This window comes from Triturus cristatus, chromosome 8 (assembly GCF_964204655.1).
Source record: "Triturus cristatus chromosome 8, aTriCri1.1, whole genome shotgun sequence".
NCBI classification, from domain to species: domain Eukaryota; kingdom Metazoa; phylum Chordata; class Amphibia; order Caudata; family Salamandridae; genus Triturus; species Triturus cristatus.
In genome coordinates, this window is record NC_140591.1 from 675589584 (window position 1) to 675661672 (window position 72089).

A 72089-nucleotide genomic window follows, 5' to 3' on the forward strand; every position below is an offset into this window, starting at 1 on the left:
AGCAAGAGAAAAGTAACACCAAAAGTGTAAATTTACCATTGTGAACCAGGCCTTGTGTTGCTCACTAAATCCATGCCACATGGAGTAACCTTCTTCTGAGTTCTTACTTGAGGATTCCGTAAGTTTAGTTTTAATTTTTGTAATACATTAAATACTAGCTACCCAGATTGCTTGGTAGCTGCTGCTTTTTTCATTTTTTTTGTCATGGTGGTCTCAGTCTAGAATAATCCACTACCTCTGTGTTTCCATTCAGTCTAATTGCATATGATGGATAATCCTTCTGAATAATACTTCAGTGGAGTCCACATCGCAAGCATCAATCACAATAGGTGTGGCCTTGTTTTGTGATGTCTTCCCTGTTAGAGCTAGCTTGCTAGCACCAGCATTAAGAAAGCCTTGGGAAACACTGCAATAAGGTTTGGGAATATTGGAAGAGGTAGCAGACATTGCTTAATCTATTCGGGTAAGAAGTTAAGTACTTAGTACGGAAGTTGTTGTTGTGGAAGGAGAGATTGCAATTTCTGTGCATGTTGTTGGAAGACGCCCTTAGTGGTCAATGGTTACAGAGGGAAGGACAAGGGAAGTAACTACCTAGCATACAGGAATCACTGACAGATGACTGGGTGCTGTGAAACCTCATCAAGCAATAATGTCAAACATATGGTCAGTTTTCCGTATTAACTCTGATAGTGGAGAATACTGGACTATAGGAAAAGTTAAGCACTCTCCTGAAGAAAAAATACATGGCAAGGGGCATCAGGTAGTGAAAGTCTAGTGGGGGAAGTGGATGTACAGTATAATGTGATTTACTTGAGAGGACAGCTTCTCGTTTCACTCTCATCAGTAAACCACAATGCTACACTAATTAGCAATGCAATGACAGATACTAAAGATGAATAAAGTTCAATTTGTTTTACAAGTAGGAAACCCACCCTCCGCACCCACCACAGACCCACCCCTCCCCAAACAAAACTCTAAAAATTCTCTTTTCCTCAACTCCCCTTTTCACTCTCTCCAGCTACAAGCCCACCCCTTCCTCAAATAAAACCCCCAAAATACCCTTTCCCCAACTCTACTTTCCACCCTCTCTACCGACAACAGGCCCACCACCCTCCACAAGCAAAGCCCCCAAAATATCCCTATCCCCAACTCCCAGCCTAAAGCTCCTGCAACAGTCCCTCCCACCCCCCCAAAAGACAGTTCAATATAACAAGTGACTACAGGGCATCAAGGTCCTTCTTCATTCATCTCTTGAGTCAGGTTCTTCTAGCCTGGCCTGATGAGCGGCAACTCCTGAAAAATGTGGCGGAGGAGGCAGTGATTTGATGAGGATGACTGGGGGTCTCTTAGTGCTCCAGGTGGCAGTTGTCTAGAACCCCGCCTGCAGTTGGTGGCAGTGGAGTTTTTGGTTGGAGGCTGTCCTGGGTGAGTGGACAGAGAACTAGATGCCCTGGATTCCTCCTCCTTTTCCTCCAAGGCCATCACTTTGTGGTACGTAGCAGCCACCCCCCCCAAAATCTGGTGCGGCAGCCGGGTGGCCAATTCCCACCAGGTTTGTTGATCTCCACCAACAGGAGTCGCTATATGAAGAAAGAGAAAAAATGTAATGCTCAGTACAAACACGTTGATATTATAGTGGCACGGGCGTAATATACAAATTGAACAAAGACTTAAAATGTTGTGCCCGCAGATTGGCAGTACATAGAACCAAATTGCCCATTTCTATAGACTTTAAAAAAATGAATCTACGACATCAACCCTAGCCTGCCATTTCAATGCATGTTTTTCGAGATCATAAGTTACATTTTCCAGTAATAAGCTATAAAGAGAAGAAATTGAGAGTTTGTATGTTTGGCTTAAGACTTTCATCAATGGTATAACTGAAAATCCCATCGCACCGCCAGCTTTTTTAAGAAGAAAATCTCTGTAGTAAAAACTTTAAAAAATCTCGGTGATCAATATTAAATTTAATCCTAAATTCCTCAAAAGATGCGATATGTTCTCATGTTAAAAGATCGCCTATCCTATGAACACCTGCTTTATCCCATCTCTGCAAATGCCAGTCTGACAAGGCCTCAGGTATCTGCTCATTTTCAATCAATGGTGTGTATCTGCTGTATCTGCCGATCCCTATTTTCTTCCTAATTCCAGTCCAATACCGAAATGCCTCTAACAAAGTCTTAAAACAGGCTTTTTTGTAATAGCTAGGTTCATACATTTTTTAAAAGACAACCATTGGAGCGTGAACCAATTAAGTACTCAAAGACTGATGGTATGAGGATAGACTCAGTTACTACCTCCTTTTTTACACCGAAAAGTGGCCAATAATATTGTAGAGAAGCTGCCAAATAATAGAATTTAAAATTAGGTAATCCAAGACCCCCCCTATCCCTAGGAAGTGATAAGAAAGCATTCGATCTCCATGTACGCTTATATGACCATATAAACCTGGAAACCTCCCTCTCCAATCATTAGAGATTTCAAGCGGAATTGTGCGGAAAATATATAATAATTTTGGCAAAATGGTAATTTTAACCAAATTACATCTGTCAATTATTGATAGTTTTAAGTTATCCCATCGGCACATATAATTTTTTATTTTTCCAATTATGGGGGTAAGGTTTATATCAATAATGTCGTCAACCTTTGCTTTTATACGTATCCCTAAATATGTGGCCTCATCAACCACCCTGCTGCTGGCAATAGTAGTATATCTATTGGCCAAAATCTGAGTTTTAGCTCTGTTCAGCCGGTAGCCTGAAAGTGAACCAAAGCGATCTGCCAATAGTTCAACTTCGGCCATTGTTCTATCAGGTTCGGATGTGATTATCGCTACATCTTCGGCATATGCCATTATTTTTACCTCCCAGCCATGCAGCGTAATTGGAGAGATATTGGGAGAAATCTCAAGACAGCGCAAAAAAGGGTCTATATATAGCGCGAAAAGCAAGGGGGAAGAAGGGCAACCTTTAAAGAATGATTCAGACTCCACTCCCATTATTTGTAAACGAGTTATAGGTTTCGCATATAATACCTGAAGGGCTGTAATAAACTCGAAACCCAACCCATTGGCTTCCAAGCACTTCCAGAGAAATTTCCATGACACTCGGTCGAAAGCCTTCTCAGCTTCTAAAAAGGCAGCAGCCATAGGTTTCCTTAAAACATCTGCCGCATCAAATAGAGCAATGAGGCGCCTAATATGTTCATTTTTCCCCCTCCCTTGAACAAAGCCATGTTGCCAAGCTGTCAATAATTGTGGCATGATCTTGTTAAGACGGGATGCAAATATCTTCGAGTATAACTTTGTGTCACTATTTAGCAGTGTGATAGGTCAATAAGAGCCCAGGTTCAAAGGGTCCTTCCCCTTCTTTACAAAGATATTAATATTGGCAGTGCCCCATGATGCTGGTGTGCTGCCCCATTTCTAACCTTCTTAAATAGCCCCAAAACCTCGAGCCCCACTTGTGAGATTTCAGTGCCCCAAAAAAAAGCTTTGTGTCAGCCTGGTGATGCCACAACTTTCCCACACAAAAATGTGTGAAAAAGGTGATTTTTTCATCTAACTTTGAGGTTTGCAAGGCATTTTCGGTAAGGAAACGTTGGGGGATCCATGCAAGCAATACATCCATGGAATCCCCCGGGTGTCTAGTTGTCAGAAATGTGTGGATTGGTAGGTTTCCCTAGGTGCTGGCAGAGCTAGGGTTCAAAAACTACAGCTAGGCACTTTGCCAAAAAAGGTTCATTTTTCAATGCGAAATTGAGGTGTGTCCACGATGCGTTTTGCGCCATTTCCTGTCGCGGGCACTAGGCCGACCCACACAAGTGAGGTACCATTTTTCTCGGAAGACTTTGGGGAACACGAGGTGGGTGGGAATTTGTGGATCCACGTAGATTCCAGAACATTCCACCACAGAAATGTGGGGAAAATGTGTTTTTTTTGGCAATTTATTAGGTTTGCAAGGGATTCTGGGTAATAGAACCTGGTGGGAGGCAGTCAAGTCACTCCATCCTGGATTCCCCTGGGTGTCTAGTTTAAAAAAATGTATAGGTGTGCGAGGTTTCCCTAGGTGTCGGCAGAGCTATGGTTCATAAACTACAGCTAGGCGCTTTGCCAAAAAAGGGTCATTTTTCACAGCGAAATTGAGGTGTGTCCACGTTGCGTTTTGCGCTGTTTCCTGTCGCGGTCACTAGGCCGACCCACACAATTGAGGTATCATTTTTCTTGGAAGACTTTGGGGAACACGGGGTGGGTGGAAATTTGTGGATCCACGCAGTTTCCACAACTTTCCACCACAGAAATGTGGGGAAAATGTGTTTTGTTTGGCAATTTGATAGGCTTGCTAGGGATTCTGGGTAACAGAACCCGGTGGAAGGCAGTCATGTCACCCAATCCTGGATTCCCCTGGGTGTCTAGCTTTAAAAAATGTATAGGTTGCTATGTTTCCCTAGGTGCCGGCAGAGCTATGGTTAAAAAACTACAGCTAGGCACTTTGCCAAAACAGGGTCATTTTTCACTGCGAAATTGAGGGGTGTCCACGTTACGTTTTGCGCCGTTTCCTGTCGCAGGCACTAGGCCAACCCACACAAGTGAGGTACCATTTTTCTCGGATGATTTTGGGGAACACGGGGTGGGGGGAAATTTGTGGATCCACACAGCTTCCAGAACTTTCCACCACAGAAATGTGGGGAAAATTTTTTTTTTTTGGCAATGTTTTAGGTTTGCAAGGGATTCTGGGTAACATAACCTGGTGGGAGGCAGTCAAGTCACCCCATCCTGGATTCCCCTGGGTGTCTAGTTTTCAAAAATGTATAGGTGTGCTAGGTTTCCCAAGGTGCCGGCAGAGCTATGGTTCAAAAACTACAGCTACGCACTTTGCCAAAAAAGGGTCATTTTTCACTGCGAAATTGAGGGGTGTCCACGTTATGTTTTGTGCCGTTTCCTGTCATGGGCACTAGGCCGACCCACACAATTGAGGTACCATTTTTCTCGGAAGACTTTGGGGAACACAGGGTGGGTGGAAATTTGTGGATCCACGCAAATTCCAGAACTTTCCACCACAGAAATGTGGGGAAAATGTGTTTTGTTTGGCAATTTTTTAGGTTTGCTAGGGATTCTGGGTAACAGAACCTGGTGGGAGGCAGTCAAATCACCCAATCCTGGATTCCCCTTGGTGTCTAGCTTTAAAAAATGTATAGGTTTGCTATGTTTCCCTATGTGCCGGCAGAGCTATGGTTCAAAAACTACAGCTAGGCACTTTGCCAAAAAAGGGTCATTTTTCACTGCGAAATTGAGGTGTGTCAACGTTATGTTTTGCGCCATTTCCTGTCGCGGGCACTAGGCCGACCCACAGAAGTGAGGTACCATTTTTCTTGGAAGACTTTGGGGAACACAGGGTGGGTAGAAATTTGTGGATCCACGCAGATTCCAGAACTTTCCGCCACAGAAATGTGGGGAAAAAGTGTTTTTTTTGGCACTTTTTTAGGTTAGCAAGGGATTCTAGTTAACACAACCTGGTGGTAGTTAACACAACCTGGTGGGAGGCAGTCAAGTCACCCAATCCTGGATTCCCCTGGGTGTTTAGTTTTAAAAAATGTATAGGTTTGCTAGGTTTCCCTAGGTGCCGGCAGAGCTATGGTTCAAAAACGACAGCTCCGCACTTTGCCAAAAAAGGGTCATTTTTCACTGCGAAATTAAGGGGTGCCAACGTTACGTTTTGCGCCGTTTCCTGTTGCGGGCACTAGGCCGACCCACACAATTGAGGTACCATTTTTCTCGGAAGACTTTGGGGAACGAGGTGTGGGTGGAAATTTGTGGATCCACACAGATTCCAGAACTTTCCACCACAGAAATGTGGGGAAAATGTGTTTTTTTGGCACTTTTTTAGGTTTGCAAGGGATTCTGGGTAACAGAACCTGGTGGTAGGCACCCAATTCTGGATTCCCCTGGGTGTTTAGTTTTCAAAAATGTATAGGTTTGCTAGGTTTCCCTAGGTGCCGGCAGAGCTATGGTTCAAAAACTACAGCTAGGCACTTTGCCAAAAAAGGGACATTTTTCACTGCGAAATCGAGGTGTGTCCACGTTGCGTTTTGCGCCATTTCCTGTCACGGGCACTAGGCTGACCCACACAAGGGAGGTACCATTTTTCTCGGAAGACTTTGGGAAACACGGGGTGGGTGGAAATTTGTGGATCCACGCAGATTCCAGAACTTTCCACCACAGAAATGTGGGGAAAATCTGTTTTGTTGGCAATTTTTTAGGTTTGCAAGGGATTCTGGGTAACAGAACCTGGTGGGAGGCAGTCAAGTCACCCCATCCTGGATTCCCCTGGGTGTCTAGTTTTCAAAAATGTATAGGTTTCCTAGGTTTGCCTAGGTGCCGGCAGAGCTATGGTTCAAAAACTACAGCTAGGCACTTTGGCAAAAAAGGGTCATTTTTCACTGTGAAATTGAGGTGTGTCCACGTTACGTTTTGCGCCGTTTCCTGTTGCGGGCACTAGGCCGACCCACACAAGTGAGGTACCATTTTTCTCAGAAGACTTTGGGAAGCGCGGGGTGGCTGGACATTTGTGGATCCACACAGATTCCATAGCTTTCCACCACAGAAATGTGAGGAAAATGTGTTTTTTTGGGCAATTTTTTAGGTTTTCAAGGGATTTTGAGTAACAGAACCTGGTGGGAGGCAGTCAAGTCACCCCATCCTGGATTCCCCTGGGTGTCTAGTTTTAAACAAGGTATAGGTGTGCTAGGTTTCCCTAGGCTCCGGCAGAGCTAGGGTTAAAAAACTACAGCTAGGCACCTTGCTAAAAAAGGGTAATTTTGCATTGTGAAAATGTGGTGTGTTCACGTTGGGTTTTGAGCCATTTCCTGTCGTGGGTACTATGCCTACCCATGCAAGTTAGGTACCATTTTTATCGGGAGACTTAGGGTATGTCAGATTTGTAAAGTAACTGTTATTACCTATTGACTTTCGATGCATTTCTGCCTTCCAAATGAAAGACATTGTGTAAAAAAGAAGTCATTTTAAAAAATGACTGATCATTCTCATGCTAGTATGAGCATTCCCAATTTTGGAAATGTGCAAATATCTGCTGTTTCTAAACTCTATATTTTGTTCCCATTTCAGAAAGACATAGGCGTCTTTCATGCCGATTTTTCCATGTACACATTTTTACAGAATAATTACTATATACCCGGTACATAATAAAAAACCATTGCAGGTTGCTGCTTAGTTTTTGGCTCTGGGTTCATCGGGATCTTGGTAAACCTACAAGTCCTATATATCCCCACAACCAGTAATGTCCAGCGGATGTAACGGTATATTGCTTTCAAAGAGCTGTCATAATTAGAAGAAGTTACAGGTGAAAACGTTGACACAAAAGGCTGTTTTTTTCAACTAATTTTCAATTTATCCTATATTTATCTGTTATTTTCTATAAAGAAAGCTTGATGGATCTACACAAATGACCCCTTGCTGAATTCAGAACTTTGTCTACTTCTCTAAAATGTATAGCTTTCTAGGATCCATTATTGCTTTTGTACCCATTTCTACCATTAACTGGAAGGAGGTCGAAAGCATAAAAAATAGCAAAAATAGGCTATGTCCCAGAAAAATGCCAAAACTGTGTAAAAAAATGCTGGGTTTCTGACAAAAGACTGGAATCCCCTAAAAGCTGGGAAAATGGTGATTTCAGCCCCACAAACCCTTTTTTGATAACATTTTCATTGAAAAACCCAGATGCTTTCATTTGCAGCCTGTTTTTCCCATTTTTCCCCCAAAAAACAAAATGTTGCTGTATTTTGGCTCATTTCTGTGACCCCTCCAGGGGAATCCACAAACCCTGAGTACCTTTAGAATCCCCATGATGTTGGAAGTAAAGGACGCAAATTTGGCGTGGATACCTTATGTGGTCAAAAAGTTACAGGGGCCTCAGCGCGCACTACCCCAAATAGCCAAAAAAAGGCGTGGCACAGGAGGGGGAAAAGGCCTGGCAGAGAAGGGATTAACACACATCTCCCCAAAATGATCAAACAATTCATATGCAGATTATTAGCCTAAAAAAAAATAGCTGTACAAATTCGGTGTCAAAATTGTATTTCTTTTTCCTTTTTTTCCTTTAGTACCTTTCACATTTTTTCCAGATTGCTTTCTAATACCTCAAACATACGAAGAAAGCTCATCAGTTTTTTTTATCTGTGGTTTGCTCATCACCAAACCCCCCCCAACCACCCCTACCCCCCTCTCCTTGGCCCATGCGGCCCTCCCCCCACCCCCTCCCTGTGAAAGCAGCCAGACCTCACAGGTCTGTGTGATAGCGCGAACGCGAAGCGCTACGGCACCCCCACCTCCCCCCCACCTTGTATATCCTATTTAAGGTTTTCCTTTTTTTTTTCCTAACCGAACGTAAAAGCCCCCTGTGCTGCATATATGAAGATTTTTTTTTGCGTGTTTTTTTTTTCCCTCCTATGCCTTTCTCTTCTCCCCCTGAGCTTGTTCCAGATACTCTTCGGCCTGGATCTCTGATGTGAAAAATCTGACAGCCCAGTTAACAATCGTTTTTAGCCTTGTTGGAGCCAACAAAAAAGCCTCAAACACAGAATCTTGAAATGGCTTGATTAATTGACCTAAACGCCAGCTACATTCCACAGTTATGTGGCAGAAATCAGGGCATATGAAAAAGGAGGCCCCTTTAAACTGTTGTCTAGCCTGCGGGCGGGCTTTCTCAAAAATGGCCTGTCACAAAGAAAAATTACAGAAAAATACCAGAATGGCCAACGGCAGACTGGAATCTCTATTAGGTAAGTTATGGCGAACAAAAGGGGAACCTATGTACCCTCTGGATCTCATGATCCCAGTCCCAGCCGATAAGTTCTGGAAAGGACTCCTTGAAAAGACCTAACATAAAGCCCCGAATGTCTTCCCCCTCCATACCTTCCTTAATCCCAAGGACTCGAAGATTGTTTCTTCGCTGGCGATTTTCTAAGTCCTCCAGTTTCCACATTAGATCAGACAATTGAGCTTTGTGGGTCTTTGTTTGCTCTCTCACAGCAACCAGATCTTTCTCGACAACGACAGTTCTTAGTTCCATAGCATCCAGCCTTTCACAGATTTCACCGCACGTGCGCCCTACCTTCCGGATAGCTCCTTCCAGTTTTTTCGTGCCCTGTCTTGTCTTTTTCCCATCTGCTCTAGTCTCTGCTTGATGATCTTTAATAGTCTCCAAATTGAGGCTCGCCATTGATTTACACATTGTTGCAGGCTCCCCGAGATGTTCAGAAAAGGAGGGAGTACCACCCAAGCCCGAAACTTGATCAAGAGGGCGGATAATCCCAGTGTCTGAATAATCCCATTTTAGACCGGAAGCACCATCATTTTTCTTTTTCCGAGTCTCCTTAAAGCCCTTAGCCCCTTTTGAAGTCCTCCGTGAATTTTTATGACGTTTGCGAGTCATTTCGGGGGCTTCAACTGTACTAGACCCTGAGGTAGTGTCGATATGATCCGAATCACTGTATGCTGCCTCTGAGTCCAAGGTCCCCGATCGTGAATCCTCCGTCAGATAATACAATTTATCCGGGATATCCAAAGCAACCTCAAATACAGCATCAGTTATATTTGACTTGTCAATCGCCGTGCCACAACCCGGACCCTCCTGTGAAAACCCCCCTGTCCTATTGTCTTGAGCATGTCGATCCTGTGCCTCAGCGGGTAGAGATAGCTGTATTAAAGCTGAAATATTAAGTCCTCCATCCTGGGTCTCCGTTCTTTGATCACAAGGTGTGTCTTTACTGAAGCGCTTAGCTACCAGTGGCTCTTGTTGCCCCAATACAGCAAAAGTATGATCAATCCTCACCAAGCTGTTAGAATTGTTTTCAGGATCCAGATTAGGTTGTAGATTATCCAAGTTCAGGTCCGTCCTTGTCACTCCATCCCGGGTTTTAAAAAATGCTGTTATAGCCGGCTGGGGTGTTGTTGGAGTAATATTTGAATTGTTACCTTCCTGCACCCCCTTTCCTTCTTCTACGGCCATTAGCATGCCACCTTTTTTGCCTGCAGCTTGATTTCTATCATGGAGATTCCTCCGCTTAGCAGCCCCTGTATCTAGTTGTTTTTTTACAGTTCGATTCTCTTGGGGCTTACCTGCTGGTGCTTCCATGTTTGCGGGGGACAGTAGAACAGTATTAGTTCCAGCCATCTCTTTCTGCTCACGTAGTTGTCGCGTCGACTTGGGTGGCATTATACCAATAATAGAAATCCAGCTGGTGAAGACTCTCTGCGCCTTCCAAATGATTTTACCGCTTGCAGCTACCAGGAGTTTAGTCCAAACTCTCACGAAGCATCGCAGGGATCCCGCCTGCTGTATGGGCGTACTTTCTAGCGTGGCCGCTCCGTGTCTCGATGCTCGCGTCTCCGTCAAGCTGCAGTAAGTTGCTCCGTTCCACTGAGTTTGAAAAAGCACGTCTGCAACACCGATCCTCGGGAACTCTATGGCTCAAGCGGGGGCCGCGATGCTCCAAACAGTCTCTCCTAATGTCAGCATCATCAGGCAGGTACAATTAGTCCCTTAGAAACATCTCAACTTTTTAGCCAGTGTGGGAGGACAAGGTAAAGGCTCTGCAGCGAAGCTCTACGCTGCCGCCATCTTGCTCTCCGCAAGTAATCACTTCCCGTGAAAATTGTTAAATGGGTGGGCACAGAAGGAACCCACTGCTTTAGGTGCAAGGCTTATGAAGCAACTCATTTTTTGCAACATGCCCCATTTTGGATTTATTAAGAAGAGAAATTTCAACTTTTTTGCGAAATGTGCTGAAAAAAGAAACTCTGTTTTCTCAGTTAATGATACTTGGGGTAATGATACAAGATAGTCACAATAATGAGTTTCTATTTAAAGCCATGGCAGTGCTTAGACTGTGTATCGCTTCAGCATGGCTTCTCCCCCCCAACATTTTCGCAATGGAAAATACGTCTGGCTCTTATATTTAATCTTGAAAGAGCACTTTATGCACAAAAAGGTAAAAAGAGCAGAGAATTAGGAATGAAGATTTGGAATCCATTAATAGATTGGGTTAATGGACTGACCCAGGAATCTTTCTAGGGTATACTTTAAGTATATTATAACCGGTCTTGTGTTCTATTTCTTTTTTCTTTCTTTTTTTTTTTCTCTTTTCTTTCTTTCGTTGTTGTTGATTCTTTTCTTTTTATATTCTTTGATGATGATTAATTTGCCCAGATTAGGAATGCGGATGGAATATGTGTTTTGCTTTCAGTACATTTGTAACTGTTGTTCTATGTAAATAAAATAAAAAAATAAAAAAGATATTATAGTGGCACAGTAGCAGAACATTGCTGGTCCCCTAGGAAGTTTCCTCTGCCATACATGATACGGATATTCCAAGTCGCCTCAAAGTTCCATAACCTTATAAAGGAATTCTGACTTCGGCCTTCTCCCTTAATATAGTTAAGGGATTCCTCAGTGACTTGCAATATCCTTATAATGTATAGTAGGGAGTACTATAGCCTTTATATTATCATTAATTCCAATGGTCCAATGGTCCTGCTCTTCTCCTACTCTATCTTTAATTCTACCAGGAGTCTAAACATAGAGGCCAACTCATCACACTTGTGGCGGATAACAGATATCCCATCCACCATATTACAGTAGAGAGTGCATAGAATTTAATCGATGCCCTGTAGTAGAGCAAACAGGATATTTTATTTTAGTCGTCTCACATTACGCACTCCACCATAAATTATTAGCAACAAATACATTTACTTGGCAGTGGGAAATGTTAATCTGCAAGAAGGTAGGATACAGGGATTGGTGGAGAATTAGCTATGGAATGGTTGTGTGTTTCTGATCATGTATTACACTTCTATTTAGTCACATTTGTTAATGGGAATAAAAAAATTGAACTGTAGATCCATAATGGAAGCAGTGGAATAAGTTACTTGGGCGGAAAAATGTGGCACATGGCAAAATGTAATGTACATTTTTGTTTAAGCTGAGACAGAGAGAATGATTCAAAAGTAGTAGGTGACTGAAAGGGCCCTGGTAAACACACCTTTGTCTTTAGTTTGTATGCATTGCAGACTTCGTGCTAGGCTATTAACTGAAGCAGGTATACATTTTGCAACCTACACTGCCGCTCCAAATCCAATTTGCTGCAATTTTTGGTGGCAAAATGAAGTAGGCAGGGAGCTGAAGGGCAGGATAGCTTAAGCAATACACTATTGCAATAAGAAAGCAAGGTGACTTACCACTTATCCCTGCCACTACTGCAAATTCTTCCTCTAACTGGGCCTCCTCTGCCTCCGCCTCAGGCTGACTGGCGCTAGCAGCGGCACTGGTGGACTATGCACCTAAATAAAAACATAAAGCACCCATTTTAGATACCAGATTAACCACATATTTGTTTTGCACAAGGTACAACAGCAGTAGCTCACTAAAGTTTGGTTAGAAATCTTCTATTGAAAGAGTCACTTCAGGAGGGTTCATTGACAACATTTTAAAAACCAGGTGGTCAACCACACATTTCTTTTCCTTATATGGAGGGATACGGGCATGGATTGAATAAGAGTGGAATGCAATAAAGGAGTGGAAGGGAATCCAATGGACATATGGTATTGGTTGGTATCTCATTCCTGACATGCTGCACTGCCATGGAAACTACTAGTATAGGACAACACATGAGGTCCATGACCACTCCATCTCTGTCTCTGTACTTTTTGACTGTTTCCTCAATAAAGCTATCTCGACTAACATGTTTTGTGAATATTTAGAACTGCAATCCTCTAAATTACCAAAATTCTGTTCTTAGAACAGCACTACACAAGACATGTAAAAGAGAAAAGAGAGGTGAGGGAAATTTTACTAAAAAAGGGAACAAAGGAAAGCTACAGACAGGAGAAAGTCAGCTGCTGAAATTGTAACTATTGATGGACCAAGTGGCATCCCTTAAATCAGCCAAAGTGAGCACCTGGCTCAAAGTTGAACAGAATCCTGGCAGTATCATTCACTAGACATCCATTAAACTTCCATGGTCCTGCCCCTCCCTTTCAAGATGGTGCCATGTAGCACTCCTTTGAATACCATGGCCCAGATGTATAAAGGATTTGTTTTGCCCTTGCACCATGCAAAGTGTCTCAAGGGTAACGCAAACCCTTAAGTAATATTTAAGCCATGCAAAGCCACTGTGCATGGTTCTGTGTGGCTTGTTAATTATGGAGTAACACAATAAGGCAGTGCAAGATGCTGCCTTGTGTTGCTCTGCATGTAAAAGGTGTTACATGGGTATAGAGTGAGTGTTCCCACGCATCCATGCATGCATTTCGGCATAGTCCAACTTTTTCCATCACTGGTAAACATGGTAATGCATAACATCCTACTCTTTTCCAGTAGAGGTACAACAAGGAGATATGTTTATTTCTCTTCATGTTTTCCTCTTTAAGTTGGCAGCACACTTATAAAGAGATAAACAAAACCTCTAAGGATCCTCCTCAGGTCCCAAAACAGAGAAGGGACTACAAGTACTGTACAGTTTCTAATTCCGATCATATGATTTTAACCTATCCGCAAGTTCGGTTTCAGAAAAACAAAGGTACTTTTCAGAACCAATCATTTTCCCATACACTGGTTTGTTTTATTAAAAAATTCTCTTGTATTCATTTTTATTCAAATATGTGGATCACTTGGTGATACACAAAACAAAAGCATACATTCAATATACAACAACAACATGAATAATTGTGTGAGTGATAGTGCCTATGTGAGTCTCTGAATGGGTCTGTGAGTGGGTGTGTGAGTGGATGCATTGGTCTGTGATGCCTGTCTGGGTCTGTGAGTGGATGTGTGAGTACCTGCATGGGTCTATGAGTAGGTATATGAATGCTTGTATAGGTCTGTGTGTGGGTGTATAGGTGCCTGTTTGGATCTGTGATTAGGAATATGAGTACCTGCATGGGTCTGTCAGAGGTGTGTGAATGGATGTGTGGGTCTGCGAGTGGGTGTGAAAGTACCATTGGGGGGCAGGGAGTGAGTGTGTGAGTGCCTGCATAGGTCTGTGAATGTTTGTGTGAGTGCCTCTGTGGGTCTGTGAGTAGGTATGAAAGTGCCTCAGTGTGACTGTGAGTAGATCTGTGTGTTCCTGCATGGGTCTGGGAGTAGGTGTGTGAGTGCCTGTGTGTTTCTGTGAGTGGGTGTGTGAGTGGATGCATGGTCTGTAAGTGCCTGTGTGAGTGGGTGTGTGAGTACCTTCATGGGTCTATGAATAGGTATGTGAGTGCCTGTGTAGGTCTATGAGTAAGTGGGTCTGTCAGTGCCTGCATGGATATTTATGTGGGTAAGTGCCTGTGTGACTCTGTCACTGGTTCAGTCACTTTCTGTGGGGTTCTATGAGTGGGTGTGCCAGTGCCTGTGTTGGTGTTGGTGAATGAGTGGGTGTATGAGTGATTGTGCAGGTCTGTGAGCAGGTGTGTGAGTGCCTATGTGGATCTGTGAGTAGGACTGAGTGCCTAGGTGAGTCTGTGAATGGATGTGTGAGTACCAACATGGATCTGTGACTGGGTCTGTGAGTGACTTTATGGGTCTGTGATTGTGTCTGTCAGTGCTTGCATGGGTATGTGAGTGGGTGTGTGGGTCTGTGAGTGGCTGTATCGGTCTTTCAGTAGATGTGAGAGTCACTATGTGGGTCTGTGAGTGGCTGCCTGGGCATGTGAGTAGGTGTGAAATTCCCTGTGTGGGTCTGTGAGTGGGTATGTGATTGGCTGTGTGGGTCTGAGTACGGGAGTTCTGTGCAGGTCTCTAAGTGTGTGTGTGAATGTCTTAATGGGTCTCTGGGTGGATGTGTTTGTGTGGGTGTGTGAATGTCTGTGTGGGTCTGTCAGTGATGTGTGTGAGAACCTCTGTGGGACTGTCAGTGGGTCTGTGAGTATGTTTCATTTTTTTCTAAATTGTAACAGGATTCAGAGATCTGTCGTGGTTTCAAACGGGGGCCGCACTGAGTGCCGTGTCTGATCTGTGGATCCTCCAAGGTGGGAAAAAACATTTTAAGGACATCTATTGACCTTCATGGGTTCCTCTGAGACCCTGCTAAACACCCATGACTGACTGATTCAATCACTGTGCCATTAATTTGTGAGGTCCCTGGACCATTTCTCGATATTTAAAATGGCAGCTGCAATCTCCTGGTCAGGTTGTGGCAAGCCAATCATGGCATTGCTGGTGGTGCATGACTTCTCTGATTCACTGCGGTGGATCAGCGGTGGTTCCACATTCCTAGATATACAATCAATAACTCCACAACTACTGGACCAAGAGCTACCTCTCTGCCAAATCTGGTGTAATTCCGTCCAGTGGTTCAGATTGTAGTCATGTCTAGAAATCACTATGGGAAATTGTATGGGGGCAATGTGTCTTGGGACCCCCTTTTTCTCAGCCCCCACTTTACAAATCATCACAGCAGCTGAAATCAGGTGCATATTTAGTTTGAAAATTTCATGAAGATTTGCCAAGTAATGCCAAAGTGAAGGGAATTGCCCCACCATCCCAACGCTCAGCACAGCCCCAATGTAATGTTGTGAAACTTGCCAAAAAAAACATTCATACATTCACTCATGTTAATGTTAATGTTAATGAAATTTGTACAGCGCACGAATACCCTCGGGTGTATTGGCGCTTGCGGAATAAAATACTGTACTGAGTTCTACTACTGCTGAAAGAGACAGGTTTTCAACTGTTTCCTAAATTCCAAATGGGGAATGATTTTTCTAACATATAACGGGAGAGAGTTCCATTCTTTGATGGTGTTAAAGGTAAGTCTCCCCCCCCCCCCCAATTCATCTTTTTGATCCTAGCTGGCTGCATCAGATAGGCATTAGCTGAACGCAGCGCTCTGTTTGGAGAGTACCATCTGAACAGGTCTTCTAAAAACTTCGGCCCTTCTTTGTGTAATGCCTTGTGAGCCATGCAGAGAGTCTTAAATTTTATCCGCTGGCAAATTGGCAGCCAGTGGAGTTCTCACAATTCTGCTCTAACCGACTGATATTTTGGAATATGCAAGATCAGTCTTGCAGCCACGTTTTGCACTGCCTGTAACTTCCTGAGAAGGGTGAATTGCACCTTAATGTACAATCTATTACAATATTCAAGTTTGGACAAGACTAAGGAAGTTACTAATGACTTTCTACAAGGTTTGGGAATAAAATACAAAATTTTTCTAATAGTCTTGATCACAAAAAACAAAGATAACACTACCTTAGAGACTTGAGCTTTAAAACTCAGCTTTTCATCTATAATAACCCCAAGATTCTTTGCTTTATGTAGCAGTGTAGGGGGAGGGCCAAGATTGTCTGGCCACCAAGCAGGGGACCAGGGGGGAGAAAGATTTACGAACATGAGCATCTCTGTTTTACTCGAGTTTAGCTTTAAGCAATGAGTGCTTATCCAGTGGCTTAAGGACAGCATACAGTTATGAAGATTTAATGAGTGATTGATGTCCTTATCCACTGTCGAGATCACCAGCTGGGTGTTGTCAGCAGAAGACGTTGGAATCAGATTATAGCTTCTTATCAGTGGTGTTAATTCCGCCACATAGATATTAAAGAGTGTAGGGCTCAAAGATGAGCCCTGCGGAACACCACATCGGAGAGAAAAAGGTGCCGACTTAAATTTGCCCAAGGGAACTGATTGAGTCCTATCAAATAAAAACGATGTCAGCAGGGCAAGGGCTTTACCTCCTATCCCAATTTCTTTTAAACGATGAACCAGAAGAGAGTGATTCACCATATCAAATGCAGCTGATAGGTCCAGCAGCGCCAAGGTTGCTTACCCACCGCTGTCCAGAGAAGAGCGGATTTCTTCTGTAGTCTTAGTCAATGCTGACTCAGTACTATGATTTGCTCTAAAGCCAAACTGGCTATTGTCTAGAATTTGATTAGTTGCGATAAAAGTCGCAAGTTCCGCGTCCATAATCTTCTCAATTATCTTGGCCAGGAGTGGGATTCTCGAAATAGGTCAGTCGTTAGCTGTTTCTGTTGCATCTAGATTACTTGTTCTTAGGGGAGGCAATATACAAGCCTGCTTCCATGTAGCGAGAAAAGATCCCTGTTCTATCATCTGATTACATATTTTGGAAAGATGGGGACCAATGAGATTACTAATATTTAATAACATTTTGGGAGGACAAGGATCTTCTGGAGAGCCTGACTTAATTATGGAGATTAATTTAATTATTTGCGTCGGAGAGGACAGGTGGAAGTTAAACACAGAGGTATGTTCACTAATATTTTGTACAGCTTTTTACCATCTGAGGTCGAATGAGTGAACTGATCATAGATTTGATCTACCTTAGATCTAAAAGAGAGAGCCAAGGCGTCACAAAATTCTTGATTAAAATTGGTAGAATCATCTTTTTTTACTGTGGTTAAGTTTTTCACTGTGCAAAATAATTATTTACTTGACCCACTGGCCTTTTCTATCTTTGTTGTATAATAGAGAGTTTTCTCTGCAATCAACTTTTTTTTTTTAATCTGAGATCATAGATTTGTATCTGTTTTGTTCTACAAGTTCATAATTTTTTACGCCAGATCCTTTCTTGCCTTCTGCATGCCTGTTTGTCTATCCTTAAGGCTTCTGAGAACCAAGGAGCAGAAGGTGATTTCCTATTTTTATTAATTTGTATACTAGGGGCTAGTTTCACAAAATTGGTTTCAAGCCAGAGGGTGTATTTTTTGGCTGCAATTTCTACATCATTCTCTATCTCCTGTTCGCTTTTTGCAAGCTCATTGACCAGAGTAGTATGGTCGATTTTTTGCCAGGCCCTGCCTATAATCTTTGGGTTCTCATTATTTAGGTTATTAGTATGTAGAAGTTTGTATTTAAAGAGAATGGCTTGATGGTCCGACCAGATTAACGGGAAAGTAGTTACCTTAGAGATGGCTGGGTTATTAGTGAACAAGCATCAAGGGTATGACCTGCCGTATGCGTAGCACCCTGGATCAAATGACTAAGGCCATATTCTGAAGTTAAATCTAGCAATTCCTCCGTGTCTCTGTCATCCATAGTTTCTAGGTGGAAGTTCATATCCCCCAGAATTGTAAAGGATTTCGAATGGAGACTGAGCTCTAACAAGGAATGGAAATTAACTAGAAAATCAGATCTAGGGCCTGGGAGACGATATATTAGGAGACCTTTAAAAGAATCTTGACCAGAGAAAGTGATTTTAAAAAGCAGGGCTTCACATACTGGTGTGTCTATTTCTGAGCAAAAAGAGCTTAATTCATCTTTATGTATCAAGGCCAGTCCGCCGACTCTTTTTGACTCCCTGTCTAATCTAACATTACTTTAACCTTGTGGTGTTGCTATGTTGAAGTCAAAGTTTGAAGAATCATCGCCCCTGGTTTCTGTCACAAATAGAACATCAATTTTATGATCTATAATAAAATCTGCAATTTCATATTTATGTCTCACTAATGATCTGGCATTAATAAGTTGTAGATTGAGTCAATGGACTTTTTCAGAGGTTGAGCGGCAAGTCCAGAAATTCTGGTAATTTACTGTCACAACCTAAGCATAAGGAATGGGCAGGTTTTATTAAGTGTTTACAGTCAACTTGATAACATTTCTTATGCAGCGGTGGCCGTAGAAGCAAGAGGCTCTTACCTGAGTAAGTAATCAGAGCTTTGGCTAATGCATGAGAATTTGGGTTTCTGGCCCTGCGCCCGATCCAGGCGTGGACAGGCTTAGACGGGCTTGCCGTTGGCGCGCCTCTGGCAGGCCAGCGGCGCGCCCGCTGCGCGCGTCCACAGCGCGGCCGTTCCAGCGTGGCCTTATTAGGGAATTCGCAAAAACTAGAGCGCTGACTGCCGGAAGTGGGTGCGCGAGAAGGAAGCCTCGCAATGAATCTAAAAGAGGTCATTGCCTCCGCACAAACGGTACAGACCGTGACGGACCGGGGAAGCCTCCCAGCTATTTTGCAGAAGATTTTTAACACACTTAATTTAAAAGAATACAGTTCATCAGAATAAAAGGCTAAAATGCAGTAGTAAAAAGTTAAGCTAATTCGAATATGTGCAAGCAAGCAGATAGCAGCATTCAGAACATCAATCCAATATACAGTGAAGCCCTGTGCAATCACAACAGCATGTAGTATAAGCAGCAGCAGTATGAGACCACTGCGCAGCCATTCCAGCATGGCCATAACCTAATATACTCACTCGCAGATCCCTACAATGCACCAATGGTGTCAGTGTACTCCTACTCTGACACCTTCTATAGCTTTAAATATATATACTCTTCTGCTACATATATGTGAACTGTTAGGTAGACTTTAGGTAAGGGATACTGAATGAGCTATGTGGTTAAGATGTAAGGTATATACTTTCAAATATTACTGCATTACATGTGTACTTACAGACCCATATGCCCAGTTTTACATCTAGTCTCACCAATATTGATAAGTGCTGCAGAGGAGACAGTAAGAAGTCAGCTATGCAGACCACTTGCCCTTTCAACATATTTCAGGCATGTGTACAGTGTTAATGATAGAAAGACTTGACATTCACAACAGCTCTCAAAGTCTAAAACTTACAATCCTACCACATTTAATAGTGATTGCAAGCCTTAAACTCCTCTTCTTTTACAAATAACCCATCCATTAGGTGGCAGTAGGTAGAGCATAGGCAGTGAGTTATGCGCCTAAAATATAAGAAATATACTTTCAAGTTTGAGTCACTCACATCTGCACTTGCAAACTCGTATGCCTAGTTATACAACCAGTCTCACGGTCACATTTCAACTCACATACCTATCTACACAAGATTAGAGTCACTAATACAGCCAGTCACACACTCACAATAGCATCTAACCCTTCATTCAGATATGGAGATACACCATAAATCTCTAGCACTAACGGAGGCAGTTCTGCTCACAGTTGCACAACCCGATATTTACTAATACAGCCAGTAGCCATCTTTGCAGCCCCTTAGATACACATTTAGAGAGCCATTGAGTCAATAAGAGATGAACTAAAATACCAACATACTCCCTTTAATATACACGGTCAAATAGGGACTGAAACACTCATTAATATATGTACTGAGGAACTGACAGTAACAAGTCAGTCGTGCACACCACCTACCATTTCAACATGTCTTGGACCTGCTACTGGACAGTCTGTGTGTGTGGTTTTAATTCTAGGCAGACTTGACATTTTAAACATGTTCCGAAGTCTAAAAAGTCCTCTCCTACAACACATGAGCCACCCATTTAGGGAGGCTGTTTGTAGGCCATAAGCAGTGAGGAATGTTCTCAAAACATAAGACATTTACTTTCTAGTTTCAGTGCCATAAAACTACACTTACAAACCCACATCTCTAGTTAGTCACACCTGTACTGCAACTCACATAGCTAACTCCAAACATGCACAGAAGCACTTCCACATTCACCCACACACATAAACACAGCTCCTATTTAAGTAGGCCTAATGGAGGCAGTTGCACACTGTAGGAGAGTAGGATCTGCACTTATGTTGCCCCCACTTTTTTTCTGATGTTTACACTGGTTTCTGGCTATAGTCTGGCTGGGTCCCTTCTAATCAGGGCCCCAGCCTCTCTGTTCTCTCTAAACATCTTGGAGTGCATATTAGATTCACTAGTGATTGGATACTGTGGTACCTTATGAGCCACTAGTATATGGTACCTTAGGTACCAAGGGCATAGGTACTTCACAGGCCAACCAGGGGCTGAAGCATGTATTATGCCACCCCTGGAAAGCAGACTAAATCTGACACCACAGGCCTGCTACTGCAGCCTGGGTGAGGTAGTGTTAGCACTCCTCTCTGAGGTATAGGTTCCCTATATCTCACCCTGCACACACATATAAACCTATCTGTCTCCCCCCATATGCAGGCCCTATCAATCCTGAGGGCAGGGTGCTTGGTTTCCATGTGAGGGGGTGCCTCTGCCTGAGCAGGGCCCCTCTACAGTTGGCAGAGTCTGTGGCTGTTTGTGGATGCGGTTAAACCATATACTCTTAAGTGCATTATAACCTAGCAGTAAATGCTAACTTTGGGATGGCTGCATCAAAACCTGTCGTGTTTGGTGTCAAACGCCTTGGAATCATACCCCCACACTAGTAACTGGTGTGGGAGTATGATCCCACCCTTCTAGAGGGATAGACATATACCCACTTTGGAAACACAGTAGAATCCTGAAGAGCCCTGGCATCACAAAATGGATGCCACCAGCACAGACACTGGTCTGCCCTCCTGCTGCTGACTGAAACTCGCAGTGGAGGAGGCCCAACAATAGGCATCCTGTCACAGGGAGGTGTAACCACCTTCCAGACAGGATTTAGTGTATTGGGCCTGGGTGGGTGCACTTCTAGAGTGCTTTGAAGTCCTGCACTGGGGGAGCAGTAGGCTCCTCTGTGCATATGCCAGCTCAAACCGGTTCAGGGGCTACCAGCCCCTGCTCTGGCGCAAAACTGCACAAAGGGAAGTGGGTGTAGCCACCCACTCCCCTGACCCTCCCATAGGAGTGGTCATAGAGCTAGTCCCTCCCTTTCCTTTAGTATTAGATAGGGAACCCTTGCCATTGCAAACTAGATACCCCTGGACGACGCTCTTGAAGAAGAATCCTGGCCCTACTACCTTTGGAAGACTGAAGAATCTCCCTTGGAGTCAAGGAGTGACTCCCCTGCTTGGCAGGCACCAAAACTTTGCATCAATGGTTGCAAACTTTCCTACTCCCGCCGGAGTCCAAAGTCCCTGCAGCCCCAAAAGTAAATTTCCTGACTTCTCGACGGCCATTGTGAGTCCCCAGCAAACCAGAGGCGAGTGGACCCCACGAGTGATGAGGAACAGCAATACCCATGTACCATGCACTATTGTCAAGTGCAAACCCTTCACCAAGTTCTACGAACTTGTGCATTAGACCATGTGTGGTCCAAGCCTCCAGCAGGATTTCCCTTGAAAATCAGAGGTCTACCCCGTCCCGGGTGACCGTGGGCTCCTGCGAAGCGAATCCTCACGAGGCATCTTTGCGATCCCTTGCCAGCTGGCTTGTGGGTCCCCTGGAGATTTTCTTATCAAACCAAAGGACTCCCCTGGTTGCTCCAAGACTGCCCTGACTTACCCTTGCTGGGTGAGTCCCTCAGACCTTGCTGGTCTGCACCGCTGACTTTCTTCACTTTTCACAAGACTTGCTGTTGCCAAGGCTTGTTAACTCCAATCCGGTTGTTGACACCTCAGTAAGCTGCAGACTTTGTGGTACACTCTGAATCCAGCTCCTGGTTGTTGTCGACACCTCCTGGACCTCGTGGCTGAAGAGTCAAAACACCCTTGATCACCTGAAATCACCCGACATCTGTGGGCATCCAGCTTCCTGGCCCCGGGTCACTGGCAAGTGACTTTGAACACTGTCCCCTCTGCTTTCAGGTCTTCTTTCTTGTGAATCCAGCCTTGTATTCCACCGGACACTTCTCCCGTCTTCACAAGCAGCAAGTCTTCTTTGGCTCCCATTGAAAACGACGCCGCGACCTGACACCAAAAGGCACCTATGCACCCGGCTTCCCTGGGCGAGGTAACTCGAGTACTCCGGTGCTCCTGTGTGTGTTGGCTCTAGAACTACTTACCCTGCAAGTGACTTGCTTGTAGACTCTCCCAAAGTATCCTAAAACTTTAAAAATCCAACCGCGACTTGCTCCATTGAAGTCTATTGGGATCCTCGGCTGTGTTCTCACACTGCATGCGTCTCCCGTGGGTCCTTTACTTACCTGCCTTGGATGGATTAGTGAGGCCCCAGCGCTTCTGAAGACCTTAGGCCTTCTCCCCTCTCAAGTCGTTCTTCTTATACCTCTTTTTAGGTCTCGCGACCTGAGTTGCACTGCGCTGCAGTGCTCGCGCAGGTCACGAGACCTTTAGTGAGTAAAAAAAATGGGTTTTAGCATTGACCTAGGAATCGCACATGCTTGTGCGTGTGCATTTCCTTTTGTGCTACCCCATTGGCCTTTGCGTGCGTCTTTTTATAAAAGACTGCACGCAATTGGCCAAAGGCGGGCGTGTTGCTCCGCCCACGGCCTATTGTAGTCTATTACGCGCTTAGTGCGCGTAATAGACACCAATAGGCCATGTGGTTTCAATTATCGTGCCCAGACACGGGTGCGATAATTTAAATCACAGGGTTGTTTTACTAGTTAAATGGAACCAGAATTCAGACGGTTACAACTCTATGCTGACACCGATGAAAGCGCAACGCCACATTCAACTGTACGGCGCCTTCAAACTAAGACACATTTGCAGGTTAAAAGGTGGGCACCGTACACTTTTTACACACGTAAGATGCCGTCTTTGCCCACCCCGTTGTGGTGCAGCACTTTAATGTTCCGACGTGGTCCCGTCTCAGAGTGCTTCATGGTTCCGGAGCTGGCTTTGACTTGGCAGCCTGGAGGGATGTGGAAAGGATGTGGTCCGCCGGCTAGAGCTGCCGACTTTGGTGCTAGAAACCAGGGTAAATAACTTAATCTCCTCGTGCCTGAATGTGTAATGTAAATACGGTGCTCATGTACAGCCTCCAATACCTTCGGGTCGAGTTTGCGCTATATAAAAGATGCAAAAAAAAATAATGGAAGAGCTGAGCCTCAAACTTTCGTATGGACAGGAGGGGGTAGCAGAGCCGACTGTACCTGTGAGTACCTAGTTTCATGCCAAGTATAAATTACCCCATGCTACTTCTTTTCAATAGGAAAAGAGGCGCTATAACCTAAGGACCAGACGATCCTCTCAGAGTCCCGGCCCCACCTTGGCACCAAGTGTACTCCTTTGCCACTTTTCCAGCTTTCATGCTCTACTCCTGGAAGGACCCTTGTAGCGCAGAATTTTAACTTTCCACTTTAAAAAGAAAGCGTTTATAGTGTTTAATACTAATTGCTCTGAGAACTCTAACCTAAAACTGGAAAAGTTATTTTTTCTAACGTTATTTTAATTTGTGTCCCCGTCCAAATATTAAATATTTTGATTTTGAGTCCGATAAAACATTGTTGCCACTCCCATCCAAAATGTACCAATTATAGATTTTGACTAGGCTCATGATTTTCTCATTATTATGACTGTGTCTTAAACGGGGATCGAATTGCCTGGGTCGTAATTTTATCTTTTGACGCTTCATTCTGGTATACGCAAACTAGTTAGAGAACTCTCTTCTTTGTCTCCACTATAGTTTTATCTCAGATCTATTGTGCTATCATTAGGTAATTGGCCTGTCATAATTTCTATCCAGTTTCAAAATGTTTGCACGAGTCATGATTTATAACACCACGATCATGATTATTGCACCAAAGGTCACAATGGGATAACTAGATGCAGCTTGATCAGTAGCGGTGCGTCCATTAGGGCGTTGGGGCGTAGCCACCCCGCCCACAGCATCGCCCGCAGCGTCGGCGTCTTTGAACTTACGTAAACTGAATCAGTTTACTTAAGTTCAAAGAAGCAGAGGGAGAACTGACAATCATGTCAGTCAGCATTACGTCGGACCGCCCACCCCCTTCAGAGTCTGAAGGGGGTGGGCGGTCCAGCGGCATGTTGACTGACATGATTGTCAGACGGACCAGGCAGGGGCAACAGGCAGCAGCACAAGTGCGCATGATTGGGGAAGGTGAGCGAATTTTCGCTCCGTACCCAGTCATGCGCACTATTGTCTGCTCTGGCTGGCGCATGCCCATTCGGAGGTCGAGGGTTGAGCAAAGGCTCAAACCTCGGTCTCCTAATGGGCAGGCAGGCGAGCAGTAACCGTGGCGCTGCTGGCAGCGCCAGGATTGGCTGAGAGCCTGAGAGGGGCTGTAGGCGCCAACGGATGGACCCGAGGCGATGCGGACGTGCTGAGGACCTCAGGTACTCAGGTAGGATTTTTTTTAAATGTATTTTAACACTCCCCCCCCGGCCCCCACCCCTGCGCGACATTCCCCACACGCGAGCCGCGACTGCCCCTAAATAATTCTCAATGAAGCATGTCCATGATATGTTGAACTTTGCTACCGCCTTGCATGTTCCTCTTGGAATGATGGAATATTCACTTGACCGAGCTGGGCCCAAAACGCTATTTCCGGTTTATCACATTAGAAGTGCCGCTGTGCACAGGGGTGGGTGGTGTCTCAGTGCTGTGGGAGGTTTGAAAGTGTCTTGCTTGCTGCACATCACAAGGAAACCGTGGGGTGAGGGAGCGGCAGTGACGTCAGCTGGATCTGGAGTTTGATGTTGCTGGTATTGTTGTATGCCTGGTAAGTGTGTGTGGCTTGTGTTCGTGCGTGTCAGTGTGTGCATGCATATGTGCAGTTGTGTGAAGCTCGTGTGTCCACGATGATAATGAGAGAGGTCAAACGGGCTTCTGTGTCTTTCGTATTCCTAAATGACACGTGCTCATCTGACCATGTCTGACTGATCAGCTCTCTTTCCCAATAGCACTCTCAAGTGGGGGGGGCCTGCAATCATCTCATTGCATGCTTGCCACCTTCGCCGCCGCGCTGCGCTGCGCTGCATGCCGGAACGGTAGGGGCCCAGCTGCAGGCAGGAGGATGAGGGAGGCCATGCCACACAACATCATCCGGTCAGGTAAGGGGTGCTGGGGCCTGTGAAGATGTGGGGGCCATGGGTCGGGGAAGAAGACCATGGGTCTTGAGCCCATGGGTGAGTAGGATGTAAGGGGTTTGGGGGTGCTTACAACATCGAGTATTACTACATATGCCTGAAAAAGTGAGCAGCGCATTATATTGTGATTCATAATTATTGACTGTAATGTTAAATCATGAACCGTCAAAACTGGTCAAGGCAGTGAAAACCACCCAGACAGTACTTTTTAGACAGAAATACGAGGGGGTTTATTAATAATATGATTGTGGAAGGGGCTGTTAGCACTTTGACGTGATGGCCTTCTTTGTTAGAGCAATTAAATGTATCCTGGCATTCGTGTGAATCCTTCAGTGTATTACAGTGAGAGGGAGCCATTCTCCACTTCTGGGGAGAGAGACAGGATGCAAGGTATGAAGGGTTGTTGAGGCCAGGGCTGCGTGGGGGTAAGGGGGAACAAAACCTTTAGATTTTTCGAATCAATATGGCAAAGCTTGTTTTTTCCAATGTAAAATGCTGCACGCAGCACTTTTTAGTTTTATTTGTTACTACAAGGAGTGTGAAGACAACACAGATCTTTGACAGTTTTAATACAAAGTTCAAACATGTCTTATGAGGCCCTGTCTACTGCTAAGCGAAGAAGGGTTGTATGAAAACTATAAAATAAACGTAAATTCAAGTGAAATATGGGGTGGACGTTCGAGTGCAGCCTATTGGGGGTATGTGATGAATATTCCCATGTGTATAAAATGTTTGCCCTCTGACTCACCATTTTACGTTTTTTTTAAAGGCTGTGTTCTTTAGCAAAATTGCGAAAAATTGTGATAATATAGGACTGCAAAAATGTGATTTTTTTTTTTAGCTTTGAAATTGTTTTGGTCCGTAATTAGTAATGTGGATTTTTCGAATGTTAAGAGACGTGTAGGTTTTATAGTGAAGCAACAAGGCCAGCAATAAGTAAAGCAGACATTTCTTCAGGGTATGGGTACATATCAGTTTGTGGTGTGCCTGTGTTAGCAGTACACACATTCCCACATGTACGTCACTAGATTGACTGTGCAAAGTAAATGGCGGCAGCGTGAATGCCACTGGTGTCTCACAGACGTGAGCATGCGCTGAAACCTTTGCATTGCTCTTGGTGGTGTTTAATGGTGGAGGTGGAAATGCACTTTGGGGGGTGGGGGTTATTCTGGTTGCTGAAGGTCTGAGGGACTGACGGGGTGGGGAAGGAAATTGTGCAGGTGATGCGTGCTTCACATTTGCAGCCCCCTGGGAGTGCCTGTTTTGAATGAGAGCCAGATTTGCTGTGAGTCGGTCGGTCCCTTGTACCAGAGTTGCTCAGCGGTATGCTTTTGGCAGTGTGGTTGTCTAGTCTATTAATGTCATAACTGCACTTTCACAATTGCTTCATTAACCTTCTTGCTTCTCAAATTTGCTTGAAAATGCACCATTTACCCACTCACTCGCCACGGTGCACTCCGACTCAAAGTTTGCGCCCACCACTTTCAAATGTCACCAGCCGCCCCTGAGCTTGATCATTGTACGTAATTTATTTTTATAATTGATACTTACTTTTTGAAACACTTCATACTATACTTTTGCTGTTTCCGAGCACTGTAAATAACTGGGATTACTACAACAGTTTAATGGTACTCAAATTACCCACTCTTGTAGGCTAAGTTGACTTTTCCTGAATTCAAAATTCACTATTCAAATTCACATGCACGCTCGAAAATTCTGGAAGTCATATTTCACTGATACATACTTCTAACCGTACATGCTGCCTATGGCTTGTAACCAGCCATGGGGAAGAAATACATATCCTCCATGCAGCCAAATAGGACAGGGCATTCTCCCACCCGTTGGCAACTATTTGGACAAGACTGCAGAGAATACAGTACTGCTTTCGTGATAGAGATGCATTACACAGATGTCAAGTAGCAATAATCGCCAGAGAACAGCAGATGTCAACAGTGAGCTTTTCACTCACTGTGCCATTTTTTTGCAGATAATCTTGTGTTGTGCTCGCCAGTGTCATGATTTTGTCACAAAACTCACAAATAAATTGACCACTAGACTCACAATGCTGGCAAGCTTGCGGGTATGTTACTAGATTCACAATGTTCTCTTTATAGTTAATGACTGAACCAAAGACTTAATGGAAGCACACAATTTTCCAGAACAACATTTATTACATTTTTTTTAATGAATGGTCATTTTAGGTTTCCCTTTACATACGTATTTAAGGTTGATGGCCTTCTTCACCTATCAGCACCTCGCAGTCAAACAAGGGCAGACAAAGTGGGTTTGTCTGGGAGTAAGGGAATGGTTCACCTTGAGTAAAAGGACTCTTAATCCTTTTTGGATGATGTTAAATACGAAACTTGTAAAAGGAGAAGGTAATGGACCTGCAAACACTCACTAGACCCAGGTTTCAAAAGAAGGGGCCGCTACATGCATTTAGCCGGCAGAGTGAACAGAGTCTTCAGAACTGAGATGTATTTAGGTTTCCCCTGAACAGTGCATGCAGTTAATGCACTGTCCTTGTGAAATCTATTGTAAACAAAAAACAAAGCTAAAAACTAGCTTAGAGCCCACCCCTTACTTATCATTGGTTGGCTTCCATGTCACTCATTTATTTGCTTTTCATTGGGCATCTCCTCCTGCTTCCGATTTCTGTTCAGTTCTTCCGGTCTTCCATGGAGCTTGGACCAAGCACAGTTTCCTGTCTGTGGCCAGTGTCCGTCCACTGGCCACCCACTTGTAGAAGTACTTTTTTTAGGTCTCGTGCCTAGCGTTGCAGTGCGCAGCACTGCTCACGCAGCGAGAGACCTCACGTAGGGGGTTTGAGAACGGACCTAGGAATCGCACACACTCTTGCGTGTGCTTTTCCTTTTGGCCGACACTATTGGCCTTTGCGTGTGTCTCTTTATTAAAGACAGCACGCAATTGGCCAAAGGCGTGTGCATTGCTCCGCCCATGGCCTATTGGTGTCTATTACGCGCATCGCTGCCATGTGGTTTCAATTATCGTGCCCAGACACGGGTACGATAATTGAAACCACATGTTTTGCTGTGGCGCGCATGCGCACCACTCGCGGGCTTGTTTGTTTTACAATAGCGTTCACTTTCACTTCCGTGCTCGCTTTCACTGCTGCTTTTTTTTTTTAGGAAAGCTTCCCCTCTCTTCGTGCCCGGACTTGTTTTCGTGATCGAATATAGCACTCACTATATGCGAAGTTGGCTCAGATTTTCATCATCTTTATTGATAAAATGAGTGCTCTTCATTTGGGTAATAGTAACGCGTATTATATGCAGACCCATATAATTGCATGTCAGCTAAACTATTATTATTATTATCGCCGTTAATGTTATTATGCTGAATGTTATTATCGTACTGCTGAAACAAAATCCCTTCTGCACTTGACCGAACTGAGTGCTCCTGAGCAAATCACGTGATTTGGTGGGATCAGAGGGTACATTTAGCTGTCAGCTAACTCCATGCCTCGGCTTCTCCATCTGACAAATTTGGGAGCCATTAAAGCAGGGTATTCTCGGATTCAGAGATGGTTGGAGGTGAGCAACTTTTCGGGGATGAACGCGCCTTGAAACTCACTTTAGTGGGACCCGGTGGCTTCTGAGATTAACTATTTTACCGCTGCCCTGGCTGTCGGCAGTAGGGAGCCTGCGCCCCTTGTCCCAATCCTCGCAGCAGCACTAGGCGCTAGGCCATGGGAAGCAGGAAGGCCTCGACTTGACCCTGCTGCGCTCTGATTGGACACTTGCATTGGATTACCGACAAGTCGAAGGGAAAGGGGCAGGGAGAAGGTAAAGTGGATGCAGCAGCAGGGTGCTGTCATACTTACTGCCTCCCGCCCCTCGTAAATTTGGACCATTAAAAGGGGGCTCCGTGGTGGGACAGCTGGAGCAGTGAGAGCGAAAGCGGCCTGCAGGGGCCCAGAGAGAGTCTGGTGAACAGTTCAATGCGATGGACTGGGACTGTCCCCACACTTAACTCGCGAGATGGGGAATTGGACTGACTTTAACTCAGGTCACCAGATGAAACCATGTACCGGGGGCACAACTCTTTAGTGCAAGGAATTAATTTTACAAATCGTTTCTTTTCAGGTGTTTAAGTTCAACCGTATAAATACAACAACAAATAAGCATTTGCAATGCAATAGGTCTCGCAGTTACGAGAGTTTCAGCTATTGGCATTGTAAATAACAATGCCTTTTATTTATGTTTTTAAACAAAAACAAAAATAAAAGGCATTATTATTTGCAATGTCAATAGCTCAAACTCGCGTAAATGCGAGACCTATTGCATTGTAAATGCTTGTTTAGTATATGGTCTGGTACGCCCCTAGGACCCCAGCCATATAAGTGCTTAATTTGTTGTGAAACGTTGATTTGTGCATATGTCCTTGACTTCTAATCTCATAAAGAGATTAGTAGAGTGTGTCTAGTAATAAATACATATACATTTTATATATATACCTGTGTGGTGTCCTTTCATTTAGTGATTCAAGAGATTATAAGGTAAAACAAGCTGCTTTACATTCCTCTGAGACTTAGCCTGAAGGCGGCTCTTCACAGCTACCACTGGAATAGCTTTCTTTAAAAGGTTGTCTTAAACCTATCTACCATAAGAGTCGAATTGTACTGGTACAAGGTGGCCACTTTAACTAGTGACCAGCATATACCAGGCCAACTTCTCACACACCCAGAGTTACATACTCCAATGCTCTGTAACACACCCAGTAACCAATCCATGCAGCTCCTTCCTTATACATTTACAGAGGCATAGAGTCAATAGGAGAGGTACTGATATACCAGCAGACTCCCTTAAATATGCACAGATTGAGTCAAATGAGGACTGATACACTCATTCAGATATGTACTGAGGAATTGACAGTAAGAAGTCTCCCACGAAATCACTTACCGTTTCAACATATCTTAGGCCTGATTGTGCGAAGACTCTGTGTCCAGGTTTATAGTAGGAGGACTGAATATTTAAAACTCCTCGCAAATCTTTTTCTATGAAATACATATAACTCACTACATATGAACACTGTAGCTAGCCAATAGGAAAGGCTGCTGTTTACATAGATGTAATACATATACTTTCACAGTGAGTATAGCTGTTAAGTTTCTTACGTCTACAATGGTTTGGAATACTATCACAATCATATATGCACGATTTTATATGTTTACATTATTTTGCCAGTATATTCCCTACATATTTTAGTTTATGTTTGAGAGTGACTTGTCTGGACTTTCATATGCTATTAACCACATACTTACTGAAGACAGCAGTTCATCTACAAAATCTTTCTACAAGAAAATCCATTGAGAACATTTATGGAAAGGATAAAAACTTGGAATCCAGCTTAATCAATTTGATGGTGTGCCATTGTGGCACCAATGAGTATTAGTACTGTTGTCAAGGTTAACTCAAATGCATGTTGAGAAACCGAAGAGCACATACTTGGTTTCTAACACTCAGTTGTGTTGAGTATGCATGGTATGACCTGCTTGAATTCTTGAGAGAAGCAAACTTAAACATAAAGTCTGCAATAATAATTCCTCCTCTTGGAGAAGTAACTGATTTCTTTTGGCATAAAGAGTACAAAGCAAGAGGTGTTCCTCATATACACATGCTGTATGGATAAATGATGCTTCAAATTTGGGCCAGATAGTGATGAGTCTGTCCAGTATTTAATCGAAAAGTATGTCACATGTGTCATCCCAAAAACTGGTGGTGAAAACAACTTGAGACGGCAAATATTGTGCTTTCAAAGTCATAGATGTGGAAACTACTGTAGTCAAAAATACAGATGCACAGGTACATTTTATACAAGATGTCTTTTGGATTCCCACAACCCGTCATTTCACAAGGAATAGTAATCAGCTATTTGACAATAGTAATTCTAGAGACAACAACGCAGAACAAAAAATTAAATACATCTGTTCTGGATACACATATCAGTTCTATAAACAGATTAAATTATCAGAGTTTTCAATTTTATTACTACAATTCAAACAAAAATTTGAATCACTCCAGCCAGAATATTTTCCAAAACCAAAGAGCAAACAAAGAATGAACTGAAACAAACAATGAGGGTAAAAAAAGTAAGGCACAGACAACCAGGTGTTAAAAACTGACAACAAAAAATATATAGACAAATACAGGCAAGAAATAGTGACAAACATTAATATAACACCTTTAGGTCACTTCTTATTAGAAGCAAAACACTACTGCACCCAAAACAAAAATACTGGAGAGCATAGTGTAATGAGTCAGAGTGTATGTCGAAGACGTTTCGATCGTGTAAAAATATGGGATCATCATCAGTTGCCTGGCATAGTATAACTTGATTTATTACATGAAACACCTGATTTTTCAATAATCTGTAACTAAGCAAACAACATGCTTTTTCAACACAATAGTGCCTATTCATGAGTATCATATGAACATGAAGCTCCTTAAATAAACAAGGAGAGAAAAGAAAGAAATGAGAATGAAAATAAAGAGAATGAAAGAATATTTATTTTCAAGATATGGATATTAGGGTCATGCACCTAAAGCGCTAGGTACTGTGAAGAATTCTCTTGAAGTAGTGAAAGCAATGGACCAAAAAACAATCATGGATAAACAGTGAGACAAGGGCCACATGCTATCTTGTGCTCTGCCAACAAAAGATTACTAGTAGTGCACAGACCAATAATTCATAGCATCAAGGTAACTGGTAAGAGTGTGATTGCAGCCCCATGCATGTGTGAAGAATGAAAAAAATATAAGTGCAGATATACCTACAGGTAGTGCACTCTTTTATCTAAAAATTGCTGTGGATTTGCTAAAAATCCAAATATACACCCATATAACAATACAATCAATTTCTAAAATAAAGGAATTTAATGAGTATAACGTCTATACTGGTGAAAGAGACTAGTACAGTAATAATTCAGAAAACCCTTACTAGTGCTGCTTCTATTGACACACGTTTTCTACACAATGGGTAAACCATAAGTGGGAATCAATGCCTGCCCGGAGAGGAATTACAAAAACAAATCTAGCATGAAGGTAATGTGTAAAAAATATCTCCTTCGATTATGGAGAGTGTCTTTTCAGCAAAAGAGAAAGACATTATCAGTGCAGATGACGAGTCTTATCTTGATAGAGAAGTGGTCCAGAATGAAAATGCATTTGTGTCATGCTGACCCGACAGAAATGTGCAAAGCAGAGCATGCTTACAAACAGTAGGAATAGAAATAGGACAGGCTCAAAATGGAAAGCAGAGCATGCTTACAATCATAGGAAGTAGAAATAGGACTGGTTCAAATAGGAATAGAAAATGTTTTTGAGAAGACAGCGGCCATCATGGAAAGGCCCTTAGTATCGATAGGACTTATTGAAAAACAATTAATTGTATAGTGAGAAACCAAAAGAAGAGAAATGGGGGTCATATTATTAATAAAATCATATAAAATATATTGTTAAAAAAAGTCATTCTCCTGTCGTTATAATCTCCACTGGTGTGCAAATAATCATATTGTAATAAAAATTCTTAAATAGACATTATGCTGATGAAATCATATTGTGTGAATGTGCGCCAAGTAATGCAGTTATATGAATTATGATCACATGAGCGTAGACCAGTCCTCCATCCAGTTTAGTCCTTTTTGAAAACTATCCATCTTCAGAATCTATTTTAGTTCAGTTCTACTCAAGCATAAGGGCCTTAATGACTTCCATGACTTGCAATTTAATATTGTTCTCCTCCTGTCCACTCCTTTGGAAATGTTCCACCAGTGGTGCATTTGCCACCTTGCATCTTGTTTGGCTCCAGTGTGGGCAAATTGTGATGCATATTTTTTCGTGGTTTATGCTTCAGAAATCGTTTTGCAAGGACACATAATCACATAAATAACATTTTGGGTATTGCAGTTAAAAAATTCTGGTAAAACATTTCTCACATTGTTGTGAACAAACTCTTTGGTTTCAACTGTGTATTCGCACACACTACATTCTACGAATTTGAAACAACCAAGTACGATGCGAAGATCTCGTCCGAGTCAACGGAATCATTTCCGAACCTGATCCTTGTAGTGCGACTCGTTCGCAGCTGATTCGTGCAGCTCAATGGAGCCGGCTTCTGAACGAGTGAGTACCATGCACGATTCGGACAACCATATTGACTCGTTTGCTGGGACAAAACGGCTGTGGGAATCGGGCTTCAGGGGGCTGTGGCAGGCCCCCCTACACTTGGACCCTCCAAATTGGTTGCAAGGGGGTACCCATGGGTCACCCCTTTTCATGCATGCCCAGAGTGGAAGTCACCATGGGGTGCCCACCACAGGGTGTACGCTTTTCCCCACCCCTTTTTGCAATGGAAGCCTGTGTACGCGTTCGGTACATGGGCTCCCATTGAGTTCAATGGGAATCCGATCGAACCGATTCCGTCACTATACAGACACATCAGAATAGGTCGCTCGGACTCCCAGAGCACTAGTCGTTCAGAAAGCTCTCCAGATCCGAGTCGTCCAGAGGTCTTTCTGAACGAGATTGGAATCAGGCCCTTTGTCTTTTATCAGTAAGTCTAGAAAGGAAATTTGTTGTCAAGTGGATTGGAATGTCAATGTAAGTCCTTTACAATTTGTGTTGAGCCACAAGATAAATGTGGTTCAGGTGTTTTCATCACCCTTCCAAATCATGAAGATATCATCTATATTAAGGGTGGGCGGAATTTGCGAAAGTACCTTTCGCAAAATATCACGAAACGGCAAAAAATCTCCGCGATCACGCGAAATTTTGCGTGATCGCGGAGATTTTGTGCTGATTAATGCGTTTCTGAATTTGACCTTCAACTCGGGCACCTGCTTTATTTATATCTGTAACAGATATAAATAAAGCAGGTGCCCGAGTTGAAGAGCAAATTCAGTATAAGTGCTTCCTATTGAAGTTTAATATTTGTGACAGGAGCATCGTGCCAGAATGAATCCTGCCCTGCATTATCCAAGAAGATGCCACCGTTTTGTGCAATACCTCTACTCAACTGGAGTACTTTCTACTGGCTAATCAGTAAGTGCTACCTCGTTGGGTAAATGTATAGTGCTTTTCCTACACTACAGCTGCGTAAAGGGCCAGAAGAGTTGTCTCCAGCGACCGTGTGTGTCTGTAACTTTGCCACCGCACCGATGGGCGCCGGGGTCCCTCGAGTGAGCTGTCCACCATAGTGGAGAAAGGGCGGGAAGACGTTGCACACAGCCAGTGTGTGGTGTGGGGCGGGGCTTCTATGCAGTTCACATGGGGATTGCGCTCGAGAAACCCATGGATGCACAGACCTCCTTACAACAAATTGCTGACGGTAGATATGGGGAGAAAGCACACCTGCCTAGCCAAGGATGTCCGACAATTTCCGTTCCCTGGTCGATCGCGGAGGTTTCGACATTTTCGTGTTCCGCGCAGAACACGAAAATGTCAAAATTTCGCAATTTCCACGAGCGGAACGGAAATTGTCGCCCACCCTTAATCTATATATCTCTTCTACATTAATATGTTGTCATTGGATGGGTTTCTTTCAGTCAAAATGGTTTGAGACTCTATTGCATCCATAAAAAGAATTGCTAAATTTGGTGCATAGATAGCCCCTATGGTAGTGCCCTTGAGTTGTTGATTATAACTCCCTTTGACCAATAAAAAATTCCTTTTGAGAGTCAATTCTAGAAGATCAAAAATGAAATCTGACTGGACTGTATGAGGGCGTTCCCTGTTCTCAAGGATCTGTCTAATAACTTCTATTCCTTTTGTTTGGGGAATGTTTGTATATAGAGACTCAATGTCTAAAGTACAACGTAAGCATGTATCTCTGTTAAAGGACATATGTTCAATATGATTGATCATATTGGTGCTATCTTTCACATTGCATCTTTTTCCAGGTATATATTCTTTGATGAAAAAATTGATCTATCTTCCGAGTGGTTCTAGAATTGAGCCACACCCAGAAATGATCGGTCTGCCAGGGGAGCTGTTTGATCTTTATTTAATTTGGGGAGGGTGTATTCCACAGGAGTTCTATGATTCCTGGTGTTAAGAAAAAGATCTTCATTTTTAGTAAGGAAACCCTCTCCCAGACATTTTTAAGTCCATGATGAAAAGGCGGCATGTAGTTCCTTTGTAGGGTTTTCGTTGAGTCTCAAGTAGCGATCATTATTTGAGATCTGCCTCGTGATCTCCTTTTTGTGATCAGAAATATCCTGAAGTACAATATCTCTGCCCTTGTCAGCAGATTTAACAAAAGGAGTTTTGTTCGTTTTGAGGTTATTGAGTGCTTGTTTTTCAGACAGAGTTATACAAAGACATTTTGTGTGGTAACTTAGCAATATCTTTTAATACCAGCTTTTCAAATGTGAAAACTTCAGGTGGAATGGCAGAAGATGGGGGCACAAATGTGGATGGGGGTTTGAAATTGGTGTATGCCTAGAAGGAGTGAAAGAATTATTCTTAAAAAAGCATGCAGCCTGCTTTTCCTAAAAATCCTGAATATGTCCGTTTGTAATTCCCAAAAATTGGGGTGGGTTGTGGGCACGAAGGATATTCCTTTGCTCAATAATGATATTTCAGTTGAGCATAAATTGCGGGTAGACAGATTAAATATGGGAATAGTTTGGTCATTTCTTATGTCTCTGAAATTAGAAAAGGGGATGTTTGTTAATGGTTCTCCTAAAGTTAGTATTTGTGACGAGTTTGTCTTTCCCCTGGCGTGTGGACATACCATTGTACTTGCCCCCTTCATCTCCCCCTCCCATGTCTTGGGGGTCTGTCTGGGCCAGCCACTAAAATGTTAGGTTTATGACTGGTATTCAAGGAATTCGTACCCTCTCCGGAGTCTGAACTGGGTGTTGATACTTATACTTTACAATATACATATGCGTGATTGTGTTTATTTTTAATCAACTTTAGAATTTCTGAATCTATTTAAACACAAATATAAGAAGCAATTTAAGTCTTACCTAAGGTCATTGCTACTTGGGCTAAAGTGTCAATCGAACTAACACCACTGGTTGATTAAATCTAAAATGTGGTGGCTATCTTTTCCTCCAATGGTATTGATGGGCTGTTACCAACTCCTGTGCAGTTTGCATCTGAGTATTTGCCAGATAACCTTTCTTTAGTCCTCGGGCCCAAGTCATATAACCTTTTCCCGCATATCTCTTGATGCTCTTAATCACAGCCGTGGCAGTGATCTGCTCACGTGTTATGCCCATATTATTATTTGGTGACTTCAGGGACATTGTAAGATGATCTGCCAACAATGTTTTCATTCTCTGCCACACATTTTTCAACAATGATGTATAAGTCAGCATCCCTTAATTTCTGCTTTTTCTTTCTGAACCCACTGCATGCAAATCTTGGCTAGCCATTCCACAGTTGGATGTAGGTAACTGCTGTATTTATCCTCACAAGGGCCTCTGCTGCTCTCCTCACTTCTAAGATAATACACCTGGCTCACTTCCTAGTTTGATTATGTTATGAAAGACTACCGATGTGACTTTTGTAATTGGCAACTTTTATTTAGGAATTTGAAAATTTAAAACAGCAATTTGTTATCTTAAACCATGTAATCATTGGACACAACCAATAATGATTTGTATTTTGCGAGTCATTATTTTTCGCCAATAAAATGTATTTTATATTTTTGTAAATGAGGCCTCAACTGTGTTCATTAAATAATCCTACAGCGTATTACACTTGAAATCAGTTTTACTTTTCCTCTTAAGCAGGCCAAACGCTCTCAAACTATAGCCACATAGTTTACAGATGAGCTTGAAAAAATCACATCCAATTGAACTAGATGAGGGCACCACTGGCAAAAGGGGTATTATCCTTCAGCTTTATCAGACTAAAAATATATTGTATGTCTGCTTAAAGACTATATATGAGGATAGGAATACCAAATGCAAAAAGCATATTTGCACTGAACCAAACCTACTATGATGTTGATATTCTTGATGCATTCGGTGATCCTACGTCTAACATTCCCGCATCTGCTGTTTTATGTACAGAACTGTGTAGCTTTTCCCGCAGTAAAACACAAAGGGGCTGATTTATCAAGGTTTCATACAATGAATCAAGGCACCTTGCTGCGCTATTCTAAATGAAAGGGAGAGGGCAGGAACATGCTGTATTTAACATGATATGGTGCATTCCTGTCCTCTGCTTGCACATGTGCATAATATGCTGCCTTGCCCAATTGCAGGCACATTTGGGCCTTGGTTCAAGGGTGCCTGCATTGTAGGAAGTATTGTTTTTGTACAGGAAGCGGAGGCTCCCTGTTCAAAAACAATCCTCAGAGGCATTTTCTTCTCTAAATGTGCTACCGGATTCAGCACACTTAGAAAGAGGAAACACAAGGAATGAGGAAAGATAAAGATATTTCTCCTCATTGCGTCTCCCCTGGCAAGGTGTAGCTTTTTGACATATTCTCAGGTTTACCAGTACTGGTAAACCTGGGGATGCACTAAATTCCATGGGTGGATGCATAGGAACACCCAAGCTCCACCCATGGAACGCCTTACCGAGGCACAGTAATTCAAGGCAGCGGCTTGTGCTACCTTGCGTTACTCCAGATGTATCAAGGAATGAATGGCCATAAAATGTGGCCTTGCATTGCTTGACAAATGTAACTTAGGGATTCTGATGCCCTTGCAATACCTTGCATGCCGCAAGGGCAACCCAATCCCTTAATAAATATGGCCCAAAGTATCCAATATACCCTTCGGTGACCATTTTCAGTTGTACTCCTTTTTCTTTAACTTTCACATGAATTATCTGGCTATTAAGCAAATGATTATTCTACCTCCTATACAAAATTTCAATGGGATCCTAAAAAGATAAAACACTTAAAGACCTATTTCTTGATTAAATTAAAGCTTTTGGGTTTCTTAGAGCCCAATCTAGCCCAATCAGAGTTCTATGCAGCACATTGCATGTGCTATTTGCTGCACTGGATACCATTTAAAAATATATACATTTTTTATATTGCGTGGAAACATTTTAAATAACGGTTACAAATAGAAGAACTCAAGTCGCAGGGCAGTAACAACATTGATCATGGTGGATGTTGGGGTAACACTTTGCTATTGTTTGTTGCCTTGACGCATGTTGCATAACCATTCTGATGGGTTTCGGTATGTGATTAGTTCTTGCATTTAGGGTGGCACGTCATCAGATTTTGGAGCGAGCGCCTGTTATATTGAGTCCGGCTCCACTAGGCCAAACCCTCTCCTTGCTGTGTGGCTCCTGCATCTGTATTCATCATCTTATGCCTTTGCCCACTTATACAGTTCATTCTTTTATATAAAAAAATCTCTGGTACGAACGATGATCTCCAGTCCATCACTATTGCTGTTTTTGCCAGGACCATAGGCATATTCTTGAGGTTACCTTTTAATTTATCAGCTTTTGGTCTCAGAATTACCCCTAGTAGGTAGTATTTCTGTATGTAGGGGTTCTGTCAGGCCAGGAATGTCTGTGAATATCAGGTCATTTAGAAAAAGGAGGCCTCCGCAGCATCACATCAGGGGGCAACTGTATACTACCCCAGGGAGCATGGTGAACAGGCACACACGAGTTAGGAAAGTGTGACGAGTGTAATTGAATTGTATTAATTTGAATCTTGTGTTTCTTGGGGATTTTGCCACATTTTTAACAGCTGAGAGTTTCTTTCCTAGGGTACCCTCACACTTAGATATTAGGTCCTGACTGAGTGTTTCTCTTAGAGATTTGTATAGGGAGGTGATTATTCAGCATTATTTCCCCTCATCAGCAGGGAGTGTTGGCCCCTGTCTATTTCTGGTTCTGGGACTTGATTTTTCCCTGCTACCTCTTCTGCTTTATTTCACATACATGAAGTCTTGCCTTTTGGCATTGCCAATGCTTTTCTGCCAATGCTGTAAAGCGTTAGCAAAATGAAATAACTGTAATTAATATCTGCTCCAACTGAGCATAAGCACTTCCAGCAGCACCTCCTCACTCTATCTTTAAAAATAGCTCCACATGGGGGGGGGGGTATTCCAGTGCTTCAATCGGTGCCTTGTCTCCTGGGTGAACAAGCACAGTTCAAACTAGCTTGCCCTCTCCTGAGGTCTTTGTGGCCATTTTCTCTTTTTGTCTCTTCCGGAAAACGTCCTGTCGGTCCAACACCAAGACACGAAACCCCTTCGATATAAATATCGGCTGAGTATTTTTTTTGTTCCTTTGAGCGGTTGTGGAGTTGCTGTCCCTGTTCTTATCATTTTAGGTTTGGGTGGCCCCAGTCGCTGTTACAGCTGATCTGGCCATCCTTCTTTTCTCAAACTGCCAGTGAGTGATATTCCAGCTTGGTTCATTGCAGGTGACAAGCAGAAGTCCTTAGTGGGCTGAGCTCTCTCCCGGCCCAGGTCCTGCAATGTGAACTCTATATGACAGTGAGGGATTCTCCTCTAGTGTTGGACCTGTCCAGTAACCAGTACTACAGGGAACTGATGGCATGCTATATGTCCATGGTGCTGACACACTGCAGCAAGCCTCTGAACTCTGTCTATACTCCCATTGCAGGGGTCCATACATATTCAGCTGCTGCAGGCTGATGATCATAATCCAGAGTTTTGTTTTTCCGCTTATGACATGACTGCCATGTTAAATTTACATATCTCTCAGTCATCATCTGCATGTAGGAGCTTGTTTCACCCATCAACTGTTGCTGGTCTCCAATGGATGCTATGTGGTGGTCTTACATAAGTGTTGGCATCAATGAAGGAGGGATACCCTTTTAGTCACAGGATGCAGATCGGAACAAGGTGGCCAATGAAGGAGACAACCCCGTACTCCATCCCCGCAGTGGATATCATTAGACAAGTCCTGGAGAGGCTTGGTCCTTTTAGCTCTTTCAGCAGCATTTGACAATGTTGCCCATACATTACTGTTATTGAGGCTACAGGAATCAAGATTCCCCTCTTTATCCATCAAATAAATGGCACTGTTTCACTCAGAGTCATCTGAGGTGATATTGGGGCCCCTTTTTACCATATCTTGTGATCTTCCCTCACTCCTACTTTGTTACATATTTATGTGGTCTCTCTTGCAGCCATCATAAAGTATTTCAACTACAACTCTGTTCTATGGTCTAATTTCAGTTCACCTGAAAGGTCATTGGACCAATAAACTACAAAGCTTTTTTGTTGGTAGTTGCTAATTGGACGCTAATTGATAATTGATTTAAGCTAACACACTGAAGCTTAAGTCTGAAAAAACAACAATTGAGTTTGTATACAGTTCTAGCTCAATTTAAAACTTGACTTGTTGACACTCTTCAATTGATACTACACATTCTCATGTGAAAGAAGAAGTAGTAAACCTAGTCATAGATTTTGAGGCTTCTGTGTGTTTCTCATCTTAAGTGAATTAGTAGCTGTTACCTGTTTTGCAATCCGTAAAACACTTAAGAAAATGGCCCCTTTGTTGCACAAGGAAGATTACATTTTAGTTATTCAGTCCACAGTTTTAATTACATTGGGTTATGGGTACAGTGCTTTTTTAACCCGAACTTCTTTCTATGTACAATGCAAATAGTATATAGAATGTGGCAACCAGTCTTTTGCTTGGACTCAGGAAATGTGACTATGTCACACCAAATAGTGCCACTTAGCATTGACTGCCGATATCAAAAAGAAATTGTTTACACGGTGAAACTATCATTCATGACAAAGACCTGAAATATCGTTCTTAATAAGTTTACTTCACGTCCCTTCCTGCCCTCACATGGAAGCCACATTGGAAATTCCACACTTTAAACACATTCGACAGTGCTGACTTTAATTTTCTTATTGTAGTGCTACTTTATAGATTTCTCTTCTACATGCATGTCTCCTAGTTAAAACAATGAAAAGCAGAAATCTATCAGGCTATCAAGCCAACAGTTTTAGGTGACAATTAATGATCAGACAAAAGGAATTCAAGGTCAAATAATCAGAATGTATAAAAAAAGGAGGAATGTGTAAGAGTTTATTGATGGTCATTCCTAAGAGAGCAGAACGAAGCTTGAGACCTTCACAAAGAATTTGATGTTAGCCAAATGATCAGTGCCCCATAGTTGTAAATCCATGTTTTGGTTGGTGCTAGCCCTGACCAGGGCATGAAATTGTGCTTAGTACAACATATTGCCTGAGGCCCCTGTGTCAATTAACGCTTTGATATTGGTGCCTCATTGTCAACTCTACTCATCAGTGGGGCTGCTTGCGGTTACCTTCTTTGTCCATGAACAAGACGATGAACACTTCATTGTTGTCATCATCATCAAGGCTAGCAGCGGAGTCAGACTCATTTGCTTGACTTCCAGCTTCCTCCTTTTCAAGTCACACCTGTCGTCCTCTGTACCCCTCGTGTGCATCCTGCCCAGTGCCCTGGAACACCTTGACAAAGTGATTCATGCTCCAACACCTTGAGCATGTATTCCCTACACTAGGCATACATTGAACACCCGGTGCATCAGACCGTAATTGCTAAATGCTTTCTCATGTGGCTTAGGTGTGTTTGTCGCATGATATCTGAGCAAGGGTAGGTCGTCCCCCTGTAATTGACAGCATATCTCCACACAAATTGGCGTGCCACTCCTCTTTCTTTTTAAAAACTCAGTAATGATGCCTAAGTAGGGTTGTTTTTATGAATTTATCTAAAACAAACCGAGACAAAACCCAGAGAGGTAAAGTGTGATTGGGGATATATCTAGACGTCACTAGTGGTACTCCAATCACTGTGAAGATTAGGTTTTATAAGTCTTGAAGAATAGCCACTAGATAATTTCTTGACTAGCAAAGGCTTGAAACATGTTGACCCACCAGCTGCCTTAGATGATTTTTTTCTAGTGGACAGTGTCAATATTTTTAATATGGACAAGTGGACTTTGTTATTAAAAATCCTTTTTGAGAGGACCCCTTGTCCTATTTTTAGCTTGCACAAACACTTTTGCACTAGCTTCCACCAATCTACACCACTAGCCACACACTCAGCCTTCATAGACAACAAGAATAAAGATCTCTGGTATAGTGCCCCCTTGAGGGTGCCCATTTGCAGCGCTGGCCTGACGTGGAGCAATGATGAAGTATGGAGCCCATCTGGGTGTGTGAGTGCACTTGTTCCTAGAGGAGTCGCACCCCATGATATCGAGTAGGTCGTCTCTGGATGGCATCCACCAGCTCCTCACCTTTACTGCCCCACCTCGTCTGCCGGGGCCAACGCTCATGCTAATACCACCTCAATGTCTTCAGCCCTGCTGACTGCCAGCTCATGTGACCTCAACAGTCTAGTGAGATGCCTGGCTGTCATAATAGAAGCTTCCTGAGAACCGACAATCGGAGCCCTGAATCAGCTGGGTTCTGATTTCATCTGGCTGGTTGATGTCGGTGCTTGCCAACTATAAAAGTAGTGTATAGAAGATGTCCTGTGGAATCATCTTTCACTTGCCTGGCTTGTCTCAGCTTGATTCCCTTATAGTCAGGGTTGAGCTAGGATCAAAATGGTGGTAAAGCCATCATCCCTGCCTGTGTTGGAGAGGTCTTCGACAGGTCATTTAGTTCAGCATCACAAACATGGAGCATCATTGACCTCTTCACTGCCTTTTCAATTTTGCAAGTCGTGCAAATCTAGTGCTGCAGACACACAATCCATTGGCACCATCACAGGGTGGCCATGGCAGGTTATATCAGCTGGGTGAATGGCGGCATCGCTTGGACATTGGAATGGGTACAGTGCAGGGCTGTTGCTGCTGTTGTTGGGACATCGAGCATGGCCCCTTAGTTCCCTTTATGTACTTTGTCGCACATGGGCACCAGCCTTCGGTGTGGCCTTTGCCTTCCAGACGGATTGGGGGGATTTATGTATTCCTGTTCAAGATTCTGCAGTCTACTAGGGCAGCACTGGCAATGCTCAAACTTCTCACACCACTCGATTAAAACTGGTTGATCTGGGCAGGTTCCAGGTCAAGGGTTGTACTGCCCCGGAAGGAAGCTAGAACGGCTGCTAGCTAATGCAGTGGCCCGTGCCATTCTCTCACATGTCCAAATACTACATGGACGCTCTATGTCTAGTCTACTGGGCACTGAGAGTTATGCATACAGTTTTGACCTACAGAATGGTGGGGTGAACCACTTCCAGACACCTGTACAACCTATAGGAACAATGTAGGCCTGCATTACTTTTGAATGTGTCTTTTATTTAATTATTTGTCACTCCCTTTCTACTCCAACCACCAGCCCCCACCCTTTTTTGTCCCCCTTCTCCTCTAGGTCCCTACTCATAGAAACCCAGTCATGGTTGGAGTAATTTGGTGAGGGTATGGTTATTTATTTCAAGATACAAATATGTGCTGCCCCTCAGTGAGTAGTTAGCAGGGTTTTTAGGTCCTGAAGACACTAGAGGGCATGAATATGTTGACTGACATCCTTACTTAACCCCTTCGCCGTGGCAGGAATTCCGCCGCGGCACTGGAGGGGTTTGGGGGCAGTTGCGGTGGCGCTGTGCTCGTGACGGAACCACTCCGTCACGAGTCACGGGTGAGCTGTGCTCATGACGGAGTGGTTCTGTCACGACTCCGCCCACTGCGCTAATCGCCCGCACAGGCGGGGAATTACCACCGCGTGAGCAGAGCGGCCACCAACGGCCGTAGCATAACGGAACCACTCCGTCATGAGCACAGCGTACCCGTGGCTCATGACGGAGTGGTTCCGTCATGAGCACGGAAAGGGTTAAATGTTTGACAACATTAATAGATCCTCCTCTTACAAGTATTGTATATTTTTATTCATGAATGGAACCCGCTAATTAAAGTTCGTTCAACTGGTTTCCATAGTAGTTTTCAAGTCACAACATCCCCACACTCTACTCACTTTTGTATATAAACCTCACAACCCACACACACCAGCTTCATCATTGGCCACGGTCACAGGTAGAAGATCTTCGGCAAAGAGCCCCACTGTGGGTCCCGTTGGGCATTGCAGCGCCTGCCCAACGAGGAGCTTCCCGATAATGAAGCCTGATATCATTCAGGGGGTGTGAGGGCCCTTGCTCCTTATAGGAGCACTCCCCTTGGTTGGGGTCCCTACCACCCTCCCTCTCTCTTGCAGGAACAGCACATCTCTTGGTTTTGCAGTTCATTCCTTGGCGCACATGTGCTGGACCTCTTTTGCCCCGGTCCTTCCCAGTTTATTTGTTACAACAAATATCTGTGAAATATAGGCGAATGAGTGTCTCTCCATCACATTCTGCAGGGGGGGGCATCATTTAGCATTTTCCACTTACCTCATAGTGCACAGCCTAAGACCTCCCCCACTTACTTGATTATGTGGGTGTAATTGAAATGACGGGCTACGATATGCCCCGAAGATAGGGACCACTTGAGCAAATCAAGATAAGACCAAAGTGGCAGTAGAGAAGAAAGGATGCCAAAAACAGTAAGAAAGAAGGACAATACACAAGGGAAGAAAGTATGCTTTAACTACACCATTTTACACGTCGGGTAAAGAGGTTTAAGGAAATGCACCCGAAGGAATGCTGTAAAAATGAAGAAATTATGTGCTAAAAAGAAAGAATGAACAGTTGATGCAGGAGGCTTGACGTATTTTTATTTGCTAGCCGAGCAACAAGAAAGAATGCCAATCCCTGGTTACTAAAGCTCATTTATTAAGTCACATGTTTACTTATTGAGGTCAATAATCCCAAGGTCTGTTTTGATCTATATTTTGCTGCTAGCTGAGTGTCAAGAAAGAATATTTGCATAATGTTAGCCTCCATGTTTTGTGGTTAAATGCCTGTTATTTCATAATATAACAAAACTATCTTATACAGGTAGGAAGTCGTATCATAAAATGTCTGCTTTCGAATTATTGGAAACTGCTGCGTACAACCAATTGAAATTCTCAGCCCTAGATTGAAAAGTACTTGATGGCTGCACTGTATTGCATTGCAGAATGTACTGGTCATTGCATGTGGCATTTCAATGAAGAAATAGTGCGCACATCAAAATAAAGAGCAACAAATGTTTTGGGGTGAGGCACAGCCTCTCAAATTCTTCCTCCATTAAAATGTTTAGGTAACAGAGCACGTAATGTTCTGCAAAACTCAGAACGTCGTAGTTTTTTATGAAAAAAGTACCACATTTCATACCTTTAGAAGGTGTACAGAGTGTCTCGTTCATGGAAAAAAAAATTAGGCGGCCATTTTTTCGCTTACTTTGTTTTGTTCAACAAGGTCCAATCCTACATGACCTGGTTCCTTTTATCATTACAATTCCGGTGTGCCACCTGCTGCAGTGCTTCAATAACCCTTCTCTTCCCGCGATTCCGCTCTCAGTTATTGAGCAACGTCTGAAGCAATTTTAGGCTGAAAGTGACGCTTACTTAGGAGCAGATTCCAAGAACATTCTCCCCTGCTCTCCGGGGAAGATTGATTGTCAGGCACGGTTTTCAGCCTGTCAATATGTACAATAGAGGGCTTCCTCTCAGAGCACTTCTAATGAATTTCCAAATTGAAAAGGGCAAGGCTTATCCTCATTGCCTTGTGCTTGTTTGCATAAGGCTATTTTTAATTCAAAAATATTTTTGCGCACATCTTGTGCCTCGACACCAGCTGCAATAAAGAGAGACTGAAACCCATCAACACCAGAGAAAGCCCATGAGGCAATATTGTTTTCAATTTCTTTGTTTAAAAGCTTTTAAATAGAACCTCTTTCCCACCTCTGCTCAGCTGTCTGCCTATAGGATTTCCTTCTTGTTGATAGTCTATAATGTCATGCTTTGACAACATCCATTATTAAAGAGGTGGAGGAAACTAGCAAAATAAGGTTGAATTGTATGCAAGAAAATAATTAGATGATGCATGTACTCCTAAAAAAGTATGCAAATAATGTTTAATGTTCAGTAACCTGGAATCACATAGTTTTGAGTTTAGGACTGATAGATTTTCATTTCACGGCATGCAGTTTTTTTTATTAATGGCCCCCCTCGACTGATACAATTATTTATTCTAGTGGTATATGGGATCATTGAAACATGTTCCACGAAATGCAGGTGTCAATGTATATCTACGAAATCAAACCAAACGTATTAATGGACGTTTTTTCATTATTTTCTAAATAGAATTCTACGAATTCCGTCAATCCCGAGAAAGCTATACGTTTGTGTGGATAAATATGTTTATGTTTTGGTCTTTGAACACAAATCATTTTTGATTAGTGCTATTTCATGTTACATGTGGTAAGTTGAGGCAGTGTATGCTGCTAATCACATTTATCATTACTATGATTAATATTGATATTATCATTATTTTTACTAGGTAGTGTATGACAGTAACGATTGTGTGTATGTGTTGTGTGCCATTTTAATGGTATGGAGGTGCGTTCTGTTGTTTTTTTGTGCTGATGTGCTTTGTGCTGTAATGTAGTATTTTTGTGTTGAATGGTGGTTCCGTTTTGAATGTTTAATTGTGCTGTCCATGTTTTGCTTTGAATATGTTTTATGTGTGAGTCATTGTGTTGTGCTCTGTTGTTTACTTTAGCTGCTTCGGGGCATATTATCAAGCCAGGCGATAAAATTATCACCGCTTTAGCGGCAGAAAACTGCCGCTAAAACGGCAATAATGGGCTTGATAATATGCTCTATGGATTTCCAATTGAAGTCCATGTTAGGCGCCCTTCACATCTAACATGGGCTTCAATTGGAATTCCATAGAGCATATTATCAAGCCCATTATCGCCGTTTTAGCTTAATAATATGCCCCTATGGGCATTTTATTAGGTTGTATTTCAATATTCATTTAATATTTTCTATAGAATGAGACGTTTTACATTCTCTCTTATATACTTGTTGCAGGTACACTTTGTCATGGTTTCCATGTGTTCTGCATTCTGTGGGAACAATAAAAGTTATATGGAATGCAGAGTACAAGGGATTTGAATACTAGCTGTCTTCCTGTGAAGGCGGCTTTGCTGCAATAATAAAGGAATTTCTAGTATACCCTGGAGTGGATGATTTCAACAAGCTTGTTGGTGTTAAGTCAAGAATTCACGGCACTCCTTTATTATGTTGAGTATGTTTGTGGAGCTGTTAATATTTAGATACTTACACAAGTGCCCTCAAAAAAGTAATGACTATCTGTTGTGGTGTTATCTTTAAATGGCTTAAATATGTTTAAAGACATATAGATTTAATAGCACTGAGCAATTCAGAAGAATTAAATCGGGGTAAAACTCAAATTCATGGCACTTTTGACAAGCCCCAATGCTGATCACCTTACTGACCATTATGTTGTATACAAGACCAAGCCATCTTTTGAACAATATTTAGATTATCTGGAACCTCACTATGGAACATGGCTGGTTCTGAAATGTTGCTTGGTTATACTATCTTTTACTGATTTTACTAAGTCCTGAACAAGATGACTTAGATCAGCTGGTCACTGTCCTTTTTGTCTTGTATTTAATGAGACTGAGAGGTCATTTACTTTTTTTTGTCCATTTTATAAATAACTCTGCAACATTCTTTACTTATCTAGTAGATACATTTTAGTATTGAGTGATATGAGACATTTTAAGACTATGCAAATCAGATATTACTGACCACTATTTTTTGTATCTCCATATTTTAGCTTTGTACATGTCAGTTATTTTCCAAGTTTATAACTGAGGCTAAACGTGGCACACACTTAAGCAACTGATTTTAGATAGGACCATTCGATGACTCTAACACTAATTATTATCTATCAAGCAATTACTTGGAATATGGGTATTACAGTGAATAGACCTGCTAATTAAGGCTCAAAGGCCAGCATGCTGTATATTTGTATGACTTTACTTGGTCTTATGTTGTATGAAAATATAAATTTGTATATGTTTTATGGTTTGTGAATTATCTGAAATTAACATTTATGAAGTGGAATGAACCGATTACGTCAAGCTATGTATGGACATTTTGGTAGCGAACAGACATTTACACACAACTGGCTTTCTAGGCATTATTCAGACTAAGAGAATGCAACTGCTATAGAAATAATTATTTAGAAAAAGTCACATATTGGTCCAGGTTAAATTTGTTTATTAACCCTTTGACCCTTGGATAATTACTGTGCCTACTCCTTTCCTCACCTACTTAACAACAAAGAACTATAGACAAGATTTACTACAAAGTTACCCTTCCAGTACAAAACCCAGCCTTTAGCACTTTTCCTGCTTTGTGTGTGCGCTGTACAATGCAGCATAGATGCAAAGTTGGAACATCGAGGAGAAATGAAAACCTTTCTTCTATTACATCTGCCTTGAGGAGACTGGTGATTTTGTGCAATCCCTATCCATAATTGTTTGTAAAAGAGATTTGCGTAAAAAAACATGGGTAGTTTCATGGAAATTCCCATGCACTACCCATAGCATGCCCCCTTGATGTTGTGTAGCATTAATTAGCACAATGTGTATCCTTGTGATACATTGGCAATTTATCTATAGCAGATTCTAACGTAACTCTTTGTGTTAGATTTGTGTTAGAGAAGTAACACAACCCAACGAAAAGCACTAATAAATCTTTGTCTTTATAACATGACCTGATGATTGACAGGCCTTCACCTATATTAACTGAACTTCCACATGAACAATACTCTATCCAATCCTGCGTCTGACCACTTCAACACTCAGGATTTCCCAGCACTTTGAAGTTGCCCCAAAGTAAAATGACAGTACTTAACTAACAAATATATTGTTGAAATACACCTCCAAATATGAATTTACCTATTACCATTTTTCTTGGTCATTTTCTCTTTTCCACTGAAATTCACCAGTTACAGTTTAGTGAACTAACTATAAATTGTGTCCCTGGCATGCACTCCTTATGACCTTACATATTCCATCACTCATAACATGGTAAATGACATCACTGAGGCCATCTTGAATGACATGGGCCAATGATCAATTAGGTGACCAATTAGGGGTCGGATAGTATTGCTCTCTATTGACATATATTGTCATGAGTGTCACCTCTCATAGTCACGCAATGTGTTGTCATGTATGCACCAATTTTGTAACATTGCAGTATAAAGTAGAAGTATTAAAATATTTCCTTTTGCACAATCTGTGAATAACATTATGACGAAAAAGGTCTGCTAATATGATCATATGTGAACATACTATTTGACAAAATCGCTGGTGGCAGTGGTACAATATTGTTAAACTCATTACATACTGCTGACTCGTGTTTTGGAATAATTGCAAGGCACCGTTTGCACATGACCTAATATAAATTCCTCTTCATGGGCATGCAAATAGGATGTGCGCCAACAACGTTCAAGGTTTCCTCGTGAGCAACGTCCCTTCAGTGACCTCTTCTGACATGTGTGCTGGGGTTATTTAAAGCACGTACACTTGCCACATTGCTGCTTAGCGTCGTCGGTACTTCTCCACGTACCTGACTTCTGGCTCCATGCTGCAATCTCCATCTTCGGCTGCTGGTCTTCACTCCGTGCTGCAGTCTCCTTCTTTGGCTCCCGTGCTTAAGTCCTGCTGCAGCTTTCCTCAGGAAAAGACGTTGGTCTCACGGGTGCTGCTTCTACGCTTCAGTTTCCTCTCCCATTTTCCCTAGAAGAGAAGCTAAAAGCAAACTTTTATTTCTTTTTAAAACAGCAGCAAAGATACCATTGGATTAAAACTGACTTATTTAGCAATTCCTGTTTGGAAAGTTACTCAGTAGCATTTGGACCTTTTGCCTAAAGATCTTGTTCAGTGTTAAAAACTCATTTAAACGCATCGGGCCTTTGCTTAATGTTTTATTTATGAACATGTTACTTACCGCAATGAAGGCTAGATGTTCATTTTGAATGAGAAGTTAGATATCATGAGATATGATGTTACCCCTTATCAGAGTTCGTGAAAACCCAAATTCTTTGGTATATCACTACAATAAAACATATACTAGTATATCATTGCAAAACAGTATCAATACTAGATAAGTTTGTTTTGTTTGCCTTATTACTTGTTATTACTTTGCTCACAGACCTTATCCATGTACATATACTACATCGTAGTAATATTCCTGAACACTACGGAAATTAGTGATGACTTCTTGAACCTTAGAGGTGATTTCATCATTTTAGTGGTTAGCATTTAATCTTACAATAAGAATAAACTGTAGTACTAATTTGTAAACCCAGATTTCTGTTGTTAATTAATGTTTCGTTTCCCACATTTAGTGCTTCTTGAGTAGACAGCAAACTACCTCATTATTCGATGTTCTGGACCAGCACCTGAATCCAACACACAGAAGACTCACATGTAGATCATTTTACGGCAACTTGACTTATTGGGCAGAGGCATGGTGGTATTTCTTTTTTCTTTTCTCTCGTCCCATTCCCCCTTCCCCTTATGAGATCACAGGTGTATGGTGTTTCAGTTCACCATCACCTAGTGTGCTTTCATAGGGATTTGGGAATTATACTCGCCCAAGTGGAACCACCTGGACTTGAGGTGAGTGGTTTACTTGACAGAAGGCTAAGCTACAAAAATGTTTGATTTTTTTGGGCAACGGTATTCTTAGGTAATGTATTTCAAGACACAACTGAAAGTATACTGGACCGCTCACAATTAACTGCTGTAATTTGTGGTTTGCATGAAGAAATGCAACAATTAAAACAAGAGAATGTAACCATTAGAGAGACTACAGCAAAAAGTAGACCACATTTAAAAAAATGGAGAGACTCAACATTAAAAGAGCATCCCCCGCTTTTCGGTCCTCCTAAATTTAGTGCATATGCTTTTGCTTCACCTAATCCAGTCACCTCCCATCCAGAACAGAATACACAAGTCACTTTTATGACATCAAATCCAGTACCACTGATTAACTCATAACAATTCTCAGGTGATAGTGCTCATTTTGCTACATTGATGGGCCAATGTCAGTTGCATTTTCTTTGCACGCCCCAAGTTGTTGCCACTGATGCTACTAAGGTAGCCTTCGTCATTTCCTATATTGGTGGTGCGGCAGAAAATTGGTCCATTTCACTGATTAAGAACAATGATTCCCTTTTGTATAACAACACAGCCTTTAAGGAAGCCATGATTAAATTATTAGCTTCACATGTTTTTGTTCATTCAAGTGATAACAAATTATTAAATCTTCATCCGGGATCTAAAGTTCTACTCCTATACATTACCACATTCAGTTGCTTGATCACTGAAACACAGTGGCTGGAAGAAAAATGTTAATTCTTGTTTTACAGGGGGCTCTGAGAGGATGTAAAAGATTATTTGGTTCATATTGTTGACATCCCCGAGGATTGTTCTGAATTCATAGACTTGGTAGTGAGACAAAACATAGATTGGGAGAACTAAAACATCAGAAACCTCGAGGTGAATCAAGGGTAATAATATTAAAAAATGACAAAAGGAACCCTAGTGATGGAACTAGTAAAGCAGAACCCATGCAGATAGATGGAATTGAGGACCCTTATCCACAGAAGAAAAAGATAGACAAAAGAAAGGTAATCTCTGACTTTACTGTGATAGATCAGGCCATTTTGCACGGGAATGCCCAATAAAGCCAAAAAAGAAAAAGATCATAGCAGGTACCAACACAAAACATGAAAATCAGGAAAGATAAAAATACTCTCGAAGAGTTCTGAGATCATCTCTTGAGATAGTCTGATTTAAAGATCTCCCAATACATAACCAATATAGTTAATAGAATCCCTAGGCACATGACGATTAGAATCACTTTTATTCTCTCGGCCCAAAAATGACATTGCTTGTCCGTTTTAATAGATTCCTGTGCTTCGGGGATGTTTTTTATTTAACTTAGCTTAACAAATAGGTATCACACAGGTGCCTACAGAGGAACCAGAACCAGTAAGAGTGGTTGACGGTTCTGCCCTTTCTTCCCAACTTATCTGTTTCCATACTGAACCATTGACCTTGGTCTGCGAAAATGGTCATATGGAAAACTTCATCTTTGACTTCATTGATACACCAGCTTTTGGGGTAATTTTCTTTATTCCCTGGCTGGAATGTCATACCTCCAAAATTGATGCCGTGGCAAACAGTAACATTAGATTCTTCATTTTTTAAAATTCATTGTTATCAAGAGGCACCATTTCTGATTCAGCATTCCGCACCAAACATACTGCCACAAGAGTACCAACATTTTCCTGATGGTTTTGATTTGGTCCAAGCTACCCAATTGCCACCACATAGAATTTTGACGGTAGAATAGATCTCATACCAGGTGCATTCTTACCCTGCAGTTTAATGTATTCTCTTACTGAGCCAGAAACACAATAACTCAGAAAAGACTTATGTGGACTTATAGACTTAGAGTTCATTTGTCATTTAACCTTACCGGTTTGTTAACCACTTTTTCTTGTATCCAAGAGAAATTGCAGTTTGAGGGCATGCATCCATTATTGCGCAGTTAACAAGAGAACAATTAAAAATCATAATCCTTTGCCTCTCATTTCTGTTCTTCTAAACCAGGTGAGCGGTTCCACCATTTGCTCCAAAGTAGATATGCGTGGTGCATATCACCTCACATGCGCGAAGGATGGAGATTAGTTGAAAATGGCCTTTAGAACCAAATTTGGTCTATTTGAATATACAGTAACGCTATTCGGTCTCTGCAATGCCCCAGCGGCATTTAAGTACTTCATTAACAAAGTGCTTCATGATTTTGGGGATATTTGCGCTATTGTCTTTATAGATGATATACTGATTTCCTCTGAAACAGAACAGGAACATATTTGTTATGTTCAAGCCATTCTAAATTTGTTATTTGCTAAATTAGAGACATGTGCATTTCATGTCACATCAGTTGAATTCCTAGGTTATCATTCTTCTCAAGAAGGGATAGCAATGGACCCAAAGATATAAATGCTATCCTGAACTGGCCTTCCTCAGACTTTGTAAAAAATATACAAAGAGTACTTGGATTTGCTAATTTCTGCAGGCGATTTATTGCTGTCTTCTCTAGCATAGTAGCACCCATCAACCAATTGTTGAAAAAAGGACAGTCTTTTATTTGGACTGAAAAAGCTGAAAATGCCTTCCAAACAACTACAATGGCATTTTCCACAGCATCAATTTTATCACATCCAGATCGTGAGGAACCTTTCTTGCTGGAGGTGGATGCCTCACAGATTGCAATCGGAGAAGTCAGTCATAAAAGCTTTATTCGATGATTATTCATAAAAGCAGAAATCCATTACACAATAAATTACCAGTTATATGTAAAAAATATTTTTAAAAAAAGTTATAAAAAGCCATAAGAATAAAAAGAACAATAATAAAATACATGGAATCCTACTCAAGACTATATACCAATGTGCAAATAGAAGCAGATTTAACAAGCCATTATCAATCAATACGAAGCCACAATTACATTTTCTCTTCAATATATACCGATATGCAAAGGATGAGAAAGAAAGGTAAACAATGCAATATACATAAATTATAATGCCACAATCACCTTTGATCTGATTATCCGTACCCATCCTAAAAATTTGGCTATAGCTATAAGCAGCGGTGGCCATGTTTCAGTGCAAATTAGTCTAAGTGCAACCTCACATTTACGAGTGCCCAGAAGACGGCAGATAGGGGCCAACTAAATGCGCCGTGGAATTATATATGCTGGACACACAAATAACAAATGGGCCAAGGACTCTGTGGGTGCATGGCAAAGGGGGCAGGACATATCCAGTAGTAACCCCCAACTTGCTGTAACAGACTTAACCGGCAGTGTACCCACTCTTAGCTGGAACAACAGCTTCCTATCAAGCGGCTTCGTAATAGTGTCCCAGTACATTTCTAATCTTTGTGATGGTTTAACCATCAAGAATTGGCCTGTCAACGTCGATTGGTCACTATTCCTGAAGATGTTGGCTTCCACCCAACCCCAATATCTTTCCTTCAATTGGGCTTTCGAGGGAAACCGAACATCTTCAGGATCCTCCCAAAGTGCGACCATGCCGTTGTTTCCTAGCATTGATCTTACATACTGTAGCCATTTATTTTTTTGAATTGGTCAGCTCTTATTAGATCTTTAAAACCCTCAGCGTATGAAGATAATTCTGGAGTCGTCCAGATTCTTCGCCAATGCAGTAAAGGGCGTAGTCTGGCACTGTCAGCCAATGCCTTCCTACCCAGATCACTAAGTAGTGGCAGCACTGGTGTACTTTGGGGAAGATTTGTAAGTTTCCGTAAAAAAGTATTTTCCACTATAGTAAGTTTAGAGAGGTTTTTATGTCCCCATGACTCAGCCCCGTAAAGGACTGCACTGATGACTTTCATATTGTAAATAGTCAGGACTGGGCTAACCGGTTTTTTATAAGATGTATTGTACTCGGCTATGAGAGTACCAGCAAGCTGGCGATGTTTCAGTGTAGCCACATCCAATTGCTTACCCCATTTCATATCCCTCTGTATGACGACCCCAAGATAAGTGTATTCTTTAACCTGCTCCAATGGACACTTATTCAGCAGCATCATTCCTCTTGAGGATCCGTGGGGATTAAATGTCATGCATTTTGTTTTAGAGACATTTATCTCCAATCCCCATAGATGGCAAAATTCCTCAAAGAGAGATAGAGATCGCTGTAGGCCACTCGGTGTTTTTGCAATTAGCAACGTGTCATCGGCGAACGTAAGGATTGGAATCCTTACACCCACCAATTTAGGAGCATCCGTTGGGGTACCCTACAAGAATTTTACAACCCCATTGATAAAGATGGAAAACAAAGTAGGGGCCATCACACGGCCCTGTCTCACACCTCTTTCAACTCTAAAAGAGGAAGTAACCTGGCCCTGACCTCCCCATCTTATTTTTGCGTAAGTATCCTGGTGAAGTCTCACTATGAGGGACAATAGAGTATGGGGCATCTTTAGATCTTGCAGTACTCTCCATAATCTATTACGGGAAATAAGATCAAAGGCTCATTTCAGGTCTACAAAGGCAACATATAAGCTGCCCTTTTCCAATATCACTGTTTTCCAATAAAGTAGTGTAAGACGAAACGATTGATCAATGGTGCTTGTGCATGCCCGAAAACCAGCCTGAAAAGGTGATAAAATATCTTGTTCCGTAATCCAATCCTGAATTTTATTTAACACCAGGCGTACCATGATCTTCTGGGATGAGTCAATTAAACTTATCGGTCTATAATTCCCAGGTAATGACTTGTCACCCTTTTTACATATTGGGATTATCTCTGCCTCTTTCCATGACTCTGGTACCGACAGGCCTTTGGCAGTTTCATTCATTAAAACCAGGTTATATCGGTTCCAGTTGTCTTCATTGGAAAGGAATATATCAGCTGGAATTCTGTCAGGACCTGGCGCTTTATCTCTCGATAAAGTACACAAAGCAATTTTGACATCGGCTTCATTAAAAGCCGGGCCATCATAGTAGGTGTATGAGAGATCAAACATCTCTCTGTTGTCTACACCACCGGCATATTGGGATTGAACATACTTTACCCATTGCCCTTGACTTACATGATTTGTCATCTCTACTTTCACAGTAAAATCCCGACCCAGGTCATCCCCATTTGTTGGCCTATTATTCCCGGAAATTACATCCAGCTGAACAGAACTATACTGTCACAGAGCGTGAACTTTTGTCAAATAAAGCACTTTTTACTGAATGGCGGCATCATCTTTAGGAGCTAAGCATACCGCCACTATTTTTAGCGATCATAAGAACCTACAATGTTCTACACCTGTTAAAGCACTCAGACCAAAACTAATGCGGTGGTTACACTTTTTTAGTGATTTTGATTTTATTATTACTTACAAAACAAATACAATTCGACATATTGTCTTGGTATGGACAAGGTGAAGATAAAAATTCAATAGTAACCAACCAAAGCATTATTCCTGCTGGCAAAATAGTTACAGTAACAGTTGCCGATACATTTCTATCAGAAATTAAAAAGGCTGCAGAAAATAATAACCACCAAGAGTGGTTATTAGGTTCAGAAAATACTACAAACCCCAGTCTCTTTTTTGAAAAAGATAAAATGTTCATTCCTCAGGGTCAGCTGGGACAACAAATCTTACATTGGTACCATAATACAGCACTAGCAGGTCATCCTGGTACTCAAATTACACTAGATAGTTGTTTATGGATTTTTGGTGGAAAACTATTAGAAACGATGTATAAGCATATGTGCAAGCATGCCCAGTGTGTGCACATACAAAAATATGCATACAGCCCCTGCTGGACTCTTACAACCATTACCCATTCTTCCACTACCCTGGCATACATTCAGTGTAGATTTTATCCAGAATTTACCTGAATTGAATAAATACACTACATTGTTGGTGATAGTACACTTATTATCAAAAATGGGCCAGTTCATTCAATTAAAAAAGATACCAACAGCTGTGGAATTTAATAACATTTTTTAACTGAAGTCATATGTTTGCATGGTCTTCCCAGTAAAATAATATCCGACTGTGTTCCTCAATTCTCATCTAAATTCTGGAAAACCTTATGCTCCATACTAGGTATAGAAGTGGCTCTATCATCAACATTCCTTACGCCGTCTGATAGACAGACAAAAAGAGTTAACCAGAGTCTTAAGCACTAATACTATGATGTATAACGTCAACATCCATCAAACCTTGAGATCAGTCTATACCCTTAGTTGAATTTCTGTATAATAATAATATGCACTCAGCTCTAGGATGTTCACCTTTTTTTTCTCACAGGACAACATCCATGCAAGATTCCTGCAATTCTTCCATCTCCTTCCAATCTTCTGCATTCAGTCTTCACTCATATACAACAGATACAAACCATACAGAAACGAGTTCGCAACTGTCTTGTGCAACATAAACAAGACATTAAAAGGCAGGCAGATAAACAAAGACTCCCTGAACTGAATTATAAATCTGGAGATATGGTATGGTTGTCCATTAGAAACATCAGACTAGATGGTCCTAGAAAAATTGCAAGCCAGGTTTATTGGCACATGTCCTATTCCTAACATCATTAACCCAGTCACGGTGCTATTACAATTGCCAGAGGACTATGCAATACATCCAGTTTTTCATGTATCTCTCCTTAAACCATATCATAAAGACACATAAAAAAACAATCCTTCCCCTCCCATTACCGTAGGAAATCATTCTGAGTATGAAGTGCAACGTACTTTGGATGCTAAACGCATTCGTGGAAAGATGTATTATCGAGTCGTTTGGAAAGGATACGATGCATCAGAAAGATCCTGGGAACCCGCATCTCTTGTACATACCTCCCACCTTATCAAACGTTTTTGTACTCTCAATCCTTCCAAACGACATCCTGTAAGGCTCTCTTTGGGGGTGAGAACTGTCATGACTGTCACCTATCATAGTCAATCAATGTGTTTATCTGCACCACTACTGTAACAGTGCAGCATATGATATATTTACTTTTGCACAATCTGTGAACAACATTATGATGGAAAAGGTTTTGTAATAATTCGAAGGCACCATTGGCACATGATCTAATGTAAATTCCTCTTCATGAGCATGCAAATAAGATGCGCGCCAACAACATGCAGTGCTTCCTCATGAGCAACGTGTCTTCAGTGACCTTTTCTGACGTGTGTGCTTGGGTTATTTAAAGTGCATATGCTTGCCAGATTGCTTCTTAGCCTCGTCGATATCTCTCCACTTACCTGACTTCTATCACTCCGTGCTGCAGTCTCTGCCTTGGGCTCCCGGTCTTCACGCCGTGCTGGAGTCTCCGCCTTCAGCTCCTGGTCTTTAGTCCTGTTGCTGCTCTCCTCAGAAAAGGTGTCAATCACATGGGGGCCCCTTGTACACTCCAGTTTCCTCCCCCGTTTTCCCTAGAAAAGAATCTAGTCAACAATTATAGTAAAAGCAAACCTTTATTTCTTTTTAAAATATCAGCAAAGACACCATTGGATTTAAACCGAATTATTTAACAATTCCAGCTTGGAAAGATACTCAGTAACAATTGGGCCTTTTGCCTAAAGGCCTTGTTAAGTGTTAAAGACTCATTCAACGCATCAGACCTTTGCTTAAGACTTTATTTATGAACATGTTACTTAGCTCAATGAAGACTAGGGGGTCTATTAGGATGGCTGCCATGGTAGCGGGAAACACTACCCGCCGGTCCAATTAGTATGCTCCGCAGTCTAAATCTGACCGCGGCGGTACGATCGCGGCATTTAACATTGCGGCGGTTGCTGCTGCCAGCGGCACTGCTGCGATGTCCAAAAAAGCATGTCCAGCATATCCCTGCACTGCGTGTGCCTGCCACCTGGTACAGGAAGATGTAGGGGGGTACCCATTACCCCCAGTACACCCAAACCCCCTCAAACACATTGGGGGCCCGCAATGGGCCCCCGGGGACATTCTCCGCATGTCTTTGCGGTTCCACCGCTGTGGAAAGGCTGGCTACTGCCAGCATCATAATCATGCTGGCGGAGCCTGACCCTGCACCGGCCCCATTTTAGCGGTCCAGCTCTGCCTGCCAGGCAAGCATGCGGACTGCTACAGGCAAATAAGTAGCGGGCGGAAAATCTCATCGCCGCAGTCGTCATACTAATGGAACTGGCGTTTTTCTGGGCTGCGATCGCGGGCGGATGACCGCCACCTGCCCGGCAGTTCCCACCGCCAGCCTTGTGGCGGCCATCCGACCGCCATCCTAATAGACCCCTAGATGTTTATTTGGAATGAGAAGTCAGATATCATGAAATATGATGTTACAACTCATCAGAGTTGGTGAAAATGCAGATGCTTTGGTATGTTATTACAATCGGATATATACTAGTATATAATTGCAAAATAGTATCAATATTAGATACAATTGTTTTGCTTGCCTAATTATTTGTTATTACTTTGCTCACAGACCTTATCCATGTGCATATACTACATCGTAGTAATATTGGCAAACCTTACGAAAAGTCAGGGTGACTTCTTGAGCCTGAGGTAATTTCATCATTTTAGTGGTACACATTTGATCTGACAATAAGAAGAAACTGTGTTTCTAATTGTAAAACCAGTTTTATGTTGTTAATTAATGTTTCATTTCCAACATTTAGTGCTTCTTGAGTAGACAGCGAACCACCACATTGTTCAAAGTTCTGGACAAGCACCTGAATGCAACACACGCAAGACTCACATTTAGATCCTTTTTCGGCAATACGACCGATCGAGCAGAGGTGTGGTGGTATTTCTTTTTTCTTTTCTCTCGCCCCATTCTCCCCTTCCCCGTGAGAGATCACAGGTGTATGGTGTTTCAGCTCACCATCCCCTAGTGTGCTTTCATAGAGATTTGGAGGTTATCCTCGCCCAAGTAGAACCACCCTGACTTCAGGTGAGTGGTTTACTTGACCCATATAATATTGCTGTGTTTGAGTCACTTGATATTTGCTTCAAGGAAAATGGCATCTATAATGCCCATCAGTGGAACTATACAAGTGTTTATACAAATCACATAGGGGCTATTCTAAGGCTCTTAGACAGATAGAGGAAAGCAGAGTGTCCAATGTTGGAATGCTATCAGACATGAGAAATAGGATCAGCATTGTATGGTGTCCATCTTTGGTGGGCCACTTAAAAGTAAAAGTTGGGGAAAACCAGGGATTATTTTAAAAGGAATTCCTTGCCTTCTCTCAAGAAACACCACTAATCTCTCCCTTTTCAAGGCATTAGGAAGAAATGAAATCTAATGTGTGGGTGAGAGAGGGCACCTTGCCTAATAAATTAGGCTGGAGAACACACCTCACTTGGCTAACTATAGACCCATGATTACTGATGTGCTGGGATCTTTGAAGATGTGCATATTATCATTTATCAACTACATGCATTGGCAGACACAATAGGCAGGTTAGAACTGTGCTAGAAGTTTGAAAGTATTCTTCCTAGTGGCATAGCTAATGGTGTCTACTAGGAATAGGTGGAATGCCTGTGAGTAGAAAAGATTCCTGCAGACATGTGGCCTCTACGTAGTTGCACTTCAAAGACGTTCCAGACAGTGAATCTTATTTGAACTAATTTGACCCATATTACACAAATATCTATTGCATGAATTTTAGCCTTGAAGGTGAGCCACGTTGTAAGTGAACTGAAGCCTAGGACCCTAGTGAGTTACTGCATGCATTATACTTGCAAGGAAGAATCCTTTGACCAAATTCTGAAGTATTTTCTTTTGATATTAGTAAAATAAGGAAGTGTTAACAATCAGCTATGATGAATCATCAGAGATATGGGACAGAGCACATAATATTTGTGACAGGCACGTTTCCTTAGTTGTAACTAAGACAGTGCTCGGTGCAAACACCTTTTACCATTGTAGCATAAACACACATTTCTGGAGAGGGTATTGTGTGATAAGAATGCTGTGGAAATGGGTTTGCATTATTGCAATATGATATTGTTCTGTTATTCTGTGGTTGTTATCCAGCATTCTTTTCTCTATCATTGTGTAATGCCCTGTTATGTTTCAATTGTGTTCCTAATTGGTTTATGAATGATATTGTGTAAAGTTTGTTGTTTTAATTTTGAGGTGTCAATAAATGCTGCTACATTTCCTGCCAAGAGAAGCACATAGCTCTAAATGTTGTGCGGCAAGAAAATAATTACCAGTCCCTCAGGAGGTAAAGACACATGTCAACTAAAGACTGTGAAAATATCTGTATTAAAATAGCACATCCAGTAACCTATGAGCTGTGGTCCCTGAAAGTTGTATAAATCACCACTAATCAAGTAGTCATTTTTGCAGTTGCTAACACACTAGATGCTATCCGCAAACACATTTAAATAAGTACATTTAAGTTATATTTTGCATCCAATCACTCAATATGGTTTTATATTTCTTGCTGTAGTAATGTTGTAGGTTTATCTGTTATGGGTATCAGGTGTTCAAGTTTTGTTTGTTTTTAACTAATGCTACGCTATTGTGAGGGTTGTAGATTATGACTAATACAATATGCTTGGTTTAGCTTTCTCCTATATTGTTTTTAAGGGTTTGTATTTCCAGAACAAACATGCTTGATTCAGTGTATCACATATGTAATAGATTTACCTCTAGGAAAAACTGGCATAAAAACATTGGGCAACATCAGAGCACTAAAAAAAACATTTTCAAACCCAACAACAAACACTTTTGCTGCTTTTAATGAACCTAACAGTGATGTACTGAAATGCTACTGAATTGCTTGAGGCTGAACTATAGAATAATAGAATTGCAACTTTATAAGCAGAAGGCATGTTCTGTGATTATGTTGTGAAATAGTTCATTCCTCAGGCGATGAACCGCTATGGATGAAGTATCACATTTAGTTCTATTAGAAGAGATTGCCTATGTTTCAAGAGCAAGCGATTTAGCAGAGATAATTGCTTTAAATTTTACATTCATATGGAAACATCGAGGCATCAAGATAACATTCGTAATCATGGTGCATTAAAACCACTTGCGGATGTATGGGAATAAAATATTTGAACTGCAATAAGGAAGGGAGAAGCAAAGTAAAAAAAGTGGCTACATTTTGATATGACTAAGAAAGAAAATCACCCAGTAGAACTTCTTCCACTATAGGGATTTCAAGAAGGAAACAATTGTGCTGGTCTAGTGTTCTCGTAGTTTTACACTTTTCCAGAAATTAGAGGATTTTCAAGGCCCACATAACTTAGAAGTGAGCATAACACGTCTAATTTTCTGTAGTGTAATTGCCCGCAATTTCAACAAAATTATGTCAGATTATCTGGAATTATGCAAGGAGTTTAACCCTGCAATTAGCTCTATTTTCTTGTTGCAACATGCACCCTTGCTTCCAATATAGACCAAAGGATGCATTACGTAGAAAATAGCACTCTGTTTTGGCTGGTAAACCTAGAATTGTTTAAGTGTTTAAATAGCACGATTTAATGGCGTTACACTTGGCCCTACCTGCAGGATTAACAAGAACTGCAAAGTGTGTATTGGGCCAGTCGGCATCCATTGGGTGATTAGGTCATAGCCACCTGAGCGGACCTTCCCGTCAACCTCACTCCACACACAGCCTCATAAGTTTAAGGTCATGTGTACTTAAAATGAGATTGTTATTGGGTGTTGTATGTGTGTTATGATTGAAGCCCAGGGCTAGGGTTTGTATTGAATCTAAGGCTTATGGTTTTGGTTCCAATTGGTTGATAGGGCTGGGTTTGTGTTGGGCCTAGGGTTAGGGTTTGGGTTCTAATTGGCTGACAGGCTTGAGCTGTGATTGGTTTCTAGAGCTGTGTCCCCTATTGGATTGAGGCTTTAAGTTTAGGGTCTGATTGGTTAGTGTTAGGGCTAGGGTTCCCATTGGCCCAAGGTCATCTGATCCCTAGGGCTTTTAACCTTAATTCTCAGGGCATCCAGCTTGGGCATCCAGGTAAAAGGCAACAGGTTAAGGGTGTTGTGGTCAGGTCAGGTCATAAGCCAAAATCACCCCCTGGTCAGTCTACCACGTTCTCCCAAATCAAATATTCTGCCTCTCTCATACTACATAGAGATTATACTCACATTCAACCCCACCCCCTTCTCCTTCAACATACTCCACTCACCAGTCCTTTACACTCAAATCATACACCTTAAATCACTACCAAAATACCAGAAAATGCTACCACTCTAAAACCCAACCATATAAGCATACAAAATTTATCAGCACACACTGTCACTCATCCAACACTTCACCCCAATCCCAATAAACATATACATATCCACTCTTCACCAAATTCCAGCATAAATAACCTTCATTCAAAACCATCTCAAACTCACCTTCTCCATGCAGTAAATACACTAATCCCTCAATCCACAAACACACAACAATACCCACATACATGTCTAACATCCATTGCTCAAATTAAACCCATCAAACATGATACTCATGCTGTACCACCACCCCCCTTCAACATACACTAAAGAAAGCAACTCTTCAACACTGTTCAGAACCGCACATTCTAGCCAAAAACCCACCATTCATGCACAACTCCACAGCCCAACCCATCCATTTCAAACAAATGTATCATCTCCCACACAACCAGATCCCAAAATATGTGTTCTAAGCCTTTTATAAGAAGACAATGCTAACCATAAAGCAACACTTCATCTCTCCCCTGAATGATAAATCTACCACAAATTGCACACCACACACAACTTTAATGAACAATACTTACGCTTCTGTAGCACAAGCTTCTACACGTACAAAAAAGATTCTTTACACAGTCTACTGATAAATGTGCATTCAGTGTCAAAAAGCAAGTACTACATTTTCAACCTATTGATAGACACAAAGCCAGACTTACTTTTCATTACAAAATCATCGCTCAGAGACAACATGGGAGAGGTACTTCATGAAGATGTTCCACCAGTATAAACTACTGTTACACAAAATTGCTTAGGCAAAAGTGAAGGCGGCTTAGTCATCATATTTAAAGAAATAATAAATACCACCAAGGCTCAGGATGCTACTTTTACAAGGAAGTTTGTGAGATCCTCCTTGTCAGACACAAGCCTAGCCTAACATTTTCATGTTGCATTCTCCTTCTCTCCATATCACTGTCTAGTAATGCAACATTCCCAGACACATTGAAAGGCAAAATCTTAAACCTATTTACAATATACTCAAACTTATACATTATTAGTGACCTCATAATATACTTTAACACACCTAATAAACCACACCCAAGACCATGCTCATTGACCTCAGCACACACAACCTACAACTCATTCCTAACCCCACACACATTGATGCGCACACATAAAGTATCATTTTTGCCACCCAAAACCTACTAACTCTATAAAAAATTACTTCTGTCATGTGGTCAGACCACATCTTTGTTGCGTTCTCACACAAGTCAACAAAACTCACAACAACAAAACCATTCTACCCTCAACCATATACTGATCATGGAACTAGCTGAATTTGGAGGAACTAAAACATCTGCTTACCTCCAACACAGATCTGGTCACTATCAATTCCCCTTACCTATATTCACTAAAAACCAAAGGTTAGGGACGGTATAGTTAGGCTCTCATTTTACATACACAGATCCATAGAAGTTCAGCAGTTATAGTTACCTGAGCTACCTATAACTTATGCCCCGAAATTCACTGCTTATGACCTCACATATTACATCACTCATGACATGGTTAGTGACATCACTCATGACATCTCAAATGACATCACTGATAACATCATCCAGTGAGTGGAAGTATTTTGTAAACATTTATGACAATTAAAGTTATATGCTAACCTACTACATAAGTTAAATTGCTATTCTTTTTTAACTACTAATGAGTAATGCTAAGCCTTACATATGTCGCCTGATCTATAATCTAGTTTTTAAATTGAGCATACTATTTATTAGTGTACTAGACTCTACACTGACAAATAACCCCTTCTGATATATGTGTAATGGTAGTGCTTTGTGACACTGTAACCTTTTAATGTTCAATTTACTCCACAGTCATTCCTTAGTATACTTTAGTTTTATAACATGCTATCGTAGAACTCTCTGCTCATACGTTTCTCCAGGGTAAAAAATAATTTTACAAGTGGTTTGTCACACAGTGGCATGTTCTCTTAGACCACTGTACTGGTTGTATATTGTAGTGGTTTGTGTAAATCTGCAGCAAACCTTCCCAAATGGTAGTTCTGGTACCACCGAGGATCCGTGGAGTCAGTGTGACTTTTAGTAATACTTAAAACCATATATAGAGACTATAAAAGTGAAGGGTGAAGTAAGTGATTTACTAAAATATTATACAACCTTATATTCCAATAAGTAAATCTTGTTTACAATGTTATTTTAGTACATATTTCTGGATTTGCAGTGACATTGCGATGTCACTGCAACGTAACCATGAATACTATCCGACGAAAGGGATTTGATTGGTTAATACACCTTTCATGCTTCCATAGAGGACGTCCCGTCCAGTTTTTTTCTCCTTTTGGTGTGGTTTTACAGATAATTCCTTTTAAATAGAGCTCTGTAGCTGTTTTTTTCATTTGGTGTTTTTACACTGATTTATAATGGCATCTTCAAGGAGCCAGCAGCCAGAACATCATCATTCAAACAGTTCTTTGGATGAAGACCACGCAACACTGAAGAAAGACTCTATTGCATGGTATTTGTTTCAGATTACCTCTGGTGAGTAAAAGGTAATTGCAAAGTAGGTCCAATGCAACATCTACGACAGGATCATATCAAGGGGTACAAGCAAAACATAGCCTCATGGCTCTAGTTCCATGTTGAAACACTTAAAAACAATCTACACTTGGCACATGGCAAGGCCACAAAAAGTACATGATGCAGCACAACCCTCAATATCTGATGCAGGGAAGGCACCAACTGGGGATGTATTACTTCCTGAAATTGCTGCACAAGTGACAGTAACAGCTCCAAACATTGCAAATATTGGAACATTTAGCATACTGTGCAAACAATGCTGACTTTTGGGAGTACAGTCCATTGCTGCTCTACTTGACGCTGCAAGAAGCCACAAATGTTACTTTTCACAGTTTGTTTTTTTACAGTTGACAGTTATAAAAACAGAAAAAATACCAAACAAACAAAGATTTTTGTTGGAACCACCTTTTCTGGTTAAAGAACGAAAAACGTTATTTTTTTGTGAATATGTGAGTACCTTTTGCTATATTTGTACATATCTGTCAGTTTGACTGGGTGTTTCATTGTTTGTATGGGTGTGTCATTTTTTGTGTGTATGTCAAAGTAAGTTTTTCAGTCTCTGTATGGGTGCCTGAGTGGCTGTTTGAATGGCTGTATGGGTGAGTTAGTGGATGTGTGAGTGGCTGTATAAGTGTGTTAGTGTGTGACTGTATCAGTGTTTAAGTGGGAGTGGTTTTATGGGTGTGCGAGTGGTTGCATCAGTGTGCGAAAGGCTGTATCACTGTTCGGCTGGGTGTGTGTGTAGCTGGATTGGTGTGTGTACTGGGTATGCAAGTATGTGTATGGGTCAGTGAGTAGATGTATGAATGGGTGTATGGGTGTGTGACTGGCTGTATCAGTACAGAAGTGTGTCTGGGACTTGCTGTATGGGTACATATCTGGGTGTATCAGTAACTGTATTGGCATGTGAGTCGGTGTGTGAGTGGGTGTATCAGTGTGTGAGTACTTGTATGAGTGGCTGTATATGTGTACAGCTGGGTGTATTAGTGACTATATCAGAGTGTGGCTGAGTGTGTGAGTGGCTGTTTTGGTATGTACATGGGTGTATCAGTGACTTTATCAGTGTTTGGCTGAGTATGACAGTGGCTGTATCCATGTGTGGCTATGTGTGTGTGTGGCTGTATCAGTGTATTGGTGGGAATGTGAGTGGCTGTATCGATGTGTTAGTGGGTGTGTAAGTGTCTGTATTGGTGTGCAAATGGGTGTGTGAATGCCTGTATTGGTGTGTGGCTGGGTGTGTGAGATGGCTGTTGCAGTGTGTAAGTGGTTATGTTAGTGGCTGTATCAGTGTGTGCCTGGGTCTGTCAGTGACTGTATTGGTGTATGCCTGAGTGTGTCAGTGGCTGTATCAGTGTGTGTCTGGGTGTGTCACTAGCTGAATGACTTTGTGACTCACTGTATGAGTGGCTATTTCAGTGTGTAGCTGTGTGTGTGAGTGGTTGTATCAGTGTGTAGTTGGGTATATGAGTGGGTGCAACAGTGTATAAGTGGATAAGTGAGTGCCTTTATCAGTGTGTGGCTAGGTGTGAGAGTGACTGTATTAGTGTGTGGCTGAGTATGTGACTAGTTATGTTGGGGTAAAGCTGCGTGTGTCAGTAGCTATATCAGTATATGTGAAGGTATGTTAGTAGGTGTAGCAGTGTGTGAGTAGTTGTGTGAGTGGCTGTATCAGTGAGTCAGCTGGGTGTATCAGTGGTTGTATTGGTGTGTGAGTAGGTGTGTGAGTCAGAATATCAGTGTATGAGTAGTTGTATTAGAGGCTGTATTAGTGTGTGCTTGGGTGTGTGAGTGGCCATATCAGTGTGTAAGAGGGCACATAAGTGTCCATACCAGTGTGTTAGTACTTATGTCGGTGGCTGAATCATTGTGTGGCTGGGTATGTGAAGGGCTGTATGACTGCATGAGTGAGTCTTTAAGTGGCTGTATAGGAGTGTCACTGGAGGTCTTACTGTATAAGTTGGTGTCAGTAATGTTTTACCATATACTCAGAACAACCTCATAATGTAAGGTAATACAATACTGTACCAACTAATTTGTAAACTACATTACTCCAAGAAACAGTGATAGTCACCTGTATAAAAAGATAAAAACAAACACAAATTAGTATTACAATTTATAACCTTATAAATTAAAGTTATATAATTTTAACAATGCACAACTTCATAATAACAAAAAATATTACACATTTCCCATGCTGTAATGCTATGTTATAATGAAAAAATGTTCTCCTTTTTTACTGTTATCAGCTTTTATACTTATACATCATAAATGATGTATTGTTCAAAATATGATTTATGAACGAAGAAAACAATAATTTAGACTGTATTAAAAAAAAGAAATGCTCAGTATTTCCTTGTAAATAATCAACAGTACAGACAGCACTCACTACAATCTTTTTAAGTGATCATTTCACCTATATTACACACAGCACTCACTGCAATCTTTTCACCTATATTTCCTCTACTTATCCAAACAAAGATATGTAAAAAATTAGGGGTAGGCAGAGCTCACAGAGTTACACTATGCAGAATTCAGCGTAGTTGCAAAAAAACTCAGTGAATTCCACATAGTTCCGCTCCGCACTTGATTATAATGATAAGTAAAGATTTTCATCCTTATAGCACTCCCTTCCCCACACAGATGCCCAGGACCTCTAATTTTACAACTGCTGCATTGCTATGTAAATGTAACACTACTCTCAGCGACCCATTCTATTAAGTTGTTTGTAGGAAAGTGCCTTTATTGACATGGTTAGCCCCCACTTTTTGTGTAATGTCTGATATGATTTCGAGCTGTGTGTGGCCATATCAGCATGAGCAGATATGTCCCCACGATGCCAGTCTATTCGGAGATGTTTTGAGTGCGCAGGGAAGCCATGAAGAGTTAATGGGCTGGATACTTGCCAATACGAGTTTCATAGCTCCATGATGGCTTCACTGTTTCCTAAGGTGTTTGGTAGCAAGCATCTTGTCTTAATACATTCTTTTTTATGTCAGTGGTGGGTTTATTAATAAATTAACACAGGAGACCCTCTTAGAGATTCCCCTAAAAACCTACGATCCCCAGCCTGCCACTACCAGCGCTCTCAGAGAACAGAGACAAGCCTACTCTTAGCAGAGATTTCTCACACCTCCTCCAGGACAGAACGGCCTTCCTGGGTGGGAAGCTTTGAAGGAGACACATCTTTGAAATCCAATCCAAGAACCTACAGATAGTGGGGGAAGGCAAGGCCCCTTTCCTGCTCCACATTTGGTGAGAGGAACAGCAGTAAAATGAGTTAGATTAGGAGAAGGGTCCCAGCCTAGCCTACACCACCCCTAGGCTGGGGCAGATGATGTGAACCTCTTCCTGGAACTCCACCATCTTGGGATGGTGAGGAAACCTCTTATCAGGGCTAGGCTAGTACCTCTTCCCACAGCAAGTGTACAGGATAGGAAGAACATTAGCTACTACCTGTCTCCCCTCGTAACACCCCTAAATTCAGTATTCATGTGTCACCTCGAGACCTAAACATCAGATTTGATGGACAAGGGAAGATCAGGACAAAGAAGACCCACTGCCCAAGAACTGAAGCCCTGCTGCTGAAGAAAAAAAGGTGCCAAACCCTGCATGCAGAGGCCTAGGACACGACAATCACTGCCACTGTGTTGTCCTGAAACATAAGAGGACTCCAAGAACCCTGGAGAACCTCCAGACTTCAAGAAATCACCAAAAGCTCCCTTGGATTGGAAGAATCACTTCCCTGCACGCTGCAGGCACCAATTCAGTGAAGTCCGGTTTGTCGACTTCCTGCTCTCTGATGCAAGAGAAGGTACAACTGCTCCAGAAGGTCAGATTGGTCTCCCCACCATATTTGGAGACCTACTGGAGGCGTGGCATTGCAATACCAAGGAAAAGAGATCCCTCTGGATGCCCAAGCACCAGAAGTGGACCAGCTGTCCCAAGTTCGCCCCTCCATGTTGCCTGCTCCTGACTATGAGGACCTCAAGAAGCACGACACCCGTCCGACATGTTTGCTCTGCATCAGGTCCCACTAGCCCCAGCACCGACAAACCAGCTCTTCTCCCATGGTCCCCAGGCTCTTGGAACCACCTCACTCTAAAGAGACCCACAAGACTTACCTGTCCCTCTGTGCCATGCCTTTTCAAGTGGCCCCCTTCGTTTCAGCGCACCAGCTTCCAAGATTTCGACAGTCTGCTCCTGGCTGATCTGGGATACTCCCGAACTTCTCCTGCCAACATTGACCTTAAATGAGAAGGTGAACTTTGTGAAAGCATGGCCTGAATTGATGTGCATTTTTCAGCATTTCCCCCTTATTTCCTAGAAGTGACATATTTATCGAACTTTACAAATCTGTATCTCCAAAAGTACTTACCTTAGAACTGTGTTCTTGGTCTTAAAAATGATATAAATATCGATATTTTTCTTACAATTGGGTTTCAGATTTATTCTTAAGTGTGTGTTCATTTATTGCCTCCGCCGGTACAACAAATGCTTAGCACTACCCTCTGATAACCCTAACTGCTCACCCACGCTACCACAAAGAGCATTAGTCTTATATACTTGCACTTCTGTATATCCATTGGGAAGTCCCGGACTCTCTGCTTAGTACACTGCATAGAGAGACAGTTTCCTACATTGTTAAATCAGAAAGATCAAAGCAAATATCTTTGGAAAGTTTTTGAATTTCTAGTTACAAAATGTTAGCAAATTGCCATAGCATTCTTGCCTTGGAATACCCACTCCCCCACCCCAGCCTGATAGCAATTTTACTCATACTTAATATTACACCCTTCTTGTTTTATACAGATTTTATTAAGTATTGCAATTTTGATGGAAAAAACATATCCTTCTGCTGAAGCAATCGGAGGGACACGGCGGGGTTGCCAGGAAGAGCCCTTTAATAATAACAATGGCATGACACGTTTCGGCGTGTATGCCTTTATCAAATGCTATAAAACACCAACGTCTTCCTCCAGTGGCTTTTTGAATGTTCACACACTCTCACCTCAGTTGTGACAGTTCAGCTGAGCTGTATTGGTAGGTGGGGCTTCACTGCAGTCTGCGTCGGCGAACCACAATTACCAGCAAGCACTTCCTTGGCTTACATTACATTTATGTATACATTAGTCTGTTGAATCATGGAAAAAACAGCAGATAATGACAAGGTATTATGACCAATAATAGAACCACAAAAATGATGCCCTCAAGGTACCTAGTCACTTATATAGGCCGTAGAAATAAGCAGTACTGTATAGTATTAATAAATTCAAATATGCAATATACATGTATAATCAATATATTGATCGCAATCCTGACCGTATTGTCTATTATCTTGTCATTAGGCACCCAATCTGTATTGAAGGTAAAAAAAAACAACAAGAAAGAACTGGGCTACTAATAACTAAGTGTCTGTTTCAATTTCCATCGGGGCAGGTCATGGCAGGGGCACCACTATCAGGGGTGGGGAAGAGGGGGAGGAGGATGGAGGGAGGGGAGGGAAAGGGGAGATGGTGGGGAGAGGGAAAAGGGAAGGGGAGGAGCAGATCGCGATTGTAGTATCACATCAATCATTATTGACATCTGCATTTTGTATTTTGAAATACTCTATCAGTTGAGACCATTTTAAAGATATAGGTTTCTTCCTCAGCCCTCTGTATTCTCCGCGATGCAATGCCTCCCTCTCAGCAGTGGTCCACTTTATAACTTCCTCCTGCCACTGCCCTTTGCGAGCACCCTGTGTGATTTCCATCACTGCGTGATAAGCCTCTTGGCCAGCATTAGGATGAGACTTGTGAAGCGACGCAATACTTTTGCCTTCTTGGGAAGAGGAGAAAGCCCTAGGAGACAGGCTTTAGGGGTGTTCCAAGCGGGACGCTCCTAGAGTTATGTGAGGCCCAGTAGAACCTCCGTCCAAAATTCCATAAGGGAGGGGCAGGTCCATAACATGTACATAAAATCTGCCTCCAGGCTAGGACACCGGGGACGCTCTGATGAGGATTTGGGGTACATACGCTGTATCACCTGAGGTGTGAGATAGGCCCTATGCAGTACAAACATCTGCATAGTTTTTAGTCGGGCATTCTGGGAAACGCGCCTGGGAAATTCAAGGATCTATACCCATTCCCTGTCAGTAAATTCTCTAGACATCTCCGCTTCCCATCTTTGACAAAGAGACAACAGGGAAACTCCCAAATGAGGCCATAGGCCTCGATACATCCACCGAACCAGGTGACTGCCATGTCCCATTA